The following is a 72,089-nucleotide window of genomic DNA, read 5'->3' on the forward strand; positions in this document are numbered from 1 at the left end:
TGTTTCTCTCATCATTTAGGAATTCCAAGGGTTTCAGGAGCTCTGTGCCGGAAATGGTGGTGAAGACCAAAGATATTTCTTACTATAAATCACAGTATCACACATGGTTAGCAGGCAAGGAAGCTGAGACACAAGCCCAGATAATGACTCTGGTGCCCAAGCTCATAAGAACAATGTGAAACTGGCCTTTCGGTGAGAAAAGGTTGGTTTCCTAGGACTATGTCATATGTGTTGACATAGAAGAGTCATACTGTCAATAATGCAACTGTCTCAGATTTGAAACTCTAAATTATCTTGGCCAACTCAAGAGTTGCAATTGGGCTTGGAGGGAATCTCGCTAAGAAGACTGGAGGGATATAACAAGATCATTCCCAAGATCTCATCTAGGGGTGGAAAAGTAAAATGGGGAAGTGAAATTGTTTTTAGATTAAGGGAAGCATAAGTGAACAGAACATATGGAGATATGTGGGGGAAAGTTATACTATTTTTATAAAATAAAATAATAGATTATTAGTGACTGAAAATGGAAGGTGGTTATTAATCAGATAGAAAAGCCTATCAGATTTCCTAAGTTAGCAAGGAGGAATTTGAATAAACCAGAAAAATAAAGAAAAAGATATCATAGTAGAATAAACCAAATACATTGATAAAAAATGTTTAAAAATAAGAGATTGAGGTATAGCAAACAAAAAAGAAATGAATATTGAACTAGGAAGAAGGAAAAGTTATGAACACTAAGAAGAGACATTATTTAACAATAAAAGGCAAAAGTTAGGCATCAGAAATGTCATAAATTTATATGCACAAATGGTATGGCAGCTAAATACATAAGCAAAAATTAATAGGAATATAAGACAAATGATAAAAATATACTTATGCAAGAAATTTAATGTATTCTAAAAGATCAATACAGTGAATTTAAAAATAGCCAAATACATGGTGTAGAGGTTCAGAATGAACTTCCCCTAAAATGTATACTTTTGGATGAGGATTATTTTGAGCTAATAGAAATCAAGATCCTGAAGGTTTAAAAGAAACTACCACGCTTCCTTTAACTACCCAGATGAATTTAAGCTGGGTCTCCTTCCCAGGAAAGAGTTATTACTACAGATGTACTTTATCTAAGTGCCCTCATCTATATAGCAGGGCAATTTGGTTACCAGACATCTGTTTTTTTTCTTATCATCCTGTGAAAGACCCTTCTGTCCTCAGAAGCCCCAAGCCCCTATCCCATTCCTTAGCTCAGGATGGCATATAGAACTCATTTTACACTTCTGTTTCTGTTCCTCTGATATATGTGAGGTTCTCTGACCCTCTCATGTATGTGTAGTTCCCATATGTCTTAAATAATGTATATTCTCTTGTTAATCTATATCATATCAATTTAATTCTTAGATCATCCAGAAGAACTTAGAGGGGTGAGGAAAATTTTCTTTCCCTCCAACAGAATCTAAGTAATACCAGCTGTTGTTCAGTCACTAAGTCATGTCCGATTCTTCGCCACACCATGGACTACAGCACACCAGGCTTCTCTGTCCTTCACCATCTCCCGAAGTTTGCTCAAACTTGTGTCAATTGAGTCATGATGCCATCCAACCATCTCATCCTCTGTCACCCCTTTCTCCCCCTGCCCTCAATCTTTCCCAGCATCAGGGTCTTTTCCAATGAGTTGACCCTTCACATCAGGTGGCCAAAGTATTGGAGCTTCAGCATCCGTCCTTCCAATGAACATTCAGGGTTGATTTCCCTTAAGATTGACTGGTTTGACCATCTTGCTGTCCAAGGGACTCTCAAGTGTTTCTCCAACACCACAGTTTGAAAGCATCAATTCTTTACCATGCAGTCTTCTTTATGGTCCAACTCTCACATCCATACATGACTACTGGAAAAACCATAGATTTGACTATGTAGACATTTGTCAACAAAGTGATGTCTTTGCTTTTCTTTTTCTCTCGTTTTGTTTTGTTTTTAACCTCTGTTAAAAATTTTTATCATTTATATCAACACGTCTCTTATTGTTACAAGGATACAATATAAGCTGTATTTTCTTCCAGGTAAGATTTCAGAACAAAGGCACTAACAGATTCTGAAATACAATTTTGTTTTCATAGGTATGCATACATGTATATGGACACACATGCACATATATGTATGTACATAAAATATGTGTGAAAAGCTTGTATATATGTCATTTAGATTATATGTTAATTAATCATTAATAAACACAGATAAGAAGTTAAATAACTTAATATTCCCACCCTAGTACTATAAGCTAATCCTTCTGTTTTACTATAACTTTTCTCAAAAGTGAATATGGAAATATTTTTTCTACACATATTGCTTCATTTCTACCTTAATTATACAATTGCCTTTATTATTGATGTCTTTGCCTTTTAACATGTTTTCTAGGTTGTCACAGTTTTTCTTCCAAGGAGCAAGCATCTTAATTTTGTGGCTGCGGTCACCATAGGCACTGAGTTTGGAGCCCAAGAAATTAAAATCTGTCACCGTTTCCATTGTTTCCCCCATGTATTTGCCAGATGTCATCATTTTCATTTTTTGAATGCTGAATTTTAAGCCAGCTGTTTCACTCTCCTCTCCTCCATCAAGAGGCTTTTCAGTTCCTCTTTTCTTTCTGCTATTAAAGTGGTATCATCTGCATATCTGAGGTTGTTGATATTTCTCCTGGCAGTGATTCCAGCATGTTATTCATTCAGCCTGGCATTTGTATGATGTACTCTGCATAAGTTAAATAAGCAGGGTGACAATATACAGCCTTGATGTACTCCTTTCCCGATTTGGAACCAGTCTGTTGTTCCATGTCCAGTTCTAACTGTTGCTTCTTGAACTGCATATAGACGTCTAAGAAGACAGGTAAGGTGGTCGGGTATTCCTGTCTCTTTAAGAATTTAGTATACTAGTAGCCTATGAATAATGAAAATATGCTGGTGTCAAATTAAAATGCACGGCATAAAAGTTGTGAGTTTAAGTTTTATTAAGGATCCTACTGAGGACTATAACCTAGGAGACAATGACTCAGTTAGTCCCAAAGAAACTGCTCCAAGGAGACAAGGAGAAAGCAAATTTATATATGATTCATGGCTAGGGAACACATGCAGTCAATCATACATCTTGGTGAAAGATTATTGCTAATCACAAAGAACAGGTACGTGGAGTTAATGATTTTAGTGTTTTGCTATGTATGGGAAGATGCAAGAATCTAGGTTCATTAGCATTCTCCCTCAAATATACATCAAACTATCGAAGAGGACTACTTATCCAAAGCACAGAGTGCCTTGTCTTATTTTTCATCCTGAATTCCTCTCCGAGTGCACTGTTTGTGGGCAACTGCAGTGGATTATATCTTACCCCTAACACAGTCAAGGAGTAAGGAACATCCTTTTGCTCTTCTTTCTTCACTGTGGATCAAGAGAATTTTTGAGGTGTTTACTTCAGATTCATGATCATTTCCGCATATGATCAGAGAAAAGTGCATATCCTGATATAAATACATTTATCCACAAACTGTTCATATTCTAAAGGAGAGTTGCTCAATATTTCTTCAACTCAGGGATTGTTTGCTAACTGCTATAATGCACATGGATCAATCTAAATTCTTAATTGAAGCATTGACAGACCAAACTTGGGTCAGGTCTACTTGTCACCACCAAGCAAGGCCACTTTACTGACACCAGGTTGCAGTGAAGAAAAATATAGTGTTTATTTGCAGGGCACCAAGCAAGGAAAGAGAATCCCCTAGATGCAAGGAGATCCAGCCAGTCCATCCTGAAGGAGATCAGTCCTGGGTGCTCATTGGAAGGCCTGATGCTGAGGCTGAAGCTCCAGTACTTTGCCCACCTTATGTGAAGAAGTGACTCATTTGAAGCAACCCTGATGCTGGGAAAGATTGAAGGCGGGAGGAGAAGGGGACGACAGAGGATGAGATGGTTGGATGGCATCACCGACTCAATGGACATGAGTTTGAGCAAACTCGGGAGTTGGTGGTGAACAGGGAAGCCTGGTGTGCTGCAGTTGTGAAGAGTTAGACACAATTGAGCAACTGAACTGAACTGAACTGAACTGAAACAAGGAAAAAGGCTTCCTAGGTGGCACAGTGGTAAAGAATTCCCCTGCAATGCAAGAGACGCAGGTTCAGTCCCTGGGTTGAGAAGATCCCCTGGAGGAGGAAATGGCAACCCGCTCCAGTATCCTAGCCTAGAAAATTCCATGGACAGAGGAGCCTGGAAGGCTTCAGTCCATGGGGTTGCAAAGAGTTTGACATGACAGCACAGCACAACAGTAGCAGCAAGCAAGGAGAAAGGGCAGTTCATGGTCGGAAGAGACAAACTTACCAGTGGCTTTCAAGGAAAGTTTTTCAAAGGCAACGTTTACAGTGAGCGTGGCAGTTCACAACTTCCCAGGTGGCTCAGTGGTCAAGAAGCTGTCTGCCAATGCAGGAGACACGGGAGGTGTGGGTTCATTTCCTGGGTTGGGAAGGTTTCCTGGAGTAGGAAATGGCAACCCATTCCTGTTATGCCCGATGTCCGAATCCCCGAGCGGGAAGAGAGAAGGCCTCCAAGACAATGCAATTCGCAAAAAGGGAAGTTTATTGCTGACTCGAGTCAGGGCTCCTGCCGCATCCAATGCAGTGGTGCGGGGTCAGAGAGCCCCGAGCCCAAGCTGTTACACAAATTTATAGGGTGAGCACACACCGTTGGTAGTTGGTTTAAGTGGATTGCAAAGCAATTTCATTGGTCAAAACTTTCGCGCGCGCGGGACTTTCCCGGGGGTTTCCGCCCCATTCCTAATTGTGAAACAGCGGTCAGTGTTAAGCGAAAGCTGATCCAGGTGGCCTGATAATCTTACCACCCAGAAGTAGGAAGGCCTACTCCTAATCTAAGCTGCCTGCCATGGCATTACTTCTGCTCGCCTCACAATTCCAATATTCTTGTCTGGAAATGTCCATGAATAGAGGAGCCTGATGGGCTACATTCCACAGGGTTGCAAAGAGTCAGACATGACTGAGCACACAGGCAGGGCAGTTCATGGAGCGCACACGCATGTACCACGTGGCAGTTCATGGACTTTCTTCTCATTGGTTGGTGGTGAGGTAACAAGGTGATGTTCATGAATCTTAATAATCAGATGCCAAACAGTCTGGGGTCTAGGTGCTGTGGTCAGCAGGAAGCCACCATTCTCCACCTTGGTGGGAGGGGAGGAGTCTTAGTTTCTGCAAAACAATTCAAAGATAAGGCATGGTATGTCTATCTCCTGAGGAGGAACTAGAACTCTGTTTTGCAGTCAAATTACTGTTTAAGCTATTGCTTAAGCTATCACTACTTTTCTTGCTTCACTGCTTTTCTTTTGTGTGTTCCTTCACTACTTGAGACTGTTCTTTGGAACTCAAATAAAGCTTAGAGGAATTTGTTGTTATTGCTTTCAAAAACAAGAAGTGAGAGACAAAAAGGGACTCTTGTAGGTGGGCCCTGCAGGGCCTTGCTGAGTTTCAACCCCTTCTTTTCTTTGATTCTCCTCAGTTCCAAGGGGAACAGGAGCACAGCAAGAAAGTGAATACAGTTTTGGACAGAGGTTAATGATAAACTCAGCAGAGGAGCTCAGATTTAGGGGGACTTGGTTCCAGAAGCATTAAGCAGAATTCTTCATTGTCAACTAATTTATTTTCCATTTCAAAGCTATTTGACATGTTTTCATTTCCCTTTTGGAAAGAAAGAGAAATCCTTTCTTATCAATCCATCAATCCTTATCGATCCATCATTTACTTGTATAACACAAAAATTTTAAATGTGCAGTGCAAAATGGTAAATAACCTTCCCAACAGCACAGAGGTACCCTGAGAGGTTTAGTATTTTTAGAGGGGAAAACTATTAACACATCAATGTGATAAAAGATGAAATTTGTAAATATTTGTGAAAATATAAGAATAACAACAAACTCTACCTTGTTTTCATCTTATGAAAAGGTCCACAATGATTCAGTAAATTTTACTTCCAATTAAATGTTCTATCACCCTCTGGCATGCCATACAGATATGAATTCATATTTCAAATAATTGCATCTATGGAATGACTATTCCATGGTCTGCTTTAATAAAGATGTGTGAGATAATTCAGTAGAATTACTTTTATTTATCAAGCATTTTGTAGAAAGCCTGGGGCTCTGTAAGAAATACTAAATTACATAGTTGTAATTTAAAGATAAAGTTTTATTTAATATCAGATAAAGAGTGAAGCACAAGTTAGATTATGGACAGAGAACTTAGCCCATGCACCCATCTGTCTCCCAGTTTGTGTTGGGAATGTAGGTGTGCTACCAAACCAGATGTGTGTGCTCAATCCTCAGCAAGCCAAAGGCTGAGACGCAGAGGTTTGTAACTGAGCTTATTCACAAAGCAGCCACGTGAGGAGAGAGAACTAGTCTCAGATCCAACTCCTTGAAGGCAAGGGATTGGGGATATTTATGGAGGAAGTAGGGAACAGGGTATGATTTTTGGAAGAAGGGGGAAAAGTGAGGTAATTGATGTTCTGAGCCTGTGCATTTGGGTTACATGTTTCTGTATATTTAAAATGGAGCCACTTGGCATGTAAGGGTGATTTCCCATCATCTGAGGTCAATGAGCCATCATCAGACACTTGCCCAGGGCCTGTTTTAGGGTTGATGATCCCAACCTGCTGCCTGGGACTGGGCCAGATTCAAGTTTCTATAAAGCAACTGGGCTGTGTGAAGCTGGGAAGGAATGCAATCAAAGAGAAAAAAAGAAGGAAAATAACTAAAGCAAGCTTAATTAATGAAGGCAGTTTATAAGCAAAGGGGTTTTAACAAGCTGTTACTGAGAATATCTCTTGTTTTGTAAGACAAGCTCAAGAATTTCTGTTAGTTTATCACCTTCTGTTAACTCTATGGGGCATGGCTTCAGGCATAGGGTAGCAAAATTTGCCACCCCAAGTATCTTTGTCAGGTAGATTATTTTGAGATAAAAACAATCAAGGCCTCAAGAGTCAGGGCATCTTTCTTTTGACCTCCCCATTCTGGCTCAGATGCTAAAGAATGTGCCTACAATGCAGGAGACCCGGGTTGGGAAGATTCCCTAGAGAAAGGAATGGCAACCCACTCCAGTATTCTTGCCTGGAGAATTCCATGGACAGAGGAGCCTGGCGGGCTACAGTCCATGCGGTCGCAAGGAGTTGGACAGGACTGAGCAACTAACACTTTCACTCTTTTCACAGACTGAATAATTTGATGAAGGGCCTGTTCTTTATCTTGTTTCTTCAAACATTTTGTTTACCAAATATTTGCTCTTTCATCTCCACTTGAATCGTTTCTCTCCCCTTTGAAGCCCCAAACCCCTATCCCCAACAACCTCTTTTGTCTTTGGCTGAAGATGGCATTAAATGCCTTAAAGGTGAGGGCTCCTGCCATATTGGCAAGTGAGCTCCGTTTTCTTGGGTCTCTCGCCTGTATACATGTTACTAAACTTTTGTTTGATTTTCTCCTGTTAATCTCTCTCGTCGATTTAATTCTCAGACCACTCAGAAGGACCTAGAAGGGTAGAGGAAAGGCTTTTCCTACCCAAAAGTAAAAACTCCATAAACTTTTCTGTCAAGTTTTCATTAGTTTATATTCTATTAATGCCCTTTCCTCCCATTTTTTTTTTTCTTTGTGTTGCCCAAGTTCTGACAACTCTGCTGCCAAATGGCTAAGGGGAAAAAATAAAGTTCAAGTTAAGAACTATTCTGTGTTGTTAAGATCTCTGGTGAAAGAGGGGGAAAGGTTGTCTATTTACTAACGTGGAATTTCTAAAATTTTACCCTTGTATGCCTGCTGCCTCATTAGAGGAAGCTGGTATTTATCAATATACTGCTCAGCCAAACTAACCTCCCTAGGCTACAAAAAGGTTACAATCAAACATGATTATCTATTGCCAAGCTACTTTTCAGCTACCTGCTCATAAAATCAAAGAGAATTTTTACTGAACCCAGAGATTACCCTTTCAGGGGAAAATTTCCCTGAAACCATCTTATAAGAGTGAGTCAGACTGCTTTGTTTATCTCCAAGGTCTTGATCAACTAACAAACATTTACCCAACTTCTACTCAGAATATTTGCACCAAGAGTTATGATAAATCCAAGCATAGTTTACACATGACTAATCTGCTCCCTTGGACTTCTAGGTGTGTCTCTTCCCAAACCTACCAAATCCTCAAATAACTTTAGGAACCTTCTCCAGAGCTGAACATCAACATCAACGTTGTCTCCAGAATGAGGAAGACTACCATGGTAAAAATCCACTGATGACCTGTAATAGAGAGTTTGAATTGTTCATCTACTGAAGCATTCCCCAAGAATCAGTCACATTTGTCCACCAGAGCCAAGATGAGCTCATTCACTGTTTTTTGTTTTGTCTGTTTGTTTTTCATATTTGGCCACATCTTGTGGCTTGAGGCTTATGCCCTGCCAGGGATCAAACCTTCACCCTTGGCAATGAAAACACAAGCCCTAACCACTGGACTGCCAGGGAATTCCCGAGATCATTCATATTAAGCCTACTTCCTTTACAGCTTGTAAGGGTAGCTGATAATATTCTGGTTTTACAAACTGAGACCCAAGTGAGTGACTTCCTCTTCACTGCCAAACCCCACTAGATCAACAAGCCAAACCCAAACGTGAGGCTTTCCCTACGTTGAGAAACAGTAATAAAAGAAATAGTGCCCTGATTCTATTAAAATAATCTGAGTTGTGTGGTGCCTGCTTGAGGGTGAATAGTGTAGCTTTCCAATAAATAGATACATGCAATCAAAGCTTTTAGACCAACAATTAGTAATCAGAGCATACAAAATAAAATCATGAAATAGACTGGCAAAAAGTTAAAAGTGTAACAAAAGCAAATTTTGGCTAAGACACATACTTGTAACTGGAGTCTAAATTGTTATACACACCTGGAAAACAAGTTGACATTATCTTGACATTATAAATGACCTATGACCCAGAAATTTCACTCTTAGGTATATACTTTAAAGACACTCTTGAACTTGAGAATCTAAAGACACGTCCAAACATGATTATAACATCATTGCTTTTAATAATAAATACTGGAGACAGCCTAAATACTCAACAGTAGTAGAACAGATTTAGATAGGGAATGGAATGGTGATACAATGGAAGAGTTTACAGCTGTTAAGATAAAGGAGCAACAATTAAACATACCAAAAATATACATTTCAAAAATAAGATGTTGAAAAAAACATCGAAACAATAACACACTATTCTGTACCATTTTTATAAATTCTGAAAACATGCAATACTGAATACATATTATTTAGGGAACTTTTCATAGAAAGCAACACATTTTTCAAAAGCCAGGGGATGATCAGTACAAAATTCACAATAGTGGTTATCTCTGAGGTCAGAAAAGGGCAGATGCAGTATAGCAGAAAAACCCAGGCTCTCGAGGCAGACTGCTTTCTCTTTAGCCATGGTATGGTTTCATTCTTCATACTTTCCATGTGTTATATATTAACTGATTGCTCTCCTGTGTTCATGGAATAGTCCTCAATCATATTTTTAAATAAAGTGTAAACTAGAAGATAGATGGGATAAGGAACTATTGCTTTTAATCAGAAGCTATTACATACTATTTTAAAAAGCATACATATTTTATATTCACATGAACAAATAAAACTTTCAGAATTTGCCTCCAAAATAGTGTGTATGTGTTGGGGGATTGGGGGCTGGGTAGGGATATTAGGGCAATTTTGTAGGCCCTGAAATAAAATTATCTCCATGATATATTTTGTCCTGTTTGTACATAAATTTTTAAGTATATGTGTATATATATACATCTTAGAGTATGAAAAGAACATTTCTAGGATCCATGAGAAAGAAAATTTGTAAGAATCTACAGCAGTTATCTCCTCTGACAGGTAGATTCCCTTTTCATTTTATTGTATAATTTATTGTATTTTCATTTAACTTTACTGTTTAATTAACTAATTTAATTAATCAATGCTACTTGAGCTTTGGGCTTCCCTATAGCTCAGACAGTAAAGAATCTCCTTGCAGCGCAGGAGACCTGGGTTCCAAACCTGAGTCGGGAAGATCCCCTGGAGAAGGGAATGGCAATCCACTCCACTATTCTTGCTTGGAGGTCTCATGGACAGAGGAGTCTGACGGGCCACAGTCCATGGGGTCGCAAAGTGTCGGACACGACTGAGCGACTAACACGCTATATGAGCTTTATCTTTCTGATTAAATTACTTTTTGAATGAGGGCAGGAGGTGGGAGAAGAGGATGAGGAGGGGAGGCCTCCTGGAGACCGACCGCAGCGAGGGCCGCAGCGCCCCCCACCGCCATCCGCTCTGTGAGCGCTGACCCCCTCCCGCATCCTAGTCGGGGGCCCCCCTCCAGGACCGGGCTACCCCGTGGGCAGGGCGGGCGGTGGGCGGAGACGAGACTCTGCCGCCCCGCCCCGCCCCGCCCCGCCCCGCCCCGCCCCGCCCCGCCCCGCCCCGCCCCGCCCCGCCCCGCCCCGCGCACCTGGCCGGTTGCCGTGGCAGCAGGCCTCTCTCGCTCGCCTGGACCTCACAATCGTCTCGGCCGCCGGCCCCTCCCCCGCCCCCTGCGGAGACCTGGCCGCGCGTTCGCCCTCGGCGGTTCCGGAGCCCAAGGACACACACACTCGCTTCCCCGCTTCCCCGCAGGCCCGCGCGCCTGCTAGCCTGCTCTGCCCAAAGGGACACCATTCACGACTGGCCGCCCAAGCCGGGCTGGGGGAGCCCAGGGTCGAGTGTGGGACCCGCGCCAAAACCCGCCCCCTCGAGAGGAGGCGCGTCGGGGCGATGACATCCTTGGCTCCTGATCCTCGGGGCAACTAAGAGGTGAGCTCGGCACCTTCGTCCCTGTCACCTGGACTTTTGGAATGACGTCATACCCTCCCTCCCTTCTAGATTTTTCTGAGACTTAAAATTGTAGGGGACAGTAAAGAACGCCCGAAATGTAAACCTTGTCTTATGGATGAACTGAAACCCACAGATGTTTGATTTATTCATGGCCAGCCTGTGTGGAGAGACTTAGCTAAATTCTTTACAAAGCTGATCTCATTTCTGCTTCACACAGTCGGTGAAGTGTGCAGTGTTCTTATCCCCATTTCACAGGTGAAGAGAGCAAGGCACAAGCTAGGTAGGTGGCTTGTCAAGGTTTATTCAACTCCTTTGTATAGATAATGTCGCAGAGGAGGAGGAAACACAAGGTGGGGTGGGGGGGGGGCAACAGATCTGGTTTCCAATGTACACCCTTTTCACTGTACCTCTCCTCTTTCTAACCAATCACACTTGTCTCATAGGCTCCTTTGAGAAGTTCATGACCTCTGTGAATCTCTCCCTGCAAGGGAAAAATGCCCCTGGACACACACACCCTGTGGATTTCCATATGATTTCAGAATATCCAGACTCCAAACATGAACTTCAATTTGAGGAATTCCATTCTTTCCACTACCTTTTGAGACTGTCCTCAAGGATGTTTAGATAGGGGTTTGCCAAGATGCTCCAGGGCCACCCATACGTCCTGAGATGTGTGTGTATGTTGTGACCCTCCTGAGGACCAGGGATGCTATACAATCTACGGGCAACCCAGGACTAGAGGGCGGGACTTCTGTTTCCCCCAAGGGGGTCAGTCTTATCAGTTGGTCACAAAGAACGCCACACAAGACATTTGCTCTCTCCTCAGCATTTCCAAGCTTCAGCAGAGAGATGCAAGCTATAAACTGACCTATGGGCTGCTCAATTCATCCTTGTATCTTAATTGGACAGTGCCATATGCTGCTAGTTATTTGTAGGGGCATTGCACTCAGAGACAACACTGAAGCATGTCTCTATCCTCACAAATGAGGTTGCATCAACTCAGTGTAAGCAGTAAGCTTTAGAGGAGCATCTTACCCTATTCTGTATGTGATGTATGTATGAAGTAAGACATCCATGCACCTAACCAGAAAAGGCGAATAATAGTGAAACAAGCCATAAATGCCAGCAAAAATAAATGTCACCAAGCCAAGCCCCAAAGGCCAAGAGGATGAGTTCTCAAGCAGCTTGGGACTTACTGGGAGCCTATTTATACACATGGTTCTAACAAATTGCCTCATCAATTCCTAGTCCATCACATATTGTAAACAGATTAGAAGGGAACAGAGGGGCTACAGCAAGCAGAACATTAAAGCCACATGCCACATGATAGCTGATGCTTTCCACAGCAAAAGAGGAAGCACAGAGTATAAACAGCAGGCAGAGGAGAAGGAAGAAAGGAAGGGCCCCAGCACAAATCTGACTGTGGTGGTCACTTACTGGAACACCTTCCTCCTTGCCCTCACCCAGTCGTGGGCTGACTGCAACTGACAAAAACCTCATCATTCCCATGCACCAGGCTCAGATCTCTGCCTGAATAAGGTTTCCCATCCCCTTGTGAATTCTAACTCAGCATGTTCAAAACCTAGCCGTCTATACTTCCTAACCAGTCTGGATCCCATCCTGAGTACTCCATCTCAGACGCAGGTTGCTCAAACCAGAAACCTAGGCGTTTTCTTTGTTTCTTCCACTCAAGTTTTTAACCTTCAGTCATCATTTATTGAGCAAATATTTATTGACTCCTCATAGAAATCAGGTTCTGAGTGACTGAGAGACAATGATAATCAAAATATAAAGCTTCTATGCGGTGAAGACTGGCTACTAGTGGGAGAGACACAACTGTGTCTCTATAAATGGAATAAACTCCATATAAACTCCATAAATGGAATATGTCTATGTTTTCAGGTCTCTAGATGTTATATATAGAAATGTTTTACTTAATATTGTGAAGAAAATAAACCAAAAGGATCATGTAACATTTTGGCTGCAATTTGAGTGGTGAGAATGCTAGCCAACAGAAATTCTGAGCAAAGAACACTGTAGGCAGAGGCAACAAGCGGTTCCAGGGGCAGGAAGTAAAGTGAAGTAGAAGTCACTCAGTCATGTCCAACTCTTTGCAGCCCCACAGACTGCAGCTCACCAGGCTTCCCTGTCCTTCACCATCTCCCAGTTTGTTTAAACTCATGTCCATTGAGTCGGTGATGCCATCCAACCATCTGTCATCCTCTTCTCCACCTGCCTTCTATCTTTCCCAGCTTTAGGGGCTTGTCCAATGAGTCAGCTCTTTATATCAGGTGGTCAGAGTATTGGAGCTTCAGCTTCAGCATCAGCTCTCTCAGTGAATACTCAGAGTTGATTTCCTTTAGGATTGACTGATTTGATCTCCTTGCTGTCCAAGGGATTCTCAAGAGTCTTCTTCAACACTGTAGTTTGAAAGCATCAGTTCTTCAGTGTTCAGCCTTCTTTATGGTCCAGCTCTCACATCCATACATGACTTCTGGAAAAACCATAGCCTTGACTATATAGACCTTTGTTGGCAAAGTAATGTCTCTTCTTTATAATATGTTGTCTAGGTTGGTCATAGCTTTTCCAAGGAGCAAGAGTCTTTTAATTTCATACCTAACAATTGCACTCATTTCACATGCTTAGTAAGGTCATGTCAAAATCCTCCAAGCTAGGCTTCAACCACACGTGAACCAAGAAATTTCAGATGTACAAGCTGGATTTAGAAAAGGCAGAGGAACCAGAGATCAAATTGCCAACATCCAATGGATCATAGATAAAGCAAGAGAATTACAAAAAAACATCTACTTCTGCTCCATTGACTACGTTAAAGCTTTTGACTGTGTGGATCACAACTGTGGAAAATTCTGAAAGAGATGAAAATACCAGACCACCTGACCTCCCTCCTGTGAAACCTGTTTGCAGGTCAAGAAGCAACAGTTAGAATGGGATATAGAAGGACAGACTGGTTCAAAATGGGGAAAGGAGTACATATTGTCACCCTGCTTATTTAACTTATATGCAGAGTATATCGTGCAAAATGCTGGGCTGGATGAAGCACAAACTGGAATCAAGATTGCAGAGAGAAATATCAATAACCTCAGATATGAAGATGACACCACCTTTATGGCAGAAAGTGAAGAGGAACTAAAGAGTCTCTTAATGAAGGTGAAAGAGGTGAGTGAAGAACCTGGCTTAAAACTCAACATTAAAAAAACTAAGATCATGGTATCTGGTCCCATCACTTCATGGCAAATAGATGGGAAACAATGGAAACAGTGACGGATTTTATTTTCTTGAGCTCCAAAATCACTGCAGATGGTGACTGCAGCCATGAAATTAAAAGACGCTTGCTCCTTGGAAGAAAAGCTATGACAAACCTAGACAGTGTATTAAAAAGCAGAGACATTACTTTGCCAACAAAGTCCATCTAGTCAAAGCTATGGTTTTTCCATTAGTCATGTATGGATGTGAGAGTTGGACCACAAAGAAGACTGAATGCCAAAGAATTGATGCTTATGAACTCTGTGATGTTGGAGAAGACTCTTGAGAGTCCCTTGGACTGTAAGAAAAAAACCAGTTGATCCTAAAGGAAATCAGTCCTGAATATTCATTGGAAGGACTGATGCTGAAGCTGAAACTCCAATACTTTAGCCACCTGATGTGAAGAGTCAACTCATTGGAAAAGATCCTGATGCTGGGAAAGATAGAAGGCAGGTGGAGAAGGCGATGACAGAGTTGGTTGGATGGCATTACTGACTCCATGGACATGAGTTTGAGCAAGCTCTAGGAGATGGTAAAGGATTGGGAAGTCTGGCCTGCTGCAGTCCATGGGGTCACAAAGATTTGGACACAACTCAGCGACAGAACCACCACCACATGGTCTACTACTTGACTCAAAATATTGTTCTTTGGAATTGAATAAGTCAGAAGAGATAAAATTATGTATTAGAAGGCTTATTGCAACTTAGTGGGATTATTTATTGAAAATTTACAGTTGTGTCTCAGTCATTTACCTGCCTCATCCCCACATAAGATAAAATAGGAATCATCCATCACATTTGGTATTTCACAGAGCTCAAGAGATTCCTGTTTATAGTGAGCAGCTAACATTTCTACACAGTCTTTACAGTATTTTTAAACTGCTGTAATCTGTGTGTTCTCTACATTGTGGGAGATGTGCTGGTACAGAGAATTGTAGTGGGAGGCTTGGCAGTTTAGTTGACCTCACCTTCCTCATGGGTAAACAGTAAGGCTGTGTCAAGGAGGGATGATTAAATGAGATAAGAATATGGCATAACCAGTTTACTTTATGATGGAAGATTTGTTTTGAAATATTTTAACATTATGCTAGCTGAGTATTTTTGTGCTTATGTGTAATTTTTGCTTTCATGAAATTAGTTGCAATAAATTATGGTAATAATGTTTCATAAGAAGCAGCATCTCTTCTTAGGAAAACCTTAAAATACTATTTAGTCAAAGTAAAGATGAAGAAAATAACGTTGAGTTCCATGTTTTGCTTTGATTTTTGCTGCTGTAGTTTTGGTTTGGCCCACAAAGGCATTGCAAGAAGCTGGTCAACTATGGCTTTAGCAGATAAGAGACTTGAGAACCTGCAGATCTACAAAGTTCTTCAGTGTGTTCGGAACAAAGACAAGAAGCAGATAGAGAAGCTGACCAGGCTCGGATATCCTGAACTCATCAATTTCACAGACCCGGTCAATGGAAACAGTGCTCTGCACTTAGCCTCAGTTTCCAATGACATCGACATGGTCAGCTTTCTCCTGAGCCTTGGTGCTCACCCTGATGTGCAAGACAAAATGGGCTGTACTCCGACTATGAGGGCTGCAGAACTGGGCCACGAACTGTCCATGGAAATATTAGCCAAAGCAAAAGCTGATATGACTATTGTTGATAACGAAGGAAAAGGTAAAAACTCTTAGCATTCTATCTAGTAAATGCAATTTGATTTGCATTTTTTCTTACGAACTTTAGAAATCAATATAATGCATTTTTTGCTTTCAGACTTTAGAAAGGAGTTACTCATGGCATGTAGTAGTGAGAGGCTAGATTCTCACTCTTACATCTCCCCATAATTTGAAAACAGTGTAGATGTTTCTTAGGAAAACCAGTTCTGAGAACTTTCTCATTGAGAAAAACTATTAGAATTGATCTTTTTTTTTAAAATGTGGAGAACTTTTAACATGACACACATATTTCCATAATCATAATCACTTATTGTAAAATATAAAATCCATTTAGAATTTTACATGTTAGAACCTCAAGTAATACTTGAGCTAGGGTTTTGCTCTCAAGAGCAGTCTATGTAGAAAGTAGTTGCATTTGGGAACTTGAGGAACTAAGGTGGCTTCTGACATAAGCTCCAACTTTCTATTAGTTGTTTTAAAAATATATTTGGAAATATGACTTAATCATAGAAATATGGCATGTCTGTGATTATTGTGATTATTCAAGTGAGACAGCACTGTCTCACTCTTCCCCTCCCAAATCCCATCTTAAGACCATGATCTGGGAGCTTCTTGTCCAAATGACTCAAGGTTCTGGCAGGAAGTGATGCAGCCTCATGAAAATCACTAAGAAAATTACCACAAGGCTTAATATAAACTGGTAGATTTAATCAGTTGTTCCAAAGAATTTCTTCAAGTACAAAACCATTAACATCAGTCCCACATTAGAGAAATGAATCCCATTTTATACCATTAATTAATGTTTTCTGACAGGAACAGGATCTGCTTTTGTAACTCTGTGGACATGATATTTGATAAGTGACTTATAACAAGAGAAGAGGACAAAGAAAAGGAACAACTATTTAATTATTTAATGTATTCATGAGTCAAATGTATTTTTTTTAATGTTTTTATTCTAAAAAAAAAAAAGCAGAAGCCTTTCAAAGCTCTATATAGCAGTGGTCCCCAGTATTTTTGGCACCAGGGACTGGTTTCGTGGGAGACAATTTTTCTGTGGACCGGGGAGGTGGGGGAATGGTGCAAGTGATACTTTCATAGTATAAAAGAAATGACAGTTCTATGGAGCATCTAGATAAATGTAAATTGGATAAATTCTGCCATTAAAATAAAAATACATGAAATGAAAATTTAAAAATGAGAGTTACTCAAACAATTAAAACTAGAAAGATGGCCAGGGACATGTTGAAAATGCAAAATCAAAGACAGAGAAGTCATAGCAGGCAAAAGTGAACCAAAACAACAATGACAACAAATGACAAAACCTGGAATTGCTGCATTGTTGTTTTGGTTCACTCTTGCCTGCTATGACTTCTCTGTCTTTGATTTTGCATTTTCAACATGTCCCTGACCATCCTTCTGTTTTTAACTATTTGAGTAACTATTTCAGATGCATGTTTATATGAAATATATTTCAGTTTTGATTTTCACATAAATTTTATTTTTATTTTAATGATTGAGTTTACCCAATTTACATTTATCTATATTCTCCACAAAACTGTCATTGATTTTATTCTATAAAAGCATAATATATTTACTTTATATAAATACACAGATAAATACATATAAAAATAATTTTCTCTATGGTCCATATGATCTTTGTTTTGTTATATGTGTATATATCTTCCTTCTCATATTTTCTAAAATTAATAGTCTGTTTTTAGTTCTTTTAATGGCTAACTTGACAGCTTTACATATACATAAACCTCTGTTTATCAAATCATCACACTAAACAGTATTCATTGATATTTTTCTATGAAAGATGAGATTGGTACAAAAATTCTTCCTGTCACCTCCCTTCCAGTATCTAATTTTAGTAAATTATAATCATTTTAGTTCTTTCAATGATTCTTTTCATACCTTTTATCTGCTTTTAATAATATCTCAAAACTCCAGCAATAAAAGATATAGAAAATTGAATGCTTAAACTCTCCTTTCCTCTCTTCCCTACAAGTCTTGTTAAATTTCCTTATGATTTCTACATTGTTGTGAACTACAGTTTTCTTTTCTGTATCTAGGATTCCCAAAGTGATTGAGCTTTGATTCAATGATTGAAGGGATTCAGCGTCTATCATGGGTCACATATTCCCTGTTAATCTCCTGTTAGACTCATTTTTGTCATTGAGTAGTTTAGCTCACTCCTTGGGGCTTATATACTTTGATTTCTTGCATCTTTAAACTTATATGTTCATCTCTTTTATATATGAGCAATCGCTTGACTGAGTGTTAAAAATCCCCTGTTTTCTTTTCCAAGTGATATTGTAAAACTCCTTTGCTTATTTTCTAGCACTGAATATTGTCGTGCAAAGTCTTGCAGCCAAATAACATTTCCTCTTTAGAGATGGCTTGAATTTTTAACTGGCTGCTCACAGGGCACTTTCTTTATCTAGTTTTGCCTAGGCACATATTATGGATTGTTCCTAATCAGTTTTTCCTGAGATCCAGTATATCCTGTTAGATCTAGGTTTTTACTTCAAGAGGGTTTTCTTTTATTATATCTCTCCATTTTTCTCTTCCATTTGGTCTTTTATTGAACACCAATTACATACATGTTAAATATTATTTGCCTTTCTAGACCATTTAAACTCTTGGATTTTTTTCAAGTTCTTTCAACTTTTTCCTCCATGTCCCTGCCTATGGTTTTGGCAGTGTCTGCTCTCTTTTTTCCTGCTCCCATGTGACTTTCATTTCTTTAGTGGTTTTATTTTTCTCTCCCATTTCTTTTCTAAGATATACTTGCTCAAATTCATCTTTTCCTTCTATTTATCTTTTTGGTTTGGTCTACCTTTACATTTTTGTTTCAGAAAAAGTTATATGCAAATTTTTGTTATCAGTAATGGATCAGTCAGTAATTTTCATGTGGTATAGTTATTTGAGTATATAATTTTTGCCTGGTGTTTGTCAGCTTCCTTTCCTTTTCTTTCAGTATCTTTTTTCATAGGTCGTATGCTGTTTTTTTTGTTGGTTACTGTTCCTATTTGAATGAAGTCCGTTTTTAGAGTGAAGTCATTACAAAGTCAGTTTGGAGTTTGTCTGCTGTTTACTTGAGTTTCTTAAGAAAACTCTGACTGGGGTTTATAAACAGTACCCCTGGTCTGTAGTACATTTTTGACATGGATTATGTTGAGGGTCTGTATGTCATAGATACCAGATATGAGGAGTTAGCATTTTTCTATCTGCAGTGAACAAATTGCCATCTACTTTTTCTTCTCACTGCAACTGTACAGACAGCCTGCTTCCTGTAAACACAGCTGGTAAACATTTCATCATTCAATACTATCTCCCTTGCCACTCTGCAATTTCGAAGGGGGTCCAGGGATCACCAGTAACCCTCGGGCACACACACTCCTGCACATTCTGAGAAGGACACTGGTGTATAGATCGCAGGATGCCAAACACCCAGGGTCAACAGGGGCTCACATTCCAGCACTCAGATTCTTCTCAGACAAGATCCTGTCACATTTTGGTTATGACTGTTTTCTAGCTCTTAGCAGAGGTTGGGTTTCCTTTTTGGTTTCTCTGTCTTGGTGTTTCAGTTGATTTCCGAGAGAAAACCAAGGCATAAATGCCTTTGCTCTATCACCTTCAACTAGCTAATTATGAATTTTAAAATTATTCTTTGTTCCTTCCTATCTGACTCAAATGTAGAGAGACTGCTAGTTACGTGTTCTTTGGGGATTCTATTTTTCTGCAGGTATTTTGTTTTACTGCATTTTACCTACCAAGCGGCATTATCGGTGCGCGCTGATTGCCTTGGAACATGGTGCAGACGTCAACAACTGTACCTGTGAAGGAAAGCCGATATTCCTTAGAGCTTGTGAAGAAGCGCATGATGTGAAGGATGTGTGCCTGACGTTTTTGGAAAAAGGAGCCAATCCAAATGCTATCAACACAGTAAGACTATTTCTGTGATTATATATTCCTTTTTTTCAATTACAGAGTCCTGTTACTGTATTTTTTCACTTGAATGTGGTAAAATTATCCTGTTAGCTTACAGGCTTTTCATTTCTACTCAAAATGCTTTAAAATTATAGACTTTCATTATCTTTATATGGCATGGCCATGATTCTATGGTCTGTTTCCTAATTATGTTTGAAAGATTGGTATTTATTATGTACAATATTAAAAGATCATTACAGGAACTAGAAAAGATATTCCTGATGCCTAATAAAAATTTACCTTCTACAGAAAACATGTAGCTCTGCTGTTTCCCTTCATTATTTTACTTCCTCTCCTCACTTGGCTAATTTTACTGAGTTTTCTTTTAATTGTCATTTCCAGACAATAAAAATAGATTTTCTTCTCATTAGAAAATACCTATAGCCTAATTTTAGCATACATTTTACTCTCTCTTCTCCCTTTTTGCTCTACTTTCTTGGCAAGAAACTGCACTTTTTAGCATGATGTTATCATAGGAAAATCTGGTGTGACCTTGACTCTGATTATAGAATTCTACATTTTGGACACTGACCCATTTTCCTGACTTCATGTTTCCTGTTTGTTACATGAAACCAATAAAATGGTACGAAACTGAACACGTCAGTGTGACTCTAAGGCCAAATGGATTTAGACCATATTAATACTGAGCGTGGCATTTAGTATAACAGGGATAAACAGCATCTGGTCTGTTTCATGTCCAGTCCACAGGTCGCACGGCTTTAATGGAAGCGTCAAGAGAGGGAGTGACAGAGCTAGTTCGAGGGATATTGGAAAGAGGAGGGGACGTGAATGCATTTGACAATGACAGACATCATGCCGCACACTTTGCTGCCAAAGGAGGCTTTTTTGATGTAATAATCTACTATATTCTTTAAAATTTGTTGCTAAAAATATTCTCCTTTTCCTCAGCATCTTAAAATATAATATAAGTTACACTGACAGATTTTTTTTTTGCATTTTGATTTTCCAAAATAATTCCAGAATTGTATTTTATACCAGATATTATCCTTCAAGGCTTATTTTAGCTCTTTATTCAGTTTTATCTGCTTGCTAATTTACTCTTCTAATATTACTAGTAATGTTTTTTCTATATTCTTAACTGGGCTTCCCTAGGGGCTCAGACCCTAAAGAATCTGCCTGCAATGTGGGAGACCTGGTTTCGAGCCCTAGGTTGGGAAAATCCCCTGTAGAAGGAAATGGCAACCTATTCCAGTATTCTTGCCTGGAGAATTCCACGGACAGAGGAGCCTGGTGGGCTATAGCCCACGGGGTTGCAAAGACTCAGACACAACTGAGCGACTAACACTTGCACTCTTTTCTTTCAGTTATGACAACTGAAAAGTTTTGCCACATACTACTAGTCTATTTCATGACTCCATTGCATATGAGAATTTTCACAGTACAGTATGACCTAATTTGGGGGAGGCCAAGGCCTAATCTCATCTCCTTGATGTTTAAGTACATCTAATGACTCACCTAAGTTTTTAACTCTCAAGTATTCTGATTATCTGGATATATCAGCTAAAGATATCTCATAGTGATACTGCAGAAAAAACTAGAACTCAATGCTATCCTATTTTTTTAATGCTATCCTATTTTTTAAAATTCTGAATTGTATCTAAAATTTCTTTCCTTAGTTCTAACATTATCTTTACTTTTGTCACTGGGTCTCTTATCTGCAATAAAAGTATACATCACAGTAAAAATCACATCTGTCTGGTATAGAATTTGCGCCCCTGATTTGCCGCAGTCTGATGCATTCTAAAGTTGCCTAAATTTGCCAAAATGGTAGTGCCCCAGCTGAGTTTAGAGTTTTCTATACTCTAGATAGATGGTCCCCAACCTTTTTGGCACCAGAGACCGGTTTCACGGAAGACAATTTTTCCACAGACTTGTGGGGGGGGGGGGGTGGCTGTGGTTTCAAGATAATTCAAGCACTTTACATTTATTGTGAACTTTATTTCTATTATTGTTACATCACCACCTCAGATCATCAGGCGTTAGATCCTGGAGGTTGAGGATCCCTGCTCTAGAACTTCTGACTGTTCTGTATGTGGCTCTACAATATGGTACAATTACGGTACACACGTGGTTTCTGAGTCCTTAAGCTATGGCTAGTCAAAGTAAGGAACTGAATATTTAACATTTGTTTTCTATTTAATTCATTTCAATTAATTCAAACTGACACTCTGGATAGCACAGGTCTAGATCTGAGTTTTCAACCAGTAAACATACATTCTTATTCCTCTACAACATCCACTATTTATTTTGCAGGTACTGAAGCTGCTTTTTGCACACAACGGAGACATGGGGCTGATTGCAATGAATGGCAACACGCCACTTCATTATGCTGCCATGGGTGGTTTTGCGGATTGCTGTAAATATATAGCTCAGCGAGGTAAACGGTCTACCAATTTCATGTCTAAAGAACTTATGACTTCCCCACATTGCAGATGAGCAGAGAATTTCAGCATGTCAACATCAGTTGCATATCTCTGTAGAAAGAAAATTAAATTTTTTTCTTATTTACCTTCTGTTAAATCATAAATCTGACCTAGAAAGTAATAAAAATTCATTTCTCAAGTATCTTTAGATGATTATTAAAAATCTAAAGAGAATTATTTATGAGTCAACCAATTACTAAGATGCTTATTTTTTAAAATGTAAATATCAGTCTAAGACGGAGAAGGAAATGGCAACCCACTCCAGTATTCTTGCCTGGAGAATCTCAGGGACAGAGGAGCCTGGCGGGCTGCCGTCTATGGGGTCACACAGAGTCGGACATGACTGAAGCGACTTAGCAGCAGCAGCAGCAGCATCAATTTAAAAAGGACAAACACTAGAAACCATGTCCAAATTCTTAAATATTTTATTTTTGAAAATATACTATCATGTCAAGTACAAAGATAACATTTTGGAAAATTTTAAATTATGGGGGAAATGTTTTGGGGAGAAGCATTAAATAAAATGAAAACTTGAATGAAATATTTGAAATATAAGTAATATTTATTACTTTAGATTTTTCTGTATATTTTAAATAACTGTTAATTTGAGAATATAAACTATGTTATGCATGTTATGTGTGCTCAGTTGCTCAGTCGTGTCTGACTCTGAGACGCTGTGGACTGTAGCCTGCCAGGCTCCTCTGTCCATGTGATACTGGAGTAGATTGCCATTTCCTCTTTCAGGGGATCTCCCCAACTCAGGTACTGAAGCCGGGTCTCCTGTGCCTGCTGCATTGCAGGCAGATTCTTCAGCACTAAGACACTGGGGCTTCTTTTATGTTATGCATAGCTGAATGTATCCCTAAAATGGGCTTCTCACGCGGCTCAGTGGTCAGGAACCCACCTGTCAAGCAGGAGACATAGGTTCAATACCTGTATTGGGCAGATCCCCTGGAGAAGGAAATGGCAATCCACTCCAGCATTCTTGCTGGGAAAATACCCTGATGGCAGGCTACAGTCCATGGGGTAACAAAAGAGTCAGACATGACTTAGCAACTAAACAGCAACAATTCCTTAAAATAGTTAATATTAAACAAAATTTTAAATAGCAATATTAGCCAATTAAGTTTAAATATTTTTACTAATTTTGTGTTAATTACATGCCTTAAGGAAATCAGTCCTGAATATTCATTGGAAGGACTGATGTTGAAGCTGAAACTCCAATACTTGGCCACCTGATGCAAAGAATTGACTCATTTGAAAAGACACTGATGCTGGAAAAGATTGAAGGCGGGAGGAGAAGGGTGTTGACAGAGGATGAGATGGTTGGATGGCATCACCCATGTGATGGACATGAGTTTAAGTAAGCTCTGGGAGTTGGTGATGGACAGGGAGGCCTGGCATGCTGCAGTCCATGGGGTCACAAAGAGTCAGACATGACTGAGCGACTGAACTGAACTGAATTGAATTAAACATACATTCAATGTTATTAACTCTTTGTTAGAGAGGGAACTGCATGCTGCTGAATGTTATGGTAGTGAGTTATTTTTTTCCAGTTTATGAGAAATAGACAGAAACTTAAAGTTCAGCAGCTCTATCATAGAGCAGAAAAAGTGCTTTCATTTTCCTGTCTTCTATGCAGGCACAGAAATTTTGAAGTCACTGGGACCTGAGAGAGCCTATACTGTAACCACTAACATTATAAATGAGATTAACATGCCTGCATAACTAATGGTGTAGTAACTGATTCACTTTGATTTTTTTTTTTACCTTATACAAAGCTCACATTCTTTCCCCATCCCCCTAAAATAAAGAGATAACGGAAAATGTACCAAATGCAATTTTTGCCCTCATCAACTGTCTCTGAAGAGACAGTTTTCAAATCTTGTTTCCAAATCTCTCACCACAAGCAGATTATTCTGACACTTCATTTTTCACATTGTGTATTTCTAAAAATTAGAGATCTGCCCAGACTGAGACAAACTTCTTCAACTTTAACTTGCTGACTCTTTTCTTATTGGGAGAAACATCCCTCAATATATACTCTACCGTTTATGTCCTTCTGGGATAAAGTCAGAGAAAGCAAATTGAGACGTACAGGGCCAGAGCTTGCCAAAGGCCTTGCTGGTGATGCAGAAAAGATTGATCCTCCTGGCAGACTCATAAGACTAGACTGTTTCTGAAACAAATGTCTGAAAATGTTTTGAGTTCCCAAGCATCTTTGGAAGTACAACTGCTTCACCAGGTGCTATATGGGTGACCTAGTTCCACATGAGAGTGTTATCAGTTATACTTCCACCTTTAGAATCTTGGATCTAAGGCCGTCAGAGCAATTGGAAACCATTAGCCATGAAATGCTCATTTCTGAGTAAACTCCCTGGGTGTAGTGTCTTCTATCCTTAAATATGAAGGCTGGATTCTTTTCCCCCAAGAAACTAGTTCCTCAGTATGCTCCACTTTTGATCCTGATCTTGTCCCTGGAGTAATTTACACCTCCCTGTAGGCAATGTGAGGCCATGTCCAGGAGAGTGGAGGGGAGTTTAGATTAGCTGTCCTGAAGCCTCTGTGGAGGGATCTCCTCATGGGGCTTTTGACAGCAGTCAGCCGAAAGTCACGTATCTCAGCGACAGAGGAACATAAATCACAGAGAGCATGAATGGATCTGTATTTACTAACAATAAAAGAGAAGACAAAAGTCAGAAGGACAGGAAAATGCCTTCATATCTTTAAGCTTGGATGTGGGGGTCTTTATTCCACAGAAAATTGCTAACTGGGAGCCAACTAGGAGCAGAAGAAGGCAAGATAAAGCAGCTTTAAAACCCTTTGATCCTTGGTGCTGGTGCATCTTTGATCCAAAGATGCTGGTGAATACAGGAGTGAACTGGGAGGTGGCAGATAAACCCCCAGACATCCCGAGTGAGTGAAAAAGCTAAGTAAAAGTAGCAGACTCAAGATGACTATGGAATTACACTATTGAATTATTATACTGTGGAGACAAGGCTCAGGTCCTTTTCCCAATAAGTCACATTGTTCTTCAAACTGTTCAGTATAAAAATTATAGAATATTTATGTCCAAAGTACCCTTTTTGAGTTTTCCTATCACTAATAAATATACCAGCCTTCATATAAAATTTTAATTTTGACAATGCCAGAAGTATTAATGCTGAAATCATTAATCATCCAATGATTAATGATTTTCTTTTTGAAAAGGAATAAAATTATGAAGTGTTGGAGGGGGATGTTATATTTTCACATGCAGCTGCCTTTACATTTTGGATGCTAGAGATACTGATTGCTAGAGAATCTTTTTTGATTATGTGATATTGGCAAGGCAACAAAAGAGCCTCATAGATTGAAAACGCTAGAACGAATATCTTCATAGTCTGACGTATAATGGGTTTTTAGTGTCTTAAGACACTTATTACAGACAACACAGCCTCTTGATACCACTAAGTAGACTCCCTGATGCATTCAGAAAAGCTTATTTATTTGGAGAATGCTTACATGTGATGTTGGTCTCATCATTTTAAGTCAGAGACTAAAAAAGGAAAATGAATTTTAATGCCTAATTGCACAACTCTTACACTGGAATTCTTTCAGATTTGATGAGATTACTTTTTCAGGCAGTTCATATGACCTTACTGCAAAGCAGCAGGTCAATATAAATTACATGAATTTCATGGAAAATACAGATAAAACATAGTTTAAGATTTTACACAGATTAACAGTCATAATTGTTCAAAAGAAGCAAGAGTCAGTTAGCATCTTAGATGCCTAAAGTCCTGCTTAAGCTTTTTGAATCCAGCTTCTTTCCAAATTTAAATGTCTTCTTTACTCTTTCCCACTTGGCATGAAACCTCTTTAGTGGGTATTCTAATATGATATTTGTTTCAGATATCTACAGGGATTGATTTCTTAATCCTTTGGGGATAGATACTATTCACTGGAAAAATATCTTCCTCAAAATTCACCAAACTGAAGCTCACAGAAAGAAAAAAAATATAGCTTAAGTTTTTGTGTTCACGATGTTGTTCAGTCAGTCACTCAGTTGTGTGTGACTCTATGTGACCCACAGACTGCAGCACACCAGGCTTCCCTGTCCTTCACCATCTCCCAGAGCTTGCTCAAACTCATATTCCTTGATTTGGTGATGCCATCCAACCATCTCATCCTCTGTCATCCCCTGCTCCTGCCTTCAATCTTCCCCAGCATCAGGGTCTTTTCCAATGAGTCGGCTCTTTGCATCAGGTGGTCAAAGTATTGGGGCTTCAGCTTCATCAGTCCTTCCAATGAATATTCAAGGTTGGTTTCCTTTAGGATTGACTGGTTTGATCTCCTTGTGGTCCAAGGGACTCTCAAAAGTCTTCTCCAACACCACAGTTCAAAAGCATCAATTCTTCAACGCTCAGCTTTCTTTATGGTCCAACTCTCACATCCATACATTACTAATGGGAAAACCATAGCTTTGACTAGACAGACTTTTGTTGGCAAAGTAATGTCTCTGCTTTTTAATATGCTGTCTAGATTTGTCATAGCTTTTCTTCCAAAGAGCAAGCATCTTTTAATTTCATGGTTGCAGTCACCATCTGCAGTGATTTTGGAGCCCAAGAAAATAAAGTCTGTCACTGTTTCCATTGTTTCCCAATCTATTTGCCATGAAGTGATGGCACCAGATGCCATGATCTTAGTTTTTTGAATGTTGAGTTTTAAGCCAGCTTTTTCACTCTCCTCTTTCACCTTCATCAAGAGGCTTTTTAGATCCTCTTTGCTTTCTGCCAGAAGGGTAGTATCATCTGCATATCTGAGGTTATTGATATATCTCCCTGCAATCTTAATTCCAGCTTGTGCTTCATCTATCCTGGCATTTTGCATGAGGTACTCTGCATATAAGTTAATAATAATTTTTATTTATTAAATTTTTTTAAAGTTTTGATTTATATATGAGTTGAGTGTGTGTATGCTCAGTCGTGTCCAACTCTTGTGACCCCACAGACTACAGCCCACCAGGCTCTTCCTTTCCATGGAATTTTCCAGGCAAAAATACTGGAATGGGTTGCCATTTCCTTCTCCAGGAGATCTTCCCGACCCAAGGATCCAACCCAAGTCCCTTACATCTCCTGCACTGGCAGGCAGATTCTTTGCCACTGAGCCACAGGGAATCACTTTTATATTAGAGTATAGCCTATTAACAATGTTGTTATAGTTTCAGATGGACTGCAAGGGGACTCAACCATACATATAAATGTATCATCCATTCTCCCCCAAACCCCCCTCCAACCAGGTTGCTGCATAACCTTGAGCAGGGTAATCATAGATTAATTCTGTAATTACAATTAACTGTGCTCACCTCTATATACAAATAATTTGGGAACCAACTTTTGATTATTCGCTGAAAATTTAAAAACCAACAACAACAGATATATGTCATTTGTGAACCCAGGCAGATGCCCCAGCACCATTCATAATCACGATGTTTCTTGTTTTAGGATGTGACCTAAAATGGAAGAATCTGGAGCATAAAACACCGAGGAACTTGGCTAAGGAAGGCGGCTTCAAAGCAGCCAGCAAAGAAATACGGCGGGCGGAGCAAATCGCTAATAAACTGGCCAGGCCAGGGGTCAAAAATCCGAATCCGCCCTTGTTCCTGAGACTTCACGATTGGTCAGTAGAACATGAGACTTTCCTTCGGGAAGCCTTCTCGTTTGTGGACAGGGGCGATGGGACAGTCACCAAGGAGGACTTTGTGCTGACCCTGGAGGAGAGGCAAGATTTTGTGAACTCAGAGCAGCTGGCTGCTATAGCGCAACTTCACGAAAAAGTCCGGGGTGGAGGGGTCAATATTAATGAGTTCTTTAAAGGGACCAGATATTTAAGTAAGTCTTATGTCTTGGGATCCTATGGGCCTAAGAAAAAGAAAAAAGGGATGGCCAAAAAAGCCAGAATGGGCAAGTTTGTTTTACCCCTCCCCATCTGTATCATCCCCGACCAAGTGTTTCCACGCCGCAGCGACGGTGGGCCGCCCTATTATATGATCGAAACCTACAAGAATGTGACTGACTGCAGTCGCTTTAACAGAGATCACCCCCCAGAACATCCCATTCAGGATGACTCTGCTTGGTATATTGATGACCCAGGGAAGGTCTTTTCAAACATTAATTTTATCACCAAGGCGGGAGACCTGGCTTCTCTGAAAAAGGCTTTTGAATCAGGAATACCTGTGGATATGAAGGATAATTACTACAAGACACCGCTAATGACTGCATGTGCTACTGGAAACATCGATGCAGTCAAGTTTCTTCTTGAAAAAGGGTATGTCTTTTGCTTGAGTGCGATTTAGATTTTTGGGAGCCTTCACATTTCGAGGAAGTGAAAGGGAGGCTAAGAAACAGTCAACTCTAGAATTTAAATAGTGGCAAGAAATGACTTCATTTCTGCAGTCTAGATCCCAAATAGACCTTATATGGTGGACCAGGATAATGGGAACATTAAGAGCGTGTAGGACAATGCCAAAGTGAAAGCTAAGAAGTTTTCACTCTAGGGGTGGAAGAAGCCTTATGATTGGGTGTCCCTGGCCTCCCAAAACAATTTTAATTTGGATTCAGAGCTCAACCTAGATGCTGTGGAGTGCCTTTTATTTTAAATTAGAACTATTTACTGTGGTCAAAAATAGCATGTGACCTACTGTCTTAACAAATTTTAAGTGTATGGTGCAATATTGCTAACTACAATCACAGTATTATAGAGCAGATCTTTAAAATGTATTCATTTTACATGAAGCCATTTTTAAATCTGCTTTTTTTTTTTTTTGAGGGCATCCCAACAAATCAAATAATCTGACAGTGGCTATAAGACTAAGTGGGCTTCCCAGGTGGTGCTAGTGGAAAAGACCCACCTGTTAGTACAGGAGACATAAGAGACTCGGCTGGATCCCTGGGTTGGGAAGACCCCTGGAGGAGGGCATGGTAACTCACTCCAGTACTCTTGCCTGGAGAATGCCATGGACAGAGGAGCCTGGCAGGCAATGTCCTTAGGGTTGCAAAGAGTCAGACATGACTGAAGCAACTTAGCGTGCACATAACGACTAAATGGCTAGGCATGTTTCATTCCCTTTTCCTTGGTTCATTTGTAAATATCTTTAAGATAACAAAGCATGACATTTTATTTAACTTTTTAATCAGAAGCAATTTCTCTGGTTTAAGTCCTTCTTTTTTACCATTGCTGAATAACCTGGTGTAACTTTCTTAACCTTTTTGTGCCTCAGTTTTCTCACTATAATGGAACTCAGCTCACAGAATTTCTTGAAGATTAAATGAGTTAAAATATGCAAAGCACTTAGTAGCCCAGTAGTTGCAGACTTGATAAAAGATATTGTTATTATTACTATAACGTTTAATGTCAAAGAAAGATTTAAATGTGTTTATTATCAAGAGGTAACATAAAGCAACTAACGATAATTTGAAGTTTGGGGCAGTGAATTTTAAATGGGACTAAAATTTTATTTTAGTTTTATAGTTTCTGAATGATAAATTGCTTTTAATGAAATTGAAATAATTAGTTTGCTTTTTTTTTTGCTTTTTATTTTTTCCTTTAATCTTTGTTTTGTATTGGAGCGTAGTTGATTTACAGTGTTGTGCTAGTTTCCAGGTGTACAGAAAAGTGATTCCGTTGTGCATACACATGTATCCACTCTTTTTCATATTCTTTCCCCATATAGATTGTTACAGAACATTGAATAGAGTTCCCTAGGCTACACAGGAGGTCCTTACTGATTATCTATTTTATATATAGTAGTGTATATATATCAATCCCAAACTTCCGATTTATCCATTCTCCTTTGGCACCCAGAAGTTTGTTTTCGAAGTCTAAGAGTCTGTTTATGTTTTGTAAATAAGTTCATTTGTACCATTTTTGGTATAAAATTTTTGATAGATTTTATTGCTTAGAATTTTAACAGTGATGGTTCATTTAAAAATTCATAACACACAGAGGAAGTAGATACAAAATTAAATAATGTAGCTTTTCTATTTCCTGTCAACTTTGATCTTCACTGGATCCAGTTTTATAATTTTCCCTGATTTTAACATCTAACAAAAATTGTAACCCCTAGGATCCAAGTAGCTTCTAAACTAAACATAATGTATATATACACAAAGAAAGTTGACTATCAGGTGCAGAACACAGTTCAAGAAAAATTATGGCACAGAGTTTAACTTGACCCAAATCTTTCTTGGTTTACAGTTCAACAACTTAATAAAGCTATGAAATCTTGGAATTTTTAGCCTCCAATGCTTGGATCAACCCATATTTTTAGCTTGTGTATCTATCTCATTTTACAGGGCTAACGTTAATGCAACAGATAATTTTCTGTGGACTCCTCTTCATTTTGCATGCCATGCTGGCCAACAAGATATTGTTGAGCTTCTTGTTAAATCTGGAGCCGTGGTAGATGCCCTTTCAATCAACAACTCAACTCCCTTAAGTAGAGCCATTGAGAGCTGTAGACTGGATACTGTAAAATACCTACTTGACATCGGTGCTAAATTCCAGTTGGAGAACAGGAAAGGTATGTGTTTCATTATAGGTGATTAGGGCTAGAAAAGGAGGATTTGTGTTAGATTCCCAAGCCTTCTAAATCTATTCTTGCAGGACCACATTTTCCCTTAAGTTACTGTTGCAAAAACTAACCCGAGTTAAATGTTATGGAACTCTGTCTTATACATAGTGCTTCTCAAATCACTAGTGTTAAAGAATCAGTTCTCCATGTTGGTAATTCATTGTAGACTGAGACTTTTGTAAAATACAATGAAAAATGATTTACTAGAAAAATGAAGAGGAAAAAAACCCCATAAAATACAAACCCAAACTTTTTAAAATCTTTGGATTCAAATGACAAAAATTCTATAAAATTGCTATAAAAATTTCTAAACATTTCCTCTTTAATTCCTGTACTTACTTCACTGGGAGCCCATTCCATTAATATGTAGACTGACACCAGTATGCACTTCACATTTTGAGTCATCACAGTGTTTTAGCTGTGAGTTTCTAATAATTGGCATAGTTAGAAGCCCCTGTAGACTTTAGAGTCTTTCTAGAGCTAAACAGTAATTCCTGAAATAAGACTCCTAGGAAGTAAATGGGAAGCCTACTTTATGTCATAAATTTTCTGCATGAAAAAGTGGAGGTGTTTTGAGAGTGGGACTCATTGCTTCTTTTTGACCTGAAGGAGCTTGAATAGCTTTGACTGCTTCAGGCTGCCTCTGGGTCACAGATGGTATCGTTAGGCCTGCCTGAGGATGTAACAGGGGTCGTAATATCCAGCCATCTGCATAGAGTACTTATGACTTCCAGCTTCCCCAGACTTTTTGAATATACCTCCTTCCGTCACAGGAAGGAGGAAAGCATAAAACTGTCACACATGAAGGAATGTGTACACTGTGGGGAGAGAACTAGCACTCAGATATTCAAAATGTAACCCACCACTCTTTCCTATCAAACATGCTCAAAGTAATTAACAAGAAGAAATGGTTTTGCTGGTAAATGACACTTTAAATGATAAAATTTTAGAGCTGGGGCCACTTTAGAGAATATCTGAACCAATCTGTGACTTTTATACATATCACTGGCTTCAGTAATCACCCTTAGTACCACATGCTTAGAGCTGATGAGCTGAGATTTTGCTACATGGTTTATTATTAATCTGTTTAATGAAACTCTAAATTTATGTTTTAAACAGGGCATGCTGCCATGGATGTTGCAAAAGCTTATGCTGACAGTAGAATAATTGCTTTGATTAAAGAAAAGCTGGATAACTTGCCCAAACCAGCAGAAAATCAAAAACCAAAAGGCAAGTCACCACCCAAAGCAAAGACTGAAGGCCCAGAGATTAAGAAGGAAGAGGTATGGAAAGCAGTTGACTCCTCATTAGTACCTGGTGCAGCTGCAGCACCATTTACTTATTGTTACAGTTCATGGGCAAATAACATGCAGTCCATGATTTCAGGACCAGTAGGCAATAGTTCTAAAGAAATATCTAGCAAGAAATTTCCTATTACTGAAAAGTCTAAAAAGTTCTCATTGCAAACAGAATCCACACAAAAAACAAGTTGGTTGAACCAAATACTGTTAGAATGTTGAAAAAAGAACTTATATTAGAAGTGTATATACACTTAGACCTGAATTACACAGATTCGATAAGGTGTCCCAAAAGGGAAGTGTAGGGTAACATTTACGAGAAAAGAAGTAAAGCATGATTTTCATTCATTTTGATTTCATAATCTTTCACTACCCACTTTACCACCCAACTCCCAAGGAATTTTTATTATTATGAACCCTAGGATATGTAACTTGGATAATCCTGCAAAATGACTCTAGAAGGCTTTAAAGGTGCCAAATTATTCCTGGTAATCTGGAGTGGTTTGGGTCCCTCTAAATTATCAGCTATGGAATATTCTGAAGGAGACGGGAATACCAGATCATCTGACCTGCCTCTTGAGAAACCTGTATGCAGGTCAGAAAGCAACAGTTAGAACTGGACATGGAACAACAGACTGGTTCTAAATAGGAAAAGGAGTACATCAAGGCTGTATATTGTCACCCTGCTTATTTAACTTATATGCAGAGTACATCATGAGAAACACTGGGCTGGAAGAAGCACAAGCTGGAATTAAGATTGCCGGGAGAAATATCAATAACCTCAGATATGCAGATGACACCACCCTTATGGCAGAAAGTGAAGAGGAACTAAAAAGCCTTTTGATGAAAGTTAAAGAGGAGAGTGAAAAAGTTGGCTTAAAGCTCAACATTCAGAAAACTAAGATCATGGCATCTGGTCCCTTCACCTCATGGGAAATACATGGGGAGACAGTGGAAACAGTGTCAGACTTTATTTTTTTGGGCTCCAAAATCACTGCAGATGGTGACTGCAGCTATGAAATTAAAAGACGCTTACTCCTTGGAAGGAAAGTTATGACCAACCTAGATAGCATATTAAAAAGCAGAGACGTTACTTTGCCAACAAAGGTCCATCTGGTCAAGGCTATGGTTTTTCCAGTGGTCATGTATGGATGTGAGAGTTGGACTGTGAAGGAAGCTGAGCACCGAAAAATTGATGCTTTTGAACTGTGGTGTTGGAGAAGACTCTTGAGAGTCCCTTTGACTGCAAGGAGATCCAACCAGTCAATCCTAAAGGAGATCAGTCCTGGGTGTTCACAGAAGGACTGATGCTGAAGCTGAAACTCCAATACTTTGGCCACCTCATGGGAAGAGTTGACTCATTGGAAAAGACCCTGATGCTGGGAGAGATTGGGGGCAGGAGGAGAAGGGGACGACAGAGGATGAGATGGCTGGATGGCATCACCGACTTAATGGGCACGAGTTTGAGTAAACTCCAGGAGTTTGTGATGGACAGGGAGACCTGGCGTGCTGCGATTCATGGGGTCGCAAAGAGTCAGACACGACTGAGCAACTGAACTGAACTGAAATTATCAGTAGAAGGTTGTTGTTTATGGGGGTTTCCCAGACATCAAGAATTTGTCCTTAGCAGGAAGCTCTAAGTACATTTCTAGTCTGGAAGCTTCTTTTAGGGAAACAGATGGATCCCTCAAGATTTTTGGCTGACACAGGATAGGGGATGAATTTCAGGAAGGAAAAGTTTTAACATTATCAAATTGGAAAGGGTTAGAGGTGATAGGAAGCAGACAGAGTTGAAGGAATGATCAGCAGACGGTAGAGAGTAATAAGCATGGAGGAAGAGAGTAAGGATAGCCAGAGGTAAAGGAAGATTGATCAGTTACAGCTCCTAATACATGCACCATTATCATTTTAGTAGGAATACATCCTTCTGATTAATAATGGCCACAGATCAAGGATGGATCTTGGAGACTTTTGTGATCGGTCACCAACACTAATTAAGTTAAACAAGGCAAAAGAGTTATCTCTCCCCACCCAAAGTTATAATAATATTCTATTTCATTTCAAATTATAACTTGTATAGTAGCATTTTTTTCAACTTCAGAGTATTAGAAAGTATACACAGGTTTTTGACATTGATAGTTGTTTTTTGGTTTCTTGCTCGTTTCCAGGAAACACTTTCAGCAATGTACACTGTACCAGCCATCGTGGAGGAAAAGAAGATGCGTAAAGATAATGTAGTTCATCTCAATTCATTGATTACCAGTGGTTATACCAAGAAAGTGGATATCACGTTTATCCCACAGAGAGTAAGTACTTTAGAAAGATCGTAACGTGGTATAAACTCCTAATGCCTTTTTTCAAATACTTTTTATGCAAAGCACCCAAACAATTCTCCAAAGCTTATCTTTTATAGTTGTTATTTGAAGTTGTCCTTTTTCTAGATCCTACTGCTGACAACTAAGTCAGTCCAATTTGTATAGCTTCCAATGTCTTGTGTTTTTATTTTCTGTATTGACTTCTTAATTTTCCTTGAACAATTGAAGTTGTCTTTGGTCCGTGCCATTCCTTGTAGCCTTGTAGTCACTGAATTTTATAGATACTTTCTCTGGGTACTTTTTAAAGTCCAACCCTTCCTCTTTGTACACACTACTACCATCTCACTTGGGAGTTTTATACTAATCAAGACTGGATTTAGTACATAGCTTCCTTAAACATCTACAATTAAAGAGATGAAGACATATTTGGAGACCAAGAGTGGTCTTGCTAATGCTCATCAAACCATGCTGAATAATAGACCACCAGCTCCTTCTGCCCCCTGCTGTGAAAATAATTTTTACTTCCCCATAACACATGAAGACAGTAAACTGTCTATTAATTCCATTGCTTCCTGGTTTTGACATCCTGAGAATGAACAGCAGCGGGCCTCAGGGTCATCAGAGAGGTAACTGAAGGGCATTTCAGTTGTTCATATCGTCACCATCAGAAACAGTGATGCCCATGTAACCGCTAATGTCATGTAAGAGATAAAAGTTAAAATAGACTTAAAATTTGTTGTTGTTGTTCAGTCACTCAGTCGTGTCTGACTCTTTGTGACCCCATGGACTGCAGCACGCTAGGCTTCCCTGTCCTTCACCATCTCCTGGAGCTTGCTCAAACTCGTGTCCGTTGAGTCAGTGATGCCATCCAACCATCTCATCCTCTGTCATCCCTTCTCTTCTTGCCAGAAGTAAATTGGATAGTTTTAAATTGACCAGATTGAAGGTTGTCTGGATATTGGCATGTTTATTGGCTGCCATGCTAACATTCACTCTGGATGTGGTTGTTTGTTTAAGATCTGGAGTCCCGAAGCCACGACAGCAGAGCTGATCAGAATGAGGGAACTGCGCCGGGAGAGGTTCACTTATGAGGTAGATTTTGATGACTTCATGATGCCCTTTCAGAAGCACATCACAGAGAGAGCACAAGCAATGGAAGCTAGCTTCAAGGCGTAAATCACAGCAGTTGCATCTCAGAATAAACATTTTGAGGCCCAGGTACCAAATGTTGGAGAAAGTAGATTCCTATCAAAGTCAAAGCAACTCACAAGTTAAGCACTGTAACAAAATATTTGTCTTTGCTTTAACAACTATAAATATTTTTAGCTGTCTAGAGAAGTCATGTTTTATTTTGCAATAAATTGCACGTCATTCTGGATAAATTCCTCAATCTTCCTCAAGAATGTAGTAGAAAAATGGCATTTTTGGTTATAAACATAGTGTCATCATCAAAGAATTTACAAGATGTACATCATTATGTTTGTTTGTTAAAGATATCCTTTTAGTGGAACTGAATGAAAGCTATTTAATATTAGGGAAGAGAAGCCCTTTTTAATACATTAAGGAAGCAGTTTTCTTCTCACACATCATCATAAATGATATGCATTAGATACTTTGGGTCAAATAAACCCTGATGCCTCCAGTAGACACTGTTGACACTTCACCCATTTCTCCTCTGTTTTGGAATCATAGCACTCTCAGGCGTGACTTCCAGATGCTATAAGATGCCCATGACACTTAAACTTGTACCATAGGGCTGAAGTACATGAGAATTAGTACTTTCTTGGAAGCAGCCCTCAATGACCAACAGATTCAGTGTATCAACACCCCAGCTCCCTCATCATTCTGGTGAGATTATTCTGAAGTGCACATTCTCACTGTCAGCGAGAGCGCCCCAGAGAGATGAGGATCAAGTTGCCCTTGGTGGTAGTTTGATAATATGCCCTTCACTGGGTGCCACCCCTCCCCTGTCCCCTCCCCTGTCCCCTCACCTGTCCTCACCCATTCTGGCTTTATTGGGTTACCTCCCAGAAACTTAAAATCCTTGTCTGAGGTTGCTTCTGGAAGGACCAAAACTAAGACAACATCTATGACTCTGAGTCCTCTAGCAAAAAATTTAAAAGGGCACTCCCTTATATTCTGTTTGCTACAAAATAAACATTTCCTCAGCAAGGGGAATTTGCCCCCAGCATCTTGTGCAATTGAGAAGCAGTTCAAGTGGTATTCATGCAGTAGCTGATACTCTGGACAAAATTTCCAGATGCCAGATAAAAAAATATATGGCAGAGAAGGACTAGATACCGTATGTGACTTTTCCTTAAGGCAAGTATGTATGGGGCAAAGGGGAGGGTGGGTATAAGGGACCTACCATGAAACTTCACAAATGTCCACTGAGATTTGGGTCTGGGGCCTTACTCATACTTGGAAAAGAGGTATGTCAGGATTCTATCAGAGAAATAGAAGGAGTAGTATAGATGGATAGGTGGTATAGACAGATAGGTAGGTAGATAAAGAGATTTGTGCAAGGAGTTGACCTACATGATTGTTGGGCTGGCATGGCAGCCAGTCATCAGGAAAGGCAGGCTGAAAAGTCCTGGGCAAGAGTTACTCTTGAAGTTCACTGTGGAATTTCTTCCTCAGGAAAATCTCAATTCTGCTCTTAAGGTCTTTCAACCAATAGCATCAGATTCACCCAGACTATTGAAGATAATCTTTACGTAAAGTCAACTAACTGTAGATATTAACTGCATCTACCCAGTTCCTTCACAGCAACACCTACAATTAGTGTTTGATTAAGTAACCTTGTTCTCATAATTAAGACATAAAACTGACCATCGCTGGAAGCATTCTACTAAGTAAAAAAAAGTGGAAACATTATCTGCACCAGGAAATGCAATGGGTGCTGGGCAGGAACTCCAAAAATATACACAAAAGCCCCATTGACAGAGTCTATTTTAGGATCTGCCTTACCAGAGGACACCAATTCCAATTTACAACTCCGTCAGCCACACACACACACACGTGTGTGTACGTACATAAATATATGTACTCCATGAAGCCCCTTTCCTTCAGTCCCCTCCCTCACTTTCCACAGGTGGAAAAGCCTTGAACAGTAGCTAGAGAGTCAGGGAGGAGGCAGGATGAGGGAGTGAAGTAGTGAACCAGGCCCACCTTCCCTGAGGCAGCTTGAGCTGCTTACTTACAAGTTTTATAATATGGAGCCTGGACATTTGCTCTTAGACAGAACTAAATTTTGTTTGTTTTATGAGTTTTTTGGGAAAGTTTGCTTTTTCATTTAAACATTTTGATTTAACACCAGTCTTAGAGAAAAGTTGCAAGAATTTTACAAAAATTCCTGAATATTCGTCACCCAGACTGCCTAAATGTTATTTATCACATTGCTTTATCTCCCTTTTCGATGTGTATATGTGTAATTTTTTTTCTGAACTATTTTTCAGTTGAAGACATTATGCCTTTACCTATAAATACTTCAATATGTATTTCCCAGAATAACAAGGATATTGTTTATATAGCCACACTGTAATTGCCAAAATTAGGAAATTAATATTTCAATTAACTATTTAATATAAGTGCCTTATTCATATTTTGTTGTTTGTCCCAATAAGATCCTTTATAGAAAAAAAGTTCCAGATCATGGGCTATATTCAGTTGTCACATCTCTTTGGTCTCTTTTGGCTTAGAACAGTTTCTCTATCTTTCTGTCTTTCTTATTGGCATTAGTATATTAGAAGAAAACAGGCTAGTTATTTTGTAAAATGGTCCTTAACTGATTTTGATTTGTCTTTTGTCTCCTATAGAATAGATTTAAGTGATGCACCTTAGGCAGGAATACCACAGAAGTGATACTGTGTTCTGTTCAGTACATGATACCATGAGGTCCATGATGTTGATGCTGTAAACTCGGTCAGCTTGCATCCCTAGGTTAAAAATGATATCTACCTGGTTTCTCCTCTGTAGAGTTCTTCTTTTTACTTTTGTACTTAAAAAGAATCTCATGGATATATCCTTTGAAACTACATAAATTTCCTGTTACTCCAATGACTTTCACCCACTAATTTTAGCATTCATGGACAACTTTTGCCTGGAATAACTGTTACAGTGATGGTTGCCATAAGATTATTTTCTAATCCTATTATTTTTTCTGCATTTATTAGTTGGTTTTGTATTGCTGGTCAGAGCTTTCTCTTCTTCCTCATTAGTTTATGTGTTGATTATGTAATCAGTCTGAACTCATGCTTTGCTTTTTCACTCAAAATGTTATAATCCTATATTGTTGTTATGTATCTTGGTGCTCAAATTGTTCCTGAGTTGGTCAGTGAAAGCTCCTTCGAGCTAGCTCTTGAGGACATGACATTTTATTTCCCACAGTAACTGGAGGGTTTTCTCTTTCTTGAATGTAAAAGGAGATGCCTACCCATGGTTTCATTCAAGAACAAGAAAAATGAGTCTGCAACAGGTTTTCAGAGTCTTTAATTCTTTGCTGTCACTCTGGTGAATACAACAGTTTCTCCACGCCAGTTTCATAGACAGTGCTATTCTGTGATCACCCTCGACCATTTGCAACCTAAACTGTAAGAATGTGTTAATGTCACATCCTATTAATTCTCTCATATATATGAAGTGTTTATACTCATTCAAATGACTCAGCAACATGTTTGAATGGGACTTGTGTGAGGGGACATTCAAGTGGCATAGTTTATTTTGAGTTTAACTCTAAACTCAAACAGAGCAAAGCCAAAGGTCTTTGATGTCCCATAAGGCCATCAGTGCTCTTCAGAGAGTGGTCCACTGATCAGCAGCATCAATATCACCTGGGAGCTTGGCCCCACTCCTACCAAATTATCATATAGAATTCCATATAAGCATAAAATATTTGGAGAGGACATTTTGCTGACTTAGAAAGACCATCTGTCAAACTTAAAAATATTAATTTAAAGTATTATAAATAGTATGAATAGTGATCTCAGACTTGTAAATATGCAACACATAAAATAGTAATTTTCTGGGTTTTAGAATTATGCATTGGTTGTTATCATCTTATGTAGCTCATCCATTTTTTCTATCTTTTTCTTTCTTACAATAGATATGCATTAATTTACAATAAAAAACAACAACAAAATAAAAAAAATACAAGTTGATCCAGAAATCCAGCATGGGAAAAATAAAAAAAAATTTTTTTTAAAGTGATTTAATCAGTAGTATTTGCCTCTTTTATTCTTACATAAATATATATATGTATGTATATTAACTTAGTTAAGATTCTCTCAGAACCTAGAGATTGTCATACAATCTCTAAGTGAAGTAAGTCAGAAAGAGAAAAACAATGTATATTAAGGCATATATGTGGAATCTAGAAAAATGTTATGGCTGAACCTGTTGGCAAGGCAGAAAGAGAGAGACAGGCATAGAGGAACAAAAGGACAGCAGGGAGGGAAAGGAGAGGGGGATACACTGGGCGATTGGGATTGACATATATACACTAATGTGTATAAAATGGATAGCCTTTTGACGCACAGGAGACTCTGCTTAATGCCCTGCAGAGACCTGAATGGAAGGCAGTCCCCAGAGCAGGGGCTCTCTGTACACACACAGCTGACTCAGTGCGCTGAGCAGCAGAGACTGATACAGCGTTGGGAAGCAACTATGCCCTAAAAAATAAAATGAAATGAAACTTTTTAAAAAGAAACGCTGAGCCAAGAATTCAGATACAAGTGGTTTGTTAAGGAAGTGGTTCCTGGGGGGGGCCAGACGAGGGAAGGAGGCCAGTGACGGGGAAAGGAGCCAGTCACAGAAATGGGGAGCTTCCTGATGAAACGCCAGCTTCCATGCAGCCCTTGGCGAGCTGCAGAGCGCCGGGGAAGGGCGCCGGGCTTCTGGATTCCCAGGCCAATCGGTTACAGGCTAGAGGGAGTGCCTGTAAGGCTATTCCAGTGCTCAAGGGCAGCCCAGAGAATTGAACTGGTGGGTCACGGTGTGAACAACTGGCTGGAAAGCAGGAAGTAGCTGGGTCGGGTGCACAACATGGGAAAAGAAACCCCAAGATTCCAGGTGGTCACCCACAGAGTGTGCTGCAGGAATGATGTGCAGGAGCTGAAGCTGAGGGGGAAATACTGTTCTCTACACCCACCTCTGTGTGCTCAGTCACTCGGTCACGTCCAATTCTTTGCCAGCCGGTGGCCTGTGGCCTGCCAGGCTCCTCTGTCTGTGAAATCTTCCAGGCAAGAATACTAGAACGGGTTGCCACTTTCTACTCCAGGGGATATTCCAACCCAAGGTTTGAACCTGCATCTCCTGTGACTCCTGGATTGGCAGGTGGGTTCTTCACAACTGACGCCACCTGGGAAGCCCACCCTCCTCTATGCTGACCTTCAAATGTACACTTGGCTGAACTGGTTAGGAGTGTGGTTTTATAGTCAGTATGTTTGAATCCTTACGCTGCCATTTACTAGTTTCATGTCTTTGGATCAAGTTACAAATTGTCTCTGAGCCTCAATTTCATCTATGAAGAAAGGATAATAATATGCCTTTTAATAAACTGTTGGTTTGCATTCCCACCAACAGTGTAAGAGGGTTCCCTTTTCTCCACACCCTCTCCAGCATTTATTGCTTGTAGACTTTTGGATAGCAGCCATCCTGACTGGCGTGTAATGGTACCTCATTGTGGTTTTGATTTGCATTTCTCTAATAATGAGTGATGTTGAGCATCTTTTCATGTGTTTGTTAGCCATCTGTATGTCTTCTTTGGAGAAATGTCTGTTTAGTTCTTTGGCCCATTTTTTGATTGGGTCATTTATTTTTCTGGAATTGAGCTGCAGGAGTTGCTTGTATATTTTTGAGATTAATCCTTTGTCTGTTTCTTCATTTGCTATTATTTTCTCCCAATCTGAAGGCTGTCTTTTCACCTTACTTATAGTTTCCTTTGTAGTGCAAAAGCTTTTAAGTTTCATTAGGTCCCATTTGTTTAGTTTTGCTTTTATTTCCAATATTCTGGGAGGTGGGTCATAGAGGATCTTGCTTTGATTTATGTCAGAGAGTGTTTTGCCTATGTTCTCCTCTAGGAGTTTTATAGTTTCTGGTCTTACATTTAGATCTTTAATCCATTTTGAGTTTATTTTTGTGTATGGTGTTAGAAAGTGTTCTAGTTTCATTCTTTTACAAGTGGTTGACCAGTTTTCCCAGCACCACTTGTTAAAGAGGTTGTCTTTTTTCCATTGTATATCCTTGCCTCCTTTGTCAAAGATAAGGTGTCCATAGGTTCGTGGATTTATCTCTGGGCTTTCTATTCTGTTCCATTGATCTATATTTCTGTCTTTGTGCCAGTACCATACTAGTACAGCCGCTATGGAAAACAGTGTGGAGATTTCTTAAAAAACTGGAAATAGAACTGCCATATGACCCAGCAATCCCACTTCTGGGCATACACACTGAGGAAACCAGATCTGAAAGAGACACGTGTACCCCAATGTTCATCGCAGCACTGTTTATAATAGCCAGGACATGGAAGCAACCTAGATGCCCATCAGTAGATGAATGGATAAGGAAGCTGTGGTACATATACACCATGGAATATTACTCAGCCATGAAAAAGAATTCACTTGAACCAGTCCTAATGAGATGGATGAAGCTGGAGCCCATTATACAGAGTGAAGTAAGCCAGAAAGGTAAAGAACATTACAGCATACTGACACATGTATATGGAATTTAGAAAGGTGATAACGATAACCCTATATGCAGAACAGAAAAAGAGACACAGAAATACAGAACAGACTTTTGAACTTTGTGGGAGAATGTGAAGGTGGGATATTTCAAAAGAACAGCATGTATACTATCTATGGTGAAACAGATCACCAGCCCAGGTGGGATGCACGAGAGAAGTGCTCCGGCCTGGTGCACTGGGAAGACCCAGAGGAATCGGGTGGAGAGGGAGGTGGGAGGGGGGATCGGGATTGGGAATACATGTAAATCCATGGCTGATTCATATCAATGTATGACAAAACCCACTGGAAAAAAAAATAATAATAATAAAAATTAAAAAATAAATAAATAAAAAAAAACTAAAAAAAAAAAAATAAACTGTTGGGAGAATCAAATGGAATAACATCTATAAGGTTTCTAGTTTTGTGCCTTTGCATGGTTCATGCTCCATAAGTGATTTGTTTTTCAACTTCTTTCGATCTTGACTGCAAAGTAAACAAAAGGAGGCACAGGGATGTGGATTCCAACCTAGGCAATCAGAAGAGTAAAAGATTCATTTTCAGGCTGTCAACTAAAGTGACTTAAACCTGTAGACACTTTGTCTAGTTTTTGATAATCAGACAAAGATGAACAGTGCACATTTGCTACAGAAATAGTTACTAATTCTTAGTCATAGTCATTCTAGCGGATAGTGAACCAGTGTTCACTTTTTTGGTCTACAGAGCCTAATCGAATTTTTATAGAGTCTAAAGAGATAGCTAATGAAAGCAGTGTCTTAGGCTGAGCTCCCTAGAAACAGGGAGCTGAAGACTCTTGTATGTGTCTTATTGTGGGAGTGTTCCCGAGAAACTTTTAAGAGATGATGGGAGCAGGATAAAACAGAAGGAGGACCTAAAACAGAGAAAGCTAGCCCTAGCCTGATTCCATGGAGAGCTCTGGAGGATGAATTGTAACACAGAGTTTGCCCCCTGCCCAAAAGGAAGGAGGCTAGCTATTAGAAACCTCAGATTTTTCACCTCGCTCACTGACAAGTTGCCTCCGGTCGACCAAGGGCAATCCTCCAGAGGAGAGGGTAACTCTGAGCTAAAAGCAACCACCAACCACAGTAGCTGAGCAATGGGTACCCCAGGAGTTAGAGGAAATCTGGGCAGCTCTGCAGCATCTGCTGTAAATGGCATGCTTTTGTCTGCAAAGTTTTAGATAGTGATGGCTTGAGGTTCGTTTTTTTACTACATGCTTTCTCCTTAAAAAGAATGGAGAAAACTTGTCTAAATCATTCTTAATTACAAAGAACAAGAAAGAACAGCAGTGAGACCCAATTCAGCAGCAACTTAGAGAAAGCTCACATATCTCACTGGCAGTGTCTGATTCTTCAAACTTGAGTTGGTATTATCAGTCACTGAAAAACTATGAACAGGAGAGACAGAAAGATGTATTCAACCTCATGCTCAGGATATGGTCATGTCTAATTGGTACAAATGAACTAACCCCAGTGCTGTTAGCTTAGCAATTTTTATTGAATTCACAACTAGGCAGATTCACAGTGAGCATGAAGGTCCCCAAGAGAACCACTCAGCCAATAGTCTGTTTTTAAGGGAGCAGTATGAAAAGAGAATTCAGGCTTCTACAAAAAAGCATAAATTTGAAGTAGTCATCTGTACTGCATTATTATTTTCCAAATATTTGCCTAAGGTATATATTTTTCCTGAAATTGTGTTTAAGTAACAGTGGATCCTGGGGAAAGTTTACAAATGAAGGTAGATGGGGCTTTTATGAAAATCAAATAAGCTCATGCTAATATACTTAGATCATTAGGTAATTGTTACCACATCATGAATTTTATCTGGGCAGTAAGGAAGAACTTAATATTCTGTTAACATTCTAGAAATCATCAAAGATTTTTTTATCCTAGATAAATAGTTGAGTATTGTGTGGTGTATGTGTTTTATTTATAATTTAGAATAATTGTCTTTCCTCTGTATCTTCAGCAAAAAACTGTTTTGAAGAACTAATAAACAAAAGATAATTTAATTTTCATAGATTTAGTTTTTTACAAGAGGAGGTGAAATATCCATGTATTCTTTACACTTTGGAGGTTATCATATTCTTTGTTATTGGGACATACAGGCTCCAGTGTGTTTCCCTCCTAAGAGAGTTGGAGGGAAGATAAGTATTTCCTCACCTCATAAAAAGTAAATTCTGAAGTCAACACAGAACAAATGAAATGGCCAATAGACAGAAGATTACTGATAAAGATTCACCAGTAATGCATCCCAAGATAAAGCAATGTCTTGCAAAGCTAAGGAAAGGCTTAGCCAGGAGGAGGATTGATCAGCAACAGGATCATCCCTAAACAACAGCAGCCAGGCCAACTGACTGTGTCTCTCCAGGTTCTCCTCTGGGCAGGGACCTCTGGTCTAGGCAACACATGCATTTTGTTATAGATCTAGGCCTTTCCAGGCTGGTACCACCAGAACATTGAATCAACCAGTGATACGTGTGGAGACGGCAACGGCAACCCACTCCAGTACTTGTGCCTGGAAAATCCTATGGACGGAGGAGCCAGGTAGGCTGCCGTCCATGGGGTCGAGAAGAGTCGGACATGACTGAGGGCCTTCACTTTCACTTTTCACTTTCATGCATTGGAGAAGAAAATGGAAACCCACTCCAGTGTTCTTGCCTGGAGAATCCCAGGGACGGGGGAGCCTGGTGGGCTGCCATCTACAGGGTCGCACAGAGTCAGACACGACTTAGCAGCAGCAGTGATAGTTGTTCTGTACACAGTTTGGTTTTATTCATTCAGTGTGTATCTGCTGAGCACTGATAATGATAATCCTGGGATTGTTCCTTGCTCTTCCTCTGTGGTATCTCCCTGGACTGTGACCCATTCAGATTGTCTTTCCATGTTTTCGGCATAATCTGGCTTCCAGGTAGATTAGGACAATGGCAGATGCTGATGAGAGATAGGAGTGGAGAGGAAGGAGTTGTTCAGCTGCTTAGTCATATCCGACTCTTTGCAACCGCATGGACTGCAGCACACCAGGCTTCTCTGCCCTTCACTGTCTCTCAGAGTTTGCCCAAACTCATGTTCATTGAGTCAGTGATGCCATCCAACCATCTCATCCTCTGTTGTCCCCTTCTCCTCTTGCCCTCAATCTTTCCCAGCATCAGGGTCTTTTCCAATGAGTCAGCTCTTCATATCAGGTGGCCAAAGTATTGGGGCTTCAGCTTCATCAGTCCTTTCAATGACTATTCAAGGTTGATTTTCTTTAGGATGGACTGGTTTGATCTCCTTTCTGTCCAAGGGACTCTCAATAATATGCTCCAGCACCACAATTCGAAAGCATCAATTCTTCAGTGCTCAGCTTTCTTTATGGTCCAACTCTCACATCTGTACATGACTACTGGAAAAACCATAGCTTTGACGATACGGACGTTTGTCAGCAAAGTAATGTCTCTGCTTTTTAATATGCTGTCTAAGTTTGTCATAACTTTTCTTCCAAGGAGCAAGTGTCTTTTAATTTCATGGCTGCAGTCACCATCTGCAGTGATTTTGGAGTGCAAGAAGATAAAGTCTCTCACTATTTCCGTTTTTCCCCATCTATTTGCCATGAAGTGATGGGACCAGATGCCATGATCTTATTTTTTTGTGCGTTGAATTTTAAGCCAGCTTTTTTACTCTCCTCTTTCACTTTCATCAAGAGGTTCGTTAGAGTCTCTTCACTTTCTGCCATAGGATGTTGTCATCTGCATATCTGAGGTTGTTGGTATTCCTCCCGGCAGTCTTGATTCCAGTTGGAACTTCATCCAGCCCAGCATTTCGCATGATGTACTCTGCATAAAAGTTAAACAAGTGGGGTGACAATATACACCCTTGACATACTCCTTTCCCAATTTTTAACCAGTCTGTTATTCCATGTCCAGTTCTAATTAAGCGGGGTGACAATATACACCCTTGACATACTCCTTTCCCAATTTTTAACCAGTCTGTTATTCCATATCCAGTTCTAATTGTTACTTCTTGACCTGCGTACAGGTTTCTCAGGAGGCAAGTAAGGAAGTCTGGTATTCCCATGTCTTTAATAATTTTCCACAGTTTGTTGTGATCCACATAGTTAAAGGCTTTAGTGTAGTCAATGAAGCAAAAGTAGATGTTTCCCTGGAATTCCCCTGTTTTTTCTGTGATCCAATAAATGTTGGCAATTTGGTCTCAGGTTCCTCTGCCTTTTCTAAATCCAACTTGAACATCTGGAAATTCTTGGTTCACATACTGTTGAAGTCCAGCTTGAAGGATTTTGAGCATTACCTTGCTAGCATGTGAAATGAGTACAATTGTGTGATAGTTTGAACATTCTTTGGCACTACCCTTCTTTGGGATTGGAATGAAAACTGACCTTTTCCAGTCTTGGGACCACTGCTGAGTTTTCCATATTTGCTGGCGTGTTGGGTGCAGCATTTTAACAGCATCATCTTTTAGGATTTGAAAAGGCTCACCTGGAATTCCATCACCTCCACCAGCTTTGTTCGTAGTAAGAAGAGGAGAAGCCAGGCTAGTTCTCCTTCTCCCTCTTTGCCCTGACAGCATCCCAGGTGATTGCTACGTCTGTCTCCCCTGTGGGTCCAGTTGCCAACTGACTCTGCTGCCCTAGTTCCAGCTCGCACTGTCTGGCCCTGGCCTCTCTGCTCTGGGGGTAGCACCTCCTCCCTCTGTCACTTTAGCCTGGGGGTGATACCAACTTCCTTTGTTTTTGTTAACGTCTGGGCCACCTCACCATGCCCTGATTGACTCCTCAAACTCTCCTATCATCTGTGCACCAAAACCTTACATTAACGTCCCCTCTGAAGAATTCAGAGTGGTTTTTGCTTCCCTGGTTGGACCCTGATTTTGTTGTTGTTCAGTTGCCAAGTCGTGTCCAACTCTTCATGACCCCATAGACTGCAGCATGCCAGGCTTCCCTGTCCCTCACCGTCTCCCACAGTTTGCCCAAGTTCATGTCCATTGCATCAGTGATGCCATCCAATTATCTCATCCTTTATAAATAATGATTAATAGAATAATCACAAAATACATATTTGAGTATCACACATTTAGACAATTGAAGATTATCACAATATTCAAAAGATTCCACAGGATATACTTAAGGAAGTCTCTAATACAAGTCAATGATATAGTAGGACAGAGGGTATATTTGGGTCCAAGACATCTAGGTATAACTCCTCAAGGTCATTTCTTAGTTTCTCAGAACAGGGCACACTTCATCTTCAGATTATACACCAGCAAGATAACTCTGAGCCCAGGCGCACATTTATCAAGGACTATTTTATAGCACTGGCTCTATAAAAACCCAGGCTGTATTGCCTGCTAAACCAAATACAAACTATCAATCTGTGCATCCCTAAAAAGTGTAGACAAACGAATACAGGTTGCCTCTAGGGGAATTTCACACTTTAAACAGCACACTATAAAGTTGTAGCTAGTATATTTCATTCTTCCCTTGACCAGACCTGTAGACATCCCAGGCGATGAGTACGGAGTTACCCTGTATAGCTGCAAGTTTAACCCTTTTCTTACACAACATGTAAAGTTACAGTGTGTGCTCCAGAATCAGGGAAATGAAACAGCATTTTAGCAGAGATCTGAAGGATGAGGAAAAAATTAATTTGGCCTTGATAGAAAGGACGAGTCTGGTGGAAAGAACAGCATTTTACAGGAAAGACCCAATCCAACAAATGGGGAAAAAAGGCAGTATGATTAAAACCTTAACTAGAAATTCTGGCAGGGGAAGGATCAGAGCTAGGTCCTCTGAGTTCTAGTACGGTTCTTTACTGGACCATCGAAGAAGAGAGTCACTCTTTGTTCGGGATTTCAGCGGGAGGTAAGACTGGAGCTGCTGGTGCAGTTTTGCTTCCTTATGGGGACACTCCAGGTGAGGTTGGAGCTCACGCAAATGACAGCAGAGCTGAAAGAGCAAGGAGCTGGAGGAGAACGCCAGCAAGCGCAGCAGAGAGAAGAGTTCTGTCTCAGATCCAAGCTTGCTCTGTCCACCTCCTGAAATCCTAAGCTTTAGGAGTCATCACATTCTCTTCTTATTAAATTGGTTTTTGTTACTGTTAAGGGATGCAAGTATCTATGCCTGATGCACAGTAAGGCCAAACAACACAAGAATATTGGAGTTTGGAGCAGAGGAAGCTTTATTATAGGGCCATGAAAGGAGAGCAGGAGGCTCATATGCTCCAAAAGCCCAAAATTTCCCAAAGGATTTCAGCAAGCCATTTTTAAAGTCAAGGTGAGCGATGGTTGATTATTGCAAACTTCTTGGTGTAGGAATCCTTTGTTCTTATAGCTCTCCACTAGGTCAGGTCACGATGTTCCTGTAAACCTCCAGCAAGACAGATGTTATTCTCTTCTGCAACTTTTAAATCTCTATTTGGATGGGAAAATGCTATACCCTTAAAGGTCAGAGCCTCAAGAATGGGCTATACTGTATATTTCAGGCTATAGGAAGCATTCTTGACTTATAGCAAAAGCAGCAGAATACAAACGTTAAAGCAACAGAGGTCTTCCCTGGTGGCTCAGAGGGTAAAGAATCTGCCTGCAATGGGGGAGACCTGGGTTCGATCCCTGGGTCAGGAAGATCCCGTGGAGAAGGAAATGGTAAACAGATCTAGTCAGTTCAGTTCAGTCACTCAGTCATGTCCAACTCTTTGCAACCTCATGGACTGCAGCACGCCAGGCCTCCCTGTCCATCACCAACTCCCGGAGTTTACTCAAACTCATGTCCATTGAGTTGGTGATGCCATCCAACCATCTCATCCTCTGTTGTCCCCTTCTCCTCCCGCCTTCAATCTTTCGCAGCATTAGGGTCTTTTCAGACGAGATCGGGCACGTTCAGGGTGGTATGGCCATAGCATTAAGGTCTTTTCAAATGAGTCAGATTTTCCCATCAGGTAGCCAAAGTATTGGAGTTTCAGCTTCAGCATCAGTCCTTCCAATGAACACCCAGGACTGATTTCCCTTAGGATGGACTGGTTGGATCTCCTTGCCATCCAAGGGACTCTCAAGAGTCTTCTCCAGCACCACAGTTCAAAAACATCAATTCTTCGGCACTCAGCTTTCTTTATAGTCCAACTCTCAATATCCATACATGACTACTGGAAAAACAATAGCCTTGACCAGACGGACCTTTGTTGGCAAAGTAATGTCTCTGCTTTTTAATACGCTATCTAGTTTGGTCATAGCTTTTCTTCCAAGGAGCAAGCATCTTTTAATTTCTTGGCTGCATTCACCATCTGCAGTGATTTTGGAGCCCCAAAAAAAAATAAAGTCTCTCACTGTTTCCACTGTCTCCCCATGTATTTCCTATGAAATGATAGGACCAGATGCCATGATCTTAGTTTTCTGAATGTTGAGCTTTAAGCCAACTTTTTCACTCTCCTCTTTCACTTTCATGAAGAGGCTCTTTAGTTATTCTTCACTTTCTGCCGTAAGGGTGGTGTCATCTGCATATCTGAGGTTATTGATATTTCTCCTGGCAATCTTAATTCCAGCTTGTGCTTCATCCAGCCCAGCATTTCTCATGATGCATTCTGCATATAAGTTAAATAAGCAGGGTGACAATATATGGCCTTGATGTACTCCTTTCTCAATTTGGAACCAGTCTTTTGTTCCATGTTTAGTTCTAACTCTTGCTTCCTGACCTGCATACAGGTTTCTCAAGAGGCAGGTCAGGTGGTCTGGTATTCCCATCTCTTTAAGGATTTTCCACAGTTTTGTGATCCACACAGTCAAAGGCTTTGGCATAGTCAATAAAGCAGAAATAGAAATTTTTCTGGAACTCTCTTGCTTTTTTGATGATCCAGCGGATGTTGGCAATTTGATCTCTGGTTCCTCTGCCTTTTCAAAATCCAACTTGAATATCTGGAAGTTCATGGTTCACGTACTGTTGAAGCCTGGTTTGGAGAATTTTGAGCAATACTTAGCTGGTGTTTGAGATGAGTGCAACTGTGTGGTAGTTTGAGCATTCTTTGGCATTGCCTTTCTTTGGGATTAGAATGAAAACTGACCTTTTCCAGTCCTGTGGCCACTGCTGAGTTTTCCAAATTTCCTGGCATATTGAGTGCAGCACTTTCACAGCGTCATCTTTCAGGATGTGAAATAGCTCAACTGGAATTCCATCACCTCCACTAGCTTTGTTCGTAGTGATGCTTCCTAAAGCCCACTTGGCTTCAGATTCCAGGATATCTGACTCTAGGTGAGTGATCACACCATCATGATTATCTGAGAAGATCTTTTTTGTATAGTTCTGTGTATTCTTGCCTCCTCTTCTTAATATCTTCTGCTTCTATTAAGTCCATACCATTTCTGTCCTTTATTGAGTCCATCTTTGTGTGAAATGTTTCCTTGTTATCTTTAATTTTCTTGAAAAGATCTCTAGTCTTTCCCATTCTATTGTTTTCCTCTATTTCTTTGCAATGATCACTGAGGAAGGCTTTCTTATCTCTCCTTGCTATTCTTTGGAACTCTGCATTCAGATGGGCATATCTTTTCTTTTCCCTTTGCTTTTCACTTCTCTTCTTTTCACAGCTATTTGTAAGGTCTCCTCAGACAGCCATTTTGCTTTTTTGCATTTCTTTTTCTTGGGGATGGTCTTGATCCCTGTCTCCTGTACAATGTCACGAACCTCCATCCATAGTTCATCAGGCACTCTATCAGATCTAGTCCCTTGAATATATTTGTCACTTCCACTGTATAATTGTAAAGGATTTGATTTAGGTCATACCTGAATGATCTAGTGATTTTTCCCTACTTTCTTCAATTTAAATATGAATTTGGCAATAAGCAGTTCATGATCTGAGCCAAAGTCAGCTCCCGGTCTTGTATTTGCTGACCGTATAGAGCTTCTCCACCTTTGGCTGCAAAGAATATAATCAATCTGGTTTCAGTGTTGACCATCTGGTGATGTCCATATGTAGAGTCTTCTCTTGTATTGTTGGAAGAGGGTGTTTACTATGACTAGTGCATTCTCTTGACAAAAATTTCTCCACTGTTCTCCAGTAGCATATTGGGCACCTACCGACCTGGGGAGTTCATCTTTCAGTGTCCTATCTTTTTGCCTTTTCATACTGTTCATGAGGTTCTCAAGGCAAGAATACTGAAGTGGTTTGCCATTCCCATCTCAAAAACAGATCTAGTTTGGAATCAAATTTATTCTTCCTATGACATTAAAAGTCCTAATACCAAAAGAAAAGACCTGTGAAGGATATTGAGAATTACCTGGAACTGTAGCATTTACTGAAGTCAAGGAAATCCCTAGGCTGGTGGAGGAATCAGCAGAATCAGATAGAAGACCATCAGTTTCCCAAACCTATATGATAGTCTTAAAACATCTCCAGGGGTTTTCCTGCTGCATTGAAATATAACATCATCTAAACGTAAATTGTTTTAAAATTAGCCATCGTACAGAGTAAAAAGTATGCATGTGCTATCTTAGTGCCTGGTCACATGTAGAGAGAAGTTTGTTCTTTGCTAATTCATCCCTGACAATTATACTTCTGAGTTGCTGCATCTGTTCTTTAGAATGTTTCTTTCTACTGGGCTATATTAGCTTTCTATTTTGCCACTCAAAACATAGCTATTTGTGTGAAGCTTCTAATCAGTCCTCACTGGTAGCAGGGCTCCCTTACCCCATTGCTTACTAGTTGAGTCTCAACTTCATTCCAGGGCCCAGAATGCATAAAAATTGCAATCCCAATACTTTTTCATAATTATTGTCAAATAAGCAAGAAGCAAATAGTCTCAAAAATTCTTTGCAAATGACCCTGCAAGAGTTTTTCTTTTCAGAAGGTAAGATGGGATGTAGAGCAGACAGGATGAAAATACTGTACATGTAGACCACACATCAGCAGATAAATGTGTTCTGGAGCATTAAAATTACCCTTGCTGTGCACCAGGGTAAGAGCAGATTGCCTTACATCTTCCTCTGGGTCATGGACCCACAGAACTGCAGTAGCACAAACTGGGTGACAACAAAATTCTTTCTTTGCTTTGTGAGGCCTTTGGATTTTCTTCATTTGATGTGTGTGAGTAGAAATGCACACACACACAAAACAAGAGCAGATGATATTGTCTAAACTATTCAGTCAAATAAATCAGTGAGAAATGTCTGACAAAAAATATAAAATATATGTATTGATTCAAATGCAGTCATTAGTTTGGTGGTTTTCTCTATCATCTTTTCTGCTTATAGGAATCATCTTGAATAGAGCAAAATGTTCTTAAATTTTTAAATCTCATTCTAAAAATCAATAGTCCAAAAAGTTTAATCCTTTCCAAAATTTTTGGGAAAACATGATCTGAATAGGGAGGAGAAATAGTTCCATTTTTAAGAAGCTTTCATTTGTATTATGGTATAACCAGTTAACAATGTTGCAGTAAGTTTCAGGTGAGCAGTGAAGGGACTCAGCCGTACATATACATGTATCAATTCTCCTGCAAACTCACCTCCCATCCATGCTGCCGCATAAGTCTGAGCAGAGTTCCATGTGCTATAGAGTTGATCCTTGTTGGTTATCCATTTTAAATATAGCAGTGTGTACATGTTCATCCCAAACTCCCTAAATATCCTTTCCACCAGTCTCTTGCTCCCACTCCCAGGAAACCTTGAATTCCCTCTGTCTCTCTTCTGTAAGTGAGTTCATTTGTATCCTTTCTTTTTAGATTCCACATATGAGGGATGTCATGCAGTAAGAAATAGTTCTATTTTAATCTAAACTTTTATGGTTGTCGCTGGCTTTCTTATCTCTAGTTTTTTCACCTCTAGCACTGGGAGTGTTGGCAAAGCTTAAAAGAAGAGAAAATTAAAATTTGGGGAGCTCAAGTGAAATCCTCTTAAAGGCTACTAGCCATCCACCCACCCGCCCACCCACCCATTCATTCATTTTGTTCAATAAATACTGAGGATCTACTACCTTCCCTCAGCATCCTGGGCACTGGGTGGAGAATGCTAAACAAGGCAGAGCTGCGTTCCCTCGGCTCGTGCCACCACAGTAGTGAGACAGTAATAAAACACACTCAAAAGTTCACCATAAATTGTGATGAGTTGTCATGGAAAAATACAGGGTGAAGTTTTAGTTTGGAAGGCTGGGAGGGCCTCTCTGTGGAAGTAGCTAGTCAGAGACCTAAAGAATGAGCAGAAACTTCCAGACGGAAGGATGGAGTGGAGGGATGCAATTTGCACACAGACAAGTAGGACCTGCAAAAACCCTTTAGTGGGAAAGAACCTGGCTTGGTGAGACCGAAGGGGCTTGGACAAAGAAAGCAGCCGGGGGAGAGCGCTGAACGGGAGGCTGGGACTAGCTTTTGAAGGCCTTGCCTGGATGGATAAAGACTGTGAATTTCTATCTAAGTCCACTATCATGACATTAAAAGGATTGAAGCTGAAAAATGACATGATACAATTCTCTTTATTGAAAGATCCTTCTAACTGCTTTGTGGAAAAGGCTGAGATAAGAAGAGAGTCAGAAGTGAAGTTATTAACCAGCATGTTGTAATATTCTAGGTGAGAAATTGTTGTGGCATATTTAGTGTTGGCTGTTGTGTCCACCAGTCTCCAAATTTGCCCCGCTGAGCCTCTCCTCCTGGTTTTCACATCCTGGTGTAGCCCCCTCCAACATTAAATAGGGCTGATCTGTGTAATCGATAAGGTCAGACAAAAATGATGCTGTGTGTCTTCCAAAGGTAAGCCAAAGGAACAGTGCAGCCTCCCATTTTCTCTCTCGTGGACTACTCTCATGGGGTAGCAGCTGCCATGGCGTGGGCATGCTCAAGGAGCCCTCTGGAGACTTTCCTGCAGGGAGGAACTGAAATCTCCTACCGACAACCAGGCCAAACTCCCCATACGTGTGAGTGAGCCACGTTGGAAGCAGATCTTATAGCCCTGGTAAAGCTTTCAGATTGCTATAGCCCTGGCCCGTAGTTCATGAACACTCAAGAGAGACCCCTACTCAGAATCATGTAGCTACACCACTCCCATACTCTAGATTCATAAAATTTATATGAGATATAAAATCTTCATCACTGTTTTAAGGCATTAAGTTTTACAGCCATGCATGATGCAACAAGAACGACTAATTTATTAATGGTTGTGGATACATAAGGAAGAAGGTGGATTTGAAGTGTATTTGGAGGCAGACTGGATGAGATGTGAGTAAGGCTTGGATTTGTGGGTGGGGTTTGAGGAGGGCTGCATAGAGAACACTTCCCAGATTTCTGGCTTGTACAAATTGGAGAGATTGCATTGTATAGTCAGAGTGAGGAAAGCATTAAAAAGGATCACATCTGAGATCAGGAATCCCATTTTGAAAGTGTGTAAAGAAGGCTGTAGGGGCCTCCTGGGTAGGTAGCTCAGCTGGTAAAGAATCTGCCTGCGATGCAGGAGACCCCAATTTGATTCCTGGGTCAGGAAGATCTGCTGGAGAAGGGATAGGCTACCCACTCCAGTATTCTTGGGCTTCCCTGGTGGCTCAGATGGTAAAGAATCTGCCTGCAATGTGGGAGACCTGGGTTTGATCCCTGAGTTGGGAACATCCCCTGAACAGGACGTGGCAACCCACTCCAGTGTTCTTGCCTGGAGAATCCCCAAGGACAGAGGTGAGCTACAGTCTATGGGGTTGCAAAGAGTCGGACATGACTGAGTGACTAAGCACAGCACAGCAAAGATGCCTGTAAAATATCCAAGAGGATAAGCAAGCTGAGAAAAAAAATCTGGGCTAGGGATATAAGTTTGGGGATTTGGGGCTTAGTGCTGGTATTTAGAATCATCAGAATAGAATTATAGCCACTAGACCAGGATGATGATTCTGCCTCAAGAGCTGAAGTGTGAAGAGCTGCAGAATATAGAAATCTAGACGAGAAGATGATACACATGAATGAGGGGGCAAAATGGTCAGAGAAGTCGGAATAAGAGGGAGATGGAAAAGCATGGAGTCAGAGAAACCAAGATAATAGTTTCTCAAGAAGGAGGAAGAAGCTGATGTTAAGAGTTACTGAGAAGTTCAGTACAATATTGACTGAAAAGAAACTGGTACAGTCATTATTAACTTTGGCTGCATTTTGGAATTAACTGGAGAAAGTTTTCTAAAACATGAATTTTTTTTTTTTTTTGGTTTTTGAATTTTTTGGTATCCACCCAAAAGTTTTCTGATTTAATTGGGCTTACATATGAACTGTCTGGATTTTAGAAGTTTTCCAAGGCATTCTTATGTCCAAGATGGAGAACCAGTGATCAGATGGATTTGGTGATATGGCATACTTGTAGATCTTGGCAGAACTGTGGACTAGAAGACAAATTTGGTAGGTTGAGGAATCAAATCATCTATTACAATTTATCTTTTTTGGTTTTTTTTTATAGAGCAGTGTTATAGTTTTCCCATGTTTCTAATCTAATCAATTGAACTTTTTGCTAATAACCTTGTCTTAGGATGCATTTTAACTATTTCCTAGGTCTGTGGTTTTCAACCTGTTATGTTATGTTAGTTGCTCAGTCATGTCTGACTCTTTACGACCCCATGGACTGTAACCAACCAGGCTCCTCTGTCCATGGAATCCTCCGAGCAAGAATACTGGAATGGTTAGCCATTCCCTTCTCCAGGGGATCTCCCCAACCCGGGGACTGAACCCAGGTCTCCCACATTGCAGGCAGATTCCTTACCATTTGAGCCACAAGGGAAGCCTAGGTTCTTGGCCTAGGCTACTGTTAGAACTATCTGAGGAGCTTTATAAAATATTCTCAGGCTGTCCCTATCCCAGGTTAATTAAATCAGATCCTAAGGAGGGAAATGGGCAAGGGGGCTGTTTGAAAGCACCCCAGAGTAATAATGTACAGCAAGGTGAAGGCCATTTCTGGGTGTTGTGTAGAAGCAATGTAAATTTGCTATTCACTTGGTGCTAGAATATATAGGGAAGTAGAGATTCTTCAGTACCTGTGAGCAAGGGCTGTAGACCACAAGATATCAAATGCTAAAAGGGTAATGACAGGAAGAGCTTCCTTGTCTGAACCTCCAATGGAAGTACAAATTTTGTAAATTCCTCAAGGCTTTAATGATAATTTTCCTTCCAAACCCTACTCATAAGAAGTGAAATACTATTGGGGAGAGGAGCTAAAATGGAGGGGAAGTATGATACTCGTCTCCTAGAAGGAAAGCTTTTCTTTGACCGATGTATTTCACAGGTCCAGGAGGCACCATCAACACAGGATACTCTGTGAGGAGCGCCCCCTGCAGTTGTGCATGCATCAACCATGTCTATAATTCATCTTCATGAAAAATGCACACCATTGAGGCAAGTTGGATCGATAGTACTGCCTCTTCCTGAAGGTTATTTGGCTTCACATTGCTAACATTTTCCAAGTGATTGAAAGTCACATTTTTTTATCTTCAATAAATTATCCTGAGAACTCCAGGGGCTATACCAATTTCATAAGGAAGTCAGCTCTGGTACCAAAAAGGCAATATTTTTTATCTCTAGCTTTTGAAGCAGGCAGGTAGAAATAAATGATTTCAGGTTCACAAAAGTGAAACCAAGGGACATCTGCTAATCCCTGTTCACTCTCTAATATTCCTGTGTCTTTCTAGGTGACATAGAATTGACAGACTTAGAATTTGCCATAAAAATATTGTTCACTTCATGCTTGATTCTTTAATAACAGCATCTTAGCTCTTTCACTTACTAACTGTGACTTGGCAAGTTGCTTGACTTCCTTCTGCGTCCTTGTGTAAAACAGGGACACACACTTACTGTAGCAGTGATTATTGTTATCTTCTTTGTGCTTGTGCTCTGTCCTGGCCTACTCTTTGCAGCCCTTTGAGCTGTAGAGTGCCTGGCTCCTCTGCCTATCAGATGTTTTCAGGCAAGAATACTGGAGTGGTTGCCATTTCCTTCTCCAGGGGATCTTCCCCACCCAGGGCCTGAACCATGTCTCTCTTCTGCACTGCAGGCAGATTCTTTACCACTGAACCATCAGGGAGGCCCGATTGTTGTTATACTTTCCACCAAACACACCAGCTTCCCTCATAGCTCGGTTGACAAAGAATTGGCCTGCAATGCAGCAGACCCCGGTTCGACACCGGGGTCGGGAAGATCCACTGGAGAAGGTAATGGCTACCCACTCCAGTATTCTGGCCTGGAGAATTTCATGGACTGTATAGTCCATGGGGTCTCAAAGGGTCAGACTGAGTGACTTTCACTTTCATTTCAAATGCTTCCTCTTCCCAGTACTTCCAGATGCACCATGGGGTTGAGCTCCCTGCCCTGCCCCCTTGTGGTTGGTGGTGCCAGTTGTTTAGTTCTGAGCAATGAGTTGGGAGCAGAAGGGAAATATGCTGGCTGCAGGTTTGAGACTCTCAAGGTTTCCTCTTTGCTTCTGACAGTCATCAGCTGATGGAACAGGGCCCACAGCCACCTGTCAGTGGACATGGTGGGGTACAAACACCTGAGATTACAGGTTGTTGACCACCCTGACTAATGGATTATTGGTAGGTCTGTGGTGAGGACTCAATGGGATAATATATTCTAGCAATTGCTCTACTTACCCTCTGTCACAGTATAAAGTGCTAAATACATATATGTTTGAACATATATGTGTTGGAGAATACATATATGTGTTGGAGAAGACTCTTGAGAGTCCCTTGGACTACAAGGAGATCCAACCAGTCCATCCTAAAGGAAATCAGTCCTGGGTGTTCATTGGAAGGACTGATGCTGAAGCTGAAACTTTGGCCATCTGATGGGGAGAACTGACTCATTGAAAAGACCCTGATGCTGGGAAAGATCGAAGGCGAGAGGAGAAGGGGACGACAGAGGGTGTGATGGCTGGATGGCATCACCGACTCGATGGACATGAGTTTCTGTAGACTCCAGGAGTTGGTGATGGACAGGGAGGCCTGGTGTGCTGCGATTCATGGGGTCGCAAAGAGTTGGAGATGACTGAGTGACCGAACTGAACTGAACTGAACATATATGTTTCCATCTTTCAGGAAGGCGTTATTGGACTTTTCTGTCCAAATATTTGCATTTGTGTAGCCTTCAGGATTTAATTTTCAGGCCTGGGATTGAATGATACAATCTACCTTTAGAAGTATCAACTCTTGATATTTTACTTAAACATGAAAATTATTAATCAGCAAGTTATAAATCATATTTTCACTTCATGATAATTGATGATATACCAGAACCTCTAAGAACTTAACACTACTTTGCTCATAAAATAGTAATGGCTAAAAACATGCCTAATCTTTTCAGTAAATAACCACATGTAACTGATTTATTCAGCTCTTACCAAATCAAGTGAGGGAAATCTAAACTGGTTTATACATATTGAACAAGTGTTTAGTTTGCACACATAATAAATGCAAAGCCTGGATTTAAATGAGAAAGAAGAAATAATATTCTAAAAGAATATCAGTTATTTCTTTCTCTCATTGCCATTTTTTCAAACATTTATGTTCTACCTATAAATATGCAACTGTATAAATTATGACTAATTCTATTTTTACTGCTTCATGGTAAATATTTTGCTGGATGTGTGGGATTTTAATCTCCGGTGCATTGTGTACTAAAGGATAATAGATTTGGCCACAGAAATGGATAGTTATGTTCCATTAAAAACCACCTCTATAATTCATAACTGTCCTTAGGTTCTGTTCCCAAACCAATGATACACTTAACTTCCAAACAGTCTAAAACAAATTTTCCAGTTATTATTTCCAGAGCCATGTATTCCTCCATTTTAAAAGACTGAAATATCTGTATTATTTTACATGGGTTCTCTAAATAATAATTAAACGTCTTAACAATAAGTATGACTTGTTAAATTCAGCAATCTTTCAATAAGAGGTGGCTTGATTACTTGACTACTCAAATTATCAATCATTATGCCATTCATTTAATTATACATATATTTCTAATATATTTTTCTTATAAAAGGAATACATAATCATACAGAAAAAAACACTACAAATTAAGAGGAAAGAAAAAAGTCACCCATTATTTCAGCCCTAGAGAAAACCAGTTACCCTCTTGAGGACTTTTTATTCCAGTTCTTTTCTTCTACATGTATTTGCCATAAAGGTACAATGCAAATATAAAGTAATATATACTGGTTCTTTTTGGTAAACCACAAGGTCCTACTGTATAGCACAGGAAACTATATTCAGTATCCCATGATAAACCCTAATGGAAAAGAATATGAAAAAGAAAATACATATATGTATGTGTGTGTGTGTGTGTGTGTGTGTGTATAACTGATTCACTCTGCTGTACTGCAGAAATTAACACAACAATTTGTCAACTATTCTTCAATAAAAGTAAATAATAATAATATATACTGTCTTTTAGTCTTTTTTCTTGATTATAAATGTAACCTATGGCTCTCTATGGGGCTTTCCAGGTGGTGCTAGTGGTAAAGAATCCAGCTGCCAATGCAAGAGATTGGGAGACATGGGTTCAATCCTTGGGTTGGAAAGATCCCCTGGAGGAGGGCATGGCAATCCTCTCCAGTATTCTTACCTGGAGAATCCCATGGACAGAAGAGCCTGGCAGGTTTTAGTCCACAGGGTTCCCAAGAGTTGGATACAACTGGAATGACTTAGCAGGCACGCAGACTAGAAAACAGTAACAATACAGAGTGATTGACACTAGCATTTGAGATAAGCTCAGTCTGCAATAGAACTGGTTGAATAGAACACAAAGTTATTCTGCTGGGGGGTGGGGGGAGAAAGAGCCAGGAAAACAAGCTTCCTGGAAGAAAGCTATGCAGAAGGGCTTCACTCTAGTGGAGAGATGAAGCCAAGGACAGGGATGAGGAGAGTCAACAGGGAGCGCCCCCTGTCCCGAATCAAAGATAATCCCATGTGGCTGGAAGATGGAAAGATTTAAACAAGAGATGAGGAGGGAGAAGTTGGTACAGGCTTGGTCTCCCATAATGAGGAGTCTGATTTTTATGGAGAAGGTGACGAAGCTATTAAGCAGAAGAGTGACCTCATCAGTGTGCATTTAAGCAGGAGCACCCTGGCTGCAGGTGGGGAAGGATGGGAGATATGGCAAGGCTGAGGCTGAGAGCACCATCAGCTATGGCAGTCATTCAAATTAGATACGGAGAGGACTGTACTGCGGGCAGCAGTAGTGATCGACGTCAGGGATGTCAGGAGGCTTAGAATATTCCTTACCCCTCCACATGCCACCTGGGGATTAACCTCAGGTGCTGATCATGTTAGCCTAATTGCTGACAAGACAGTATCTTAAGACTTCCTCAGTTATCTTCTTTGAAATGAGGTTAAATGAAACAAATAAGAATGCATTTTGGATCCTGCTCCAAAGCGATCATCGTATAAGACCTGGGTAAGATTCTGACTCTATAACTGAAGTCAGGCGATAGGGATCTATGCTACATAATTTATGAAGAGTGAATGACTCCAAGACCCTTTTAGGGCAACATAACCACTGTAAAAGAACTAGAAAAATATTTTGGGCCATGGTGATTTGGGGGAGCTGCAAGTTGAAAGCAGAATAAGTCTATTCTGAATAATATACTTACTAAATTGTAGTCATTCATAGTATGTTAATAAAACAGTTACCCAAATGCATACACATTTACTAGATAAAAAAATTGGACCGTGGATAAGGACATACAAATGCCAGGGGACATTGAGGTTCAATATCAACAGTCTTCTTTGTCTACTTGGGTTGCTACCATGGTTTATTTGCACAGCTCTCTTAAGATGACTGATGCTGAAATCCATCCAAATTTTTTAGCAACAGCACTTATTCCTGTGTATAATTTGGCTGCTAAAGACTTATTTTGTCTTTAATGTTTAGAACTTTCTGAAACTGGTTTGAGTTGCTTTGTGAGAGGATAATGATTTTACTATCACTGGAAGTATTTTTAAAAGAAGGCTGAAAAGAAACACTGGAGGACAAGTTTTAGGCAGGATTCATATACAGGTTAAAATATTGGTTTATATCTTCAGAGAGTTATATTCTTCTGTTGTAGTTCTAGTACGATATGCTTATATATTACTTTTCCTGCTTTACTACTCAGGCTTACTTAAGCAAAGTCAACGAAGTTGTCAAAGATTTCAGATAAGAGGTCAGATACCTAGAATTCCTCTAATATATATATTTTAAATTTGCATATGAATGATTAAGTTGGATCTTCCAGTGCAAGGATTTAAATCCTTAGTTCATTCAGCCTTAATTGAGAGCTAACTCTGTTACCTGACATAAAAACAGATAGTTCACATATAAAGGACTATTGAAAATTGTATCAAATTGCAAATTGAATACAGGTGTCTACCCCGATTGTAAAGCCTTTGCAATAAAAGAATGTTGATGAAAATAATGCATCACAGAAAAATACAAGAATTCAGAGGAAAAAAAATTGTAAAGAAAAATCTCTGGAAGATAGAATACAATTGTTACCCACCAGGGTTCTTGGTCTCCTTAATCAATAGAAATTGATCAGAGGCCAGATGAGAAATTCAGGCAAGACTTTATTGGGGCCCCTGCTGCAGCAGTCCAGAGAACAGATTACCTTGCTTGCTTACTCCCCAAATAGGAGAGCAGTGTCTCCTCATAGGGAGTTAGGGTAGGAGTGTGTCTAGGGCTTGGTCAGGAGGGGCGGCTTAGGTGGTGTGCCCATCCCTGTGGCGGTGCTGAGTGCGGGGGTATGTGCAATACCCTGCCTTTGCTCCCGACACCCTGCTTATGCTCCCAGCTCTCCAGAAGAGGCAGTTGGTCTTTTTGTATCTTATTGTCCATAATTTTTCCCAACTGCACTGGCTGCAGTTATTTTTAGTCCCTTGTAGTTTCTTTGTATTTTGTTGCTTGAGGAGGTGTATATCCTCCTCCAGGTACAAGCCCTGCAGCCAAGGGACCCAGGTTCCAGGTCCCAGCCTGTCTTCTAATTAAGTGCAAAGAAGATGACAACTCCAAATACACATGGGAGACAATGATTCTTTCAACAGTCAGAAATATTGGAGACACCCAAAAAACATGATGCCATTGATGGGGGAAATATGATGGAAGGGAACCCTGCCGTTGTATGATGACAAATGATGCTATTTCCATTGATAAGGTTTCAAGAAATCTTTTAAGAAGTGAGGTCTGAGATAGCTTTATATTCTTTTAAAGTCTTTAGACTTCTCTCTAGCACTACCTACTGCACGTACTCAAGATGAAACCCCATGTCCCTTGGGAGTGTAATACGTAACTCAGGCAATTTTCACAGTGACTCTAGTAATTTTACTACTAGACTACTAGTCTACTAGACTCACAGTAAGTTGCACTAATTTTGTGTTGCAGGATGGGGGAGTCGAGGGGTACTGGGGAAATGAACACATTTTCAATAGGTTTCCCATATTTTTCTACATTTGCTTCTTTTTGTCCCCTTTTTCTACAAGGATGGTGTTTTTAAAAATTAATACACATTTAATTTTCTTAAAAGTTTAATTTAGTTTTAATTTAATTTTCTAACAAGAAGAAAAATTCACAAACTCCTTTAAGTCCTTCTCAACACCACAAATTATTTACAGAACATTGCTAAGTCAAACCTCAAGACTAGGGTCCAAGAGATATGAAATTACCTGTCAGCTGAGAGGCAAGACAAAGTGGGGAAGTTTGTAACAAAAAATTAGAGAAATCCAGTTCCAGATATTTCAGTTGTCATCCTCATCATCTTTAGAGGGGACTCGAGTTTTTTGTGTCTCCAGAGAGATGTCTTCTTTCCTAAGGAACTAGAGTAGAAGAAATCTAGGATGGAAGATGGGAACTCTCAAAGCAGCAGCCGGTGAAAATGGGGTTAGGACATTTTCCCCCAGTCAAGAGATTTTATCACTTTACAATATCACAAGTCCAAAGAATCATTGACATCTTGCTGCTTCTGTACCTGGGCAATGTAGATCTTATTAATCAGCCTACTGAACTGTTCCTTTTTCAAAAACATAGATAGCATCCAAAAATTCTCTGATATTCTTGTTTTTAAGTATGTGATACAAATTCAATGCCATTTCCTTCAAGAATTAATTCATCTTTCTGATTGAGATACTGAACAAGTAACACCTGGCCTCATCCAAAACATGTAGGTGTATTTTTCACACTCCCCAACTTTGGATTTCAACAAAGAAATTCTTCTCCTGAATAATGACACTGATGTGGAGGTGAGCATACACGGACCTCTTGTTGTAATGGAAGCCCAGTGTGACAGCCTTGACCATGGTCTGTACACAATTACAGACAGTGCGAATTGTTACTAGCTCCTTTCTATTTCCCCATTCTTTGTCCAGTCTGGAGCCTCATCTTCTTCTTTCCAATGGACTGAGTCCTACATTGTTGTTATTGTTTAGTCACTAAGCTGTGTCTGACCCTTAGTGACCCCATGGACTTAGCCTGCCAGGTTCCTCTGCCCATGGGATTTCCCAGGCAGCAGTACTGGAATGGGTTGCCATTTCCTCCCCAAGGAGGGATCTTCCTGACCCAAAGATCAAACCTGCATCTCCTGCACTGGCAGGTGGATTTTTTACCACTGAGCCACCAGGGAAGGCCTGAATTCTACATTAGTATGATTTAAGTCTCTGCAGGTTGCCTCTGGGGCCCTTCATAGTGACCATGGGGCCCTTCAGAGTGATGTTGACATTTTCTGCAATGTTGATAGCATGATTGCTGAGAATAGTTTTCATTCTCATAGTAGATGCAGCAAAAAAAAGTGGAATTAGGACATTTGACTAGTGAGTGGATAAAGAGAAATTGACTAGATGAGAGAAACATGATGGTGAAAGGGCAACACATGGAAAATTTGAAAGTTTACCCTGAAGGATGGCTAGAAACAATTTTATTCTGAATGAGAATGTGATTGCTAAGAATCATTCTTTAAACAACCTAGAATTTAAATTTTCTTGTGTAGATGCAGAATTTTCATGGCAAAACTGATGCAGAAGACTTCAGAACCACTCCCATCTCTTCACCTGGCTTCTTCCCACACTCTTGGTTTGAAGTTTAAGACTGTATCTTTAAAAGAAAAAAAAAAAAGATCGCATCTTTGCATAAGGTTTTCCCTGATGTCTTAACTGGGGCTTATATAGTTCATTGGAATGCAATACATGTGCATCCCAAAATCAAATGATTAGATAATGATGGGCCCCCAATACTGTTCATAGACATTTGCATCTCCAGTAGATGCTGTCAGAGCACCTGTGTCCTGCCCAGCCCTATCTTCCAACTCTTCTCCCCACCGATAGCCTCTTATAAACCTCCTGCCACTCTCCCTGAGGGCTTTTCCTGGCTGCAGGGGCATGATCCAGTGTGCAGGCTACAGGTATCTGTGAATCAATGCCCCCAGAAGCAGTCTTCAACAGTCATCCAATGGAAAATGTCAGATACAGACCCCAAACCTCACCACTCAGGTGGAGCAACACTGAGGTGTGTTATGCAAAGTCTCTCCAGAGTGCCCAGAGGCCTGAGCCCCAGCTCCCATCTCAGGAATTCTTCTCATTTTCACAGTCTATGATTGTTTTCTTTCCTTTCTTATGTCCTTCCCCACTTGCCTTCCTGTGGTCTCTGGGATCATCCTCCAAATAAACTACTTGCACTTATCTCAGAGTCTACTTCTAGGGAGACTCATCCTAAATCAGCATTTTCCACATAAGAAAATGGATGGGGGGTGGGGGAGAGGGATAAATTATGAGTTTGTGATTAACAGATACGTACTACTATATATAAAATAGACAACCAACAAGTACAGAGAACTATACTCAATATTTTGTAATAATCTATAAGGAAAAGAATCTAAAAAAGAATATATGTATATGAGTCTGCATTTATATTTATATGTATATATTCATCATGTTGCTATATACATAAACAAATGCAACATTGTAAATTGATTGTACTTCATTTTAAATTTAAGTCATTGTAAATTGGTTATACTTCAATTAAAAAAAAAAGAAAATGCACCAAATATGAAAGAAAATAGATGAAGATGAATTGAGACTAACAATGACTGATGATTAGGAATTAAGAATAGCCACAGTTAAAAACTGTAGAGGCCACTCCAGGAATGCACTAATCATTGTTTTTCCCAAGCCTTGGGAGAATTCATACTCCCTGTCTGTGCACGTTTTCCAGGGAGGAACCTTATATCCATCAGAATCCAGAATTAACTGTTCTTAATAAACTCTAGTGTCATGCTATTTAAAATGTATGAATATGAAGTTCCAGTTCAAGATGGCGAAGTAGAAGGATGTGCTCTCATCTCCTCCTGCAAGAACACCAAAATTGCAACTAGCTGTTTAATAACCAACGACAAACGGATGCTGGAACCCATCAAAAAAAAGATACCCCATGTCCAAAGACAAATTAAGAAGCCACAGTGAGATGGGAGGAGTAACACAATCACAATAAAATCAAATCCCATACCCACCAGGTGGGTAACCCAAAAACTGGAGAACAATAATACCAAAGAAGTTCTTTCACTGTTGTGAAGGTTCTTAACCCCATGTAAGGCTTCCCAGCCTGGGGATCTGATAAAGGATTGGGAATCCCCAGGGAATCTGGCCTTGAAGGCCAGTGGGATTTGATTATAGGACTTCCGTAGGACTGAGGGAAACAGAATCTCCAGCCATCAAGGGCACAAACAAAATCTAGCACCAACCGAGACCCAGAGGAAAGGAGCAATGTCCCCACAGGCAACTGAAGCAAAACTACTTGTTAGTGGTGGAGGGTCTCCTGTGGAGGCATGGGTTGGCAGGGGCTCATCACAGGGACTGGGTCACTGGCAGTACTGGCTGGGAAAGTCCCCCTTGTCATAAACCCTCTTGAGGTTTACCATTAACCTTACCATCAAGCCCGCAGACCCCAGGGCTGGGTTGCCTCAGGCCAAACAAATACCAGGGAGAGAGTGCAACCCTACCCATCAGCAGATTTACTTTACTGATCCAGATCCTGCCCACCAGAGCAAGACCTAGTTTTTCCCATGCCAGTCCCTCCCATCAGGAAGCTTACACAAGCCTCTTAACCTCATCTATCAGAAGGAAGACAGAAGACACAAAAAGAAGCAAAGTCCCATGGTGGGTAAAACAAAAACCATATTACAGAAAGTTAATCATGATGAAAAATCATAAAGTTATGTCCCAGGTGAGGGGACAAGATAAACCCCCCAAAAAATAACTAAATGAAGTGGTGATAGGCAACCTTCCAGAAAAAGAATTCAGAATAATGATAGTGAAGATGATCCAGGATCTTGGGAAAACAATGGAGGCGATGAAAGAAATGTTTACCAAAGACCTGGAAGAATTAAAGAACAAACAAACAGGGATGAATAATACACTAGAAGAAATTAACAGCAGACTAACTGAGGCAGAAGAATGGATAAATTACCTGGAAGACAGAATGGTGGAAGTTACTGCTGCAGAACAGAAACCAGAAAGAATGAAAACAATGAAGAATGAAGACAGCCTAAGAGACCTGGGACAACATTAAAGGCACCAAAATTTGCTTTATAGGGGTCCCAGAAGGAGAAGAAATGGAGAAAGGACCTGAAAAAATATTTGAAGAGAAAATAGCTAAAAACTTCCCTAACATGGGAAACGGAGAAGGCAATGGCAACCCACTCCAGTACTCTTGCCTAGAAAATACCATTGGCAGAGGAGCCTGGTGGGCTGCAGTCCATGGGGTCACGAAGAGTCGGACATGGCTGAGCGACTTCACTTTCACTTTTCACTTTCATGCATTGGAGAAGGAAATATCAGCCCACTCCAGTGTTCTTGCCTGGAGAATCCCAGGGACGGCGGAGCCTGGTGGGCTGCCGTCTATGGGGTCGCACAGAGTCGCACACGGCTAGAGCGACTTAGCAGCAACATGGGAAAAGGAAATAGTCAACCAAGTCCAGGAAGCACAGAGAGTCCCAGGCAGGATAAACCCAAGCATGAACACACCCAGACACACAGTAATCAAACTGACAAAAATTAAAGACTTAGATAAAATATTAAAAGCAACAAGGGAAAAAGACAAATAACGTACAAGGGAACTCCCAGCAGCCTATCAGCTGATTTTGCCACAGAAACTCTACAAGCCAGCAGGGAATGACACTATATATTTAAAGTGATGAAAGGGAAGAACCTACAATCAAGAATACTCTACCCAGCAAGACTCTCCTTCAGATTTGATGGAGAAGTCAAAAGCTTTCCAGACAAGCAACAGTTAAGAGAATTTGGCACCACCAAACCAGCTTTACAACAAATGCTAAAGAAACTTCTCTAGGCAAGAAACACAAGAGAAGGAAAAGACCTACAGAAAGTAAACACAAAATAATTAAGAAAAATATACATATCAATAATTACCTTAAATGTAAATGGATTGAATGCACCAACCAAAAGACATAGACTGGCTGGGTGTATGAAAACATGTGCATTTATGCACTTCTACTTATGACATTACTCTGCTTGACTTCCTCAAATTGTACATAATTATTTTGTACTGTTAAGTTAATCATGTTTCCATTATGGCCTGCAATTGTAATTATCTTTTATTTTGTGTCTGACTATTGATTGTGCAAACTGACAAACATCTTTCACCTACTGTGATTATGTAATTTTACTAACTTAATGCCATTGTATCATGATTGGTCAACAGAAAAATAATTGAACTCTTTATCACCAAAACTATCATTTACTAGAAAAATCTATAATCATTTTTTAAAATCCAAATGCTATATTGGTCTTTATCTTTCTGGCTTACTCCACTCTGTATAATGGGCTCCAGTTTCATCCATCTCATTAGAACTGATTCAAATGAATTCTTTTTAACGGCTGAGTAATATACAGTATACTAACGAATATATATGGAATTTAGAAAGATGGTAATGATAACCCTATATGCAAAACAGAAAAAGAGACACAGATGTACAGAACAGACTTTTGGACTCTGTGGGAGAAGGCGAGGGTGGGATGTTTCGAGAGAACAGCATCGAAACATGTATATTATCTAGGATGAAACAGATCACCAGCCCAGGCTGGATGCATGAGACAAGTGCTCAGGCCTGGTGCACTGGGAAGACCCAGAGGGATCGGGTAGAGAGGGAGGTGGGAGGGGGGATCGTGATGGGGAATACATGTAAATCCATGGCTGATTCATGTCAATGTATGGCAAAAACCACTACAATATTGTAAAGTAATTAGCCTCCAACTAATAAAAATAAATGGAAAAAAAATCCAAATGCATATGAGAATTATCTTGAGATTTTTTGAAAAATACAAATGCCGAGGTATTTCTTTTTTCCTCCAGAGCTTCAGATATGTTTCTAATGAGCAGTCATGTGTAAAAGCACCTGGGCTATATGTTGATCTTTTACTTTTATCAAGTTTGTTGCACTTTTTCTATTTCACATTCAGTGCTCCCATTTCATTTAGTTTATATTTTTTCAACTGCTCTATCTCTTCTTCTTTTTTTCTTTGATATTCTTTCTCAAGTCTTTATCAAGCACAGTAGAAACATTTGTATACCTATATACAAATAATATGTATAATGTATATTTTAGAAAACATATGAATTTTTTCCTAACTAAAAAATTCATGCCATTTTGATTCCACTTGTTTGACTTAGTATGAACAGAATGCTGGATTTCTAATTTAAAAAAAATAGATATGCAACAAGCACCAATGTTTTACTGTATAGTACAGGGAACTATAGTCAATTCTTACAATAACCTATAATGGAAAATAATTTCAAAAATAATATATGTATATATGTATAACTGAATCATCTTGCTGTGCATCTGAAATATTGTAAGTCAACTATACTTCAATAAAATATATTTTTAAGAGAAATAATAAAACCTTTAAAAAATAATTAACTAAAAAAATAAAATGTATGAATACTAAATTTTAGTAACAGTGAATTCCTCACATAGTCATGTCCTAGTATGTAGCATGTGTACTAGTATGTAGTATGTAGCACTAGTTGTATGTGTACAATATGAAATGATATCATGTGGTACAAGTTCTGTGTTTTTTCAGTTTGGTCCTTTAAGACTCACAGAAGCCTTTTGGATACTGCTCTGCACTTTCACAATCCCTGCACTAGAGATCATAGTGGGAAAAAGGCCTACTAACATAAGCAAATGCCCACTGCTTTCTTGGCGCCCTGGCCAGGGGATGGAACATACTTTGAGTTGCTAGTCCTTGAAAGAGCAAACATAACTTCAGGAGGAAAAAAAGAACACACAACAGTCTCACCAACGTTCCATTTAATATTTACTCTTCTCTTTCTTGGGTCAAGGCTGTGGAATATAAACTGAGTTCCTGCTAGGTTCTTACCACTCCCAACAATCATTTTTCAGAAAGTTCTGTTTTTTGGAAGAGATTTTAAGAAGTGGTACCTGGGAGGAAATCAGCCATGCTTATGCTGTTGAGTGATTCTAGTATGTTTGAGGGGGGAGCTGCACTGTTTGGAGAGAACTTCCTTTGGGTGCAGATTTTCTTATTCTCCACCAGCAGCAGCTATTTTTCCAGCTGCCTATATGTGTTTGTGAGTTTCCCTGGTGGAAACTTCCCTCAGATGGTAAAGAATCTGCCTGTAATGTAGGAGACCTGGGTTCAGTCCCTGGGTGAGGAAGATTCCCCTGGAGAAGGGAAAGGCTACCCACTCTAGTCTTCTGGCCTGGAGAATTGCATGGACAGAGGAGCCTGGCAAGCTACAGTCCATGGTGTCACGGAGCGTAAACACAACTGAGCAACTCTCTCTCACACACACACACACACACACACACACACACACTCCATATGTGTTTGCAAGCTTTTCTCCCCCATCTAGACTGTTAATAAGTGGAGAGTGATGACCACACCTAATCTATCTCCCTCTGCCCAGAACAGCGCAGGTCAGTAAGGCAAGAGAGGAAGCCCTGCTCCCTTGCCTGGAGGAAAGAAGGGGCTCCAAGGAGGGACTTCCACTGCAGCGCCCCCCATAGTCCTCACCTATGGGTCTGAATTCACCATCACTGGTTTGGCTTTCTTCTCTTCCTGAACAGGTTTGTCCTATTCCTTTAGGGTCTCCCTGAAGCTCTTCCTAAATAATCATTTAAGTATGATTCTCATCTCAAGGTTTTCTTCTGGGGATCTCCAAATGACTACAACCCAGAGGGCTGAGAATCAAAGCACTGGAAATAAGCAAATTAGCGGCTACCATCTTGTATTAGTTAGAGGTCCTTGATTTCCAAAGAGGAGAAACCCACTCCAATTAACTTGGATGGAGAGTTTATAGAAGACTTGAATCCCAGAGGTACACCATTGCAGGAATTAGAAAGTCACCTTAAACCTATTGGGGCCGCATGGTCTCTCTTCTCTGATTCTCTCAGCAGTTGTACTCAACCTTTTTTGCTGCAATTAATATTCTACAGGATGCTGTGGTTTAATGCGGTATGTTTGTACCTGTCTGCAACTTACGAAGAGAACAGAACTCTCACCCTGGCTTTACAGAAAACAAACTTATTCAGTCTCTTAGTGGCCTAGGTCCAAGTGCCAGGGGAGAAAAATTCAAAACACTGGACTCTGTAGGCCACCTAGGGTACATGTCTGCTCCATGACAATCAGATGTGGCCTCAGAAGCAGGGTCACCTGCTCCAACATAGCCTCTTCTTCAACAGTACTGTGGACACGGGTGGGCTTTTTCAAAATAGATTGTATGTTCAAGGCAACAGGCAATCTTTAGGACAATAACTAGCCAAGATATTTTTGCCTTCAAACATCTCAGTGTTCGCCTTGCCCTACCCAAATCAAGCATGGAGAACCACCCCCACCCCCACACACACACACCCACACTACACTTGAACATATTCCATCAACTCCAATTCCATGGGCTTGTTCACCACATGACAACTTGCTAAGCTAGCTTTGCCTCCACGCTGTCTGTCTCATTGGTCCTCAGATAATAGAGGCTTTGGCTTTGTTTCTACAAATGCTATTCTTCCTTTATTTCCTACCTTCTCCATGAAACCTTTCCCAAGAATTCCAGTCCTCCCCTAATACCAATACACCATCGTGTTTTGTCCATTTGCCTGTGTTGCATGGCAAGACCAAGGTCATCCTCTCTACTTAGTAAGTCCCTCAGATGAGTGGGACGTCATGCCTCTTACTTCTGCCTCCTACATCATGCTTCCTACTTCTGCTGACTTCCTTACAGCACTTGGCATCATTCTGAATGCACAGCCAGCAAAACGTAGCTGCTCCTGCTTCATGTACGGATTGAAGTAACTAAGCTCTTCTATAGCACTTACTTCAGTGTCTTCCTCATGGCTGGAACAAAAAGCCTTTGTATTACCTCCCCTCGGGTGGTGCCACTGCAGCAGGAGCTGTCTCTACTTCAAAACGCCAGCATCTGCATCTCTCACCAGAGGTCATTCTTCCAAACAGCAGAATGCAACCCTGGTCTCGGGCACAGTAGACTGGACAATCTGGGTACTTAACCGCTGAAAACCCTCAACCAATCATGCTTAGAGGTAGGTGGATATATAATCCAGCTCCCACTGCCTCCATAAGTCGACACTGAGTTGTCTACAGTCTCCCAGAGTTCCCCGTTGGGCTTGAGCTCTGATCGTCTACAATGGTAACTTACTCCATAAGGTTGCCTACCCTTCCTCTGTCACCTCCACACCTCCCTACTAGTGTTACCTGGGACTGCCTCCCACATAAACGACTCACACTTGAATTATCTCAGGGCCTGCTACAAGAGATAGGACCTGAACTAAAATGACATTCAATAAGCACTTGTGGAATAATGAAAAGGTGATTTCACTTTCCCCGTCACAGGCCTGAGGCCAGGTGAGGG

At 40.2% G+C, this 72,089-nt stretch overlaps 1 protein-coding gene and 1 pseudogene across 1 annotated transcript; one reads left to right on the forward strand and one right to left on the reverse strand.

Annotated features, from left to right (window-relative positions):
* The first annotated feature begins 15,486 nt into the window (after positions 1–15,486).
* Positions 15,487–36,066, forward strand: ANKEF1 (ankyrin repeat and EF-hand domain containing 1). Its single transcript, XM_061125640.1, has 8 exons — positions 15,487–15,841; positions 19,592–19,791; positions 22,111–22,234; positions 27,767–28,589; positions 30,617–30,843; positions 32,014–32,177; positions 34,361–34,498; positions 35,525–36,066. The coding sequence occupies exons 1-8, from the start codon at positions 15,496–15,498 to the stop codon at positions 35,681–35,683; spliced, it is 2,181 nt and encodes a 726-aa protein (XP_060981623.1). The 5' UTR covers positions 15,487–15,495; the 3' UTR covers positions 35,684–36,066.
* Positions 36,067–62,761: 26,695 nt separating this feature from the next.
* On the reverse strand, positions 62,762–64,035 carry LOC133044213 (large ribosomal subunit protein uL6-like; annotated as a pseudogene).
* Positions 64,036–72,089: the final 8,054 nt, after the last annotated feature.

The sequence above is a fragment of the Dama dama genome, chromosome 23 (genome assembly GCF_033118175.1).
Source record: "Dama dama isolate Ldn47 chromosome 23, ASM3311817v1, whole genome shotgun sequence".
Taxonomy (NCBI): Eukaryota; Metazoa; Chordata; class Mammalia; order Artiodactyla; family Cervidae; genus Dama; species Dama dama.

Bases quoted from the DNA above. Each gene is read 5' to 3' on its own strand.
- ANKEF1 (XM_061125640.1), top strand. From the start codon at position 15,496: ATGGCTTTAGCAGATAAGAGACTTGAGAACCTGCAGATCTACAAAGTT. The intron at 19,792-22,110 runs GTAAGACTATTT...TTTATTTTGCAG, and splicing joins ATCCAAATGCTATCAACACA to GTACTGAAGCTGCTTTTTGC. The intron at 28,590-30,616 runs GTATGTCTTTTG...CTCATTTTACAG, and splicing joins AAGTTTCTTCTTGAAAAAGG to GGCTAACGTTAATGCAACAG.